This window comes from Zingiber officinale, chromosome 3B (assembly GCF_018446385.1).
Source record: "Zingiber officinale cultivar Zhangliang chromosome 3B, Zo_v1.1, whole genome shotgun sequence".
NCBI classification, from domain to species: domain Eukaryota; kingdom Viridiplantae; phylum Streptophyta; class Magnoliopsida; order Zingiberales; family Zingiberaceae; genus Zingiber; species Zingiber officinale.
This window is the reverse complement of record NC_055991.1, coordinates 124107192-124168134: the sequence shown is the minus strand read 5'-3', so window position 1 is coordinate 124168134 and position 60943 is coordinate 124107192. Positions and strand designations below refer to the sequence as shown.

Sequence of the window (60943 nt, the reverse complement as noted above, 5' to 3'; positions counted from 1 at the left end):
GAAACGCGAGCGTTTTGGGGTCGGCTATTCACACCCCCCCTCTCTAGCCGTACGAAGAGATCCTAACATTAATCATATTATATTTTTTCATATGGCATGAAATGACAAATAGAGTAGCTCAGGTATCTCAGCCACCAGCAAAGGGAGGGGGGGGGGGGTCACAACCTCTATCCATCAAGGTACTAAATGAGATATATTATGATGTTGTCCGTGGACGGATAAAAAACTCCACCTTCTACGACCTTAGCTCTCAGGGCAAAGTTGCATTTGATCATTTAAGAACTCCTGGAGGTTGTGCTAGTTCCTCTTCTTCTATTGATGTGCAATCTTTAATACATGAAAATCAAGAATTGCGAACTCAACTGGCCTCAATAGGATGACTGATGTGGATCAGTAAAGGGTCGTTGAAGAGTGGAGGAGAGCTGAGGACGATTAAAGGAGAGCTGAGGAGGATCGAAGGATGGACGCCGATCATGAATCTCTCATGGCCATATGCGAGCGGTCATGGCTAATTTCACCTTGACACCACATGATTTTAAGTCACAGGAAACTTAAGACCTATCAGACCGTGTTAATTCACTTTTTTTGAGGTTTTTTTAACTACAAGTTAGTTTTTTATTTATCATACACAAACCATGCAAAATATATTTATTCTATTTTGATATTTTAATCTGCTCATTCATAAATATTGTATTACTATAGGTTTCAAGAATCCCTATAGACATATTGATCATCACATGCTCATTTCTATCTAGGTATCAAAACTAGTTATACATATGTGTAAAATTTTTAATTATACATAAATCTGATCATAATATATCATATTTTACTTTCTATAGGATTTTCTATTATATATGGATGTATTATTTGGAATATTTTCTATCATGTATTAAAATATCTGATTATATAAATTTGGATTTAAATATGGATATTTGGATAGTTTAGTTTGTTTCTATTATTATGATTTGTTTAGATTTTGTTTGTTTTAGATGATTGTGATGGTTTCTATTATGGATATTTAGATACTTTCTATTAGTTTATTTCCATAATTTAGTACCCTTGTTTATATGGATTTTAGTTATTTGTGTTTGTATGAATTGTATGAAATGTATGAATGGATTGTTAGGATGCATGAAATGTGTTTGTATGTGTAGATTATGGATGTAATTGTTTGTATGTGATTGTATGAATGTGATTGTTTGTATGTATGAAATATCGTTGTCTATGATGGTTTCTTGTATATATGAAAATTGTAAATAGGGATGATCATAAATATAAATTGTTCCATGTTATTTTTTTATTGCCGACAGAACTAGCATTTCGTCGGTAAATATCGACTACCTTTACCAAAGGAAACAGAGTTTTTGTCAGTGTTTACTGATTGAAACTCTGTTTCTGTCGGAAACTATCGTTACTGTTTATTGACAGAAACATCATTTCCATCTATATTCCTTAAAAGAATTCATTGACGGAATAGTGTTTACGTCAGTAAAATTACTATAGAAATTTAATTTCCATTAGAAAATATTACTACAAAATTTATTTCGTCGGTAAACACTAAACATAGACAGAATTCAAATTTCATCGATAAAAATGTTTTTGACAAATTATCTCTCGATAAATGATTTTTCGTCGTAATTCTATTACTAAATGACTACATCGATGGAGTTATAATGAAAAATTCCATCAATAATCACGATTGTTTTTGTAGTGCGAAGGCGCACCTGAAGTTCGGAATTGACCAAGAAGCATTCCAAACTTTAAAAATGTCCAAAAAGTGCACCTTTTTGTCGTTTTACCCTATGCCAAATTTGACCTTTTCCCTTTCTTTTCTTCTTTCTCTCTCTTATGCATGCAACCCCTCTTCTCTCCTCTCTTTTCATTATTTTTTTTTTCATACATGCATACCTATTATAGTGCTGATTTTTGAAAATCATTACCATAACTTAATTACATTATCTTTTTTCTCTGGAGGATCTGAATTGACACTACCACGAGCTTGATTTTCATGAGACTAGGATTATGTTTTAGCTAATTCTTCTAATAATATTTTAACACCTTTAGAGAAATCGAAATAAATAATGGAGAATGTCACTGGACTTCTTGTAGCCTTAGAAACTCATTGATGGACCTAGGTAAGTTCGATTGGATCCATTTTATGTCATGTAAATTTCTGAGGCTGCAAGGAGTCTAACATTATCCTCCATTGATTATTTTAGTTTCTTTAGATGTATTAAAATATTATTAGAAAAATCAACTAGCATTAGACCTAATAGGAATATAAACTTTATATCAGGCTCAATGCTAGTTGATTATTTCAATAACATTTTAATACTTTCAACGAAGTTGAAATAAGCAATAGAGGACACCATTGAACTCCATGTAGTCTCAAAAATTCATAGGACCTAAAATAAGTTCAATCGGACTTATTTAGGTCCATCAGTGGATTTAGGTCAAAAAGTTATTGAAAGAATCAACTACCGTTGGACGTGATATGAAGTTCATACCAAGCTCATGTTAGGCCTAATATGATTCATATCAAACCCAATGTTGGTTGATTCTTCCAATAATATTTTAACACATCAAGAAAAGCTGAAATAAGCAATAGAGGGCAATGTTGAACTCCTTACGACCTTAGAAATCTACGAGACCTAAAATGATCTAATTGGAGAGGTCCATTAATGAGTTTTGATGTTATTGAAAGAATCAACTAGCATTGGACCTAATAAGATTTATATAAGGTCTAATATGGACATGATATGAACGTTGGGTATGATATGTTCAAATCAAGGAACATATCAGTCCCAACACTAATTGATTCTTCTAATAACATTTTAACACCTTTAGAAAAGTTGAAATAAGCAATTGAGGGTACCGTTGGACTCCTTACGGCTTTAGAAATTCATAGGATCAGAAATGGATCCAATCGGACTTGTCTAGGTTTCTCAATTAATTTAGACCAAAATCTACTAATAAACTTAGACACGTCTAATTAGATTCATTTCAGGTCCTGTGAATTTTTAAGACTGCAAGGAGTTCAATAATATCCTCTATTGCTTATTTTAATTTCTCCAGAAATGTAAAATATTTTTGGAAAAATAAGATAGAACGTGATCTTGATGTCTAAAAAATTAGACTCATGATAGTATCGATTTAGATCCTACGACAATTTACCAAATGGCGCACCCAGAAATCTTAATTGACAAAAAATTGCTTATTTTTCAAGTGCACTTCCCTTTTTATCCTTCTAACAAATCTAATTTCTTTTGTCGTTTTTCTTTTCTCCCTCTTCTCTTTCCTATCTCCTATGCATGCTGCTTCTTTTATTTTTCCTTTCCTTTCTTTTCTCTTTTTTATTTGCATGCATGCATAGCATAGGCTTGATATACAAATTATATCAGTCCAACGACATTTAAGATTTAGTTAATTTTTTGATAACATTTTAATACATTTAGAAGAGCTAAAAAAATCATGAATAACAAATCTGTACTCATTGTAATATCAGAAATCCACAGAAATTGAAATAAGTGCAATCAGAGTCTTTAGGTCCATCAGTGGGTTTCGGTCAAAACCCACTGATGGACCTAGAAAGCTGTGATTGTACCCATTTCAGTTCCTGTGGATTCTTGATGCTGCAAGGAGTTCAAATATACTATCCATTATTTATTTTGACTTTTAGAAGATGTTAAAATCTAAGAAGAAAGAATTAGCAAAAAAAACCTACACGTTAGGCCTGATATGAATCACATATCAGACCCAACTGATTGTACTTATTTCAATTCCTGTGGATTTCTGAGATTACAATGAGTTCAAATTTGCTATTCATGATTTTTTTAGCTCTTCTAAATGCATTAAAATGTTATAAAAAAATTAACTAAATCTTAAATGTCGTTGAACTGATATAATTCGTATATCAAGCCTATGCTATGCATGCATGCAAAAAAAAAAGAAAAGAAAGGAAAGGAAAAATAAAAGAAGCAGCATGCATAGGAGATATGAGAGAGGAGATAGGAAAGAGAAGAGGGAGAAAAGAAAAACGACAAAAGAAATTAAATTTGTCAGAAGGATAAAAGGGAAGTGCACTTGAAAAAGTACTTTCTTTGGTAAATACCAAAGTAATATACGTCTTTTGGTCAATTAAGATTTCTGGGTGTGCCATTTGGTAAGCCGTAGATCCTAAGAAAAAAATAATATAATTAAACTGTAGGATTTATTTTTAAAAATCAGCTTCAACAATAGTTATGTATTCATGTAAAGTGTCTTTTCGATATTTTTAAAGTTTGGGACAATCAATTCAAAACTTTAGGTTGCGTTTGGTTTGCACGTTTTTCATTTTCATTTTTTAAAAAACATGCGTTTTCTAGAAAATAGAAAATAACTTTTTGTCATTCTTTATTTTTCTAGAAAATACTAACTATTTTTTTTAGAAAACAGATACAAAAATGTAAACCAAACATCATTTTTCAGAAACAAGTGTTTTTCAAAAAATAAAAATGAAAAACACACAAATCATACCTTAGGTTTGGATTGTTGCCCTATTAAAATTCGTTGAATATTATTTTGAAATGATAAATATGTAGCAAGCAACTTGCGTCATCGTCGCCGTCGACCTCCCTTCTTTTCCACTCAGCCAAATAATCCATCCGCCGTACCGGCGTCGGCAACCGCACATCCTCTTTGCTATGCCTACATCCGCCGCCATCGACGGCCATTATCCACCCCATCTCGTGCAGAGGGGCGATGCGCCCTCAGAGGCAGCGGAGCGCCGGCTCCAGGAAGCAGAGAAAAGGCTGCGTGAGGCGATCGAGGAGTTACAGCGCCATCATAATGCCAGGCGTTCGGACGAAAGCGGATGTGGTGGAGACATGTTACCCTGCTGCGACCATGACGACTCCTGCATCGCTCACGCCATCGGGAACCTGTGCCAGAGTTTTCTTCTCTCATACGGAGTTAGGGTTGGGATCGGTATCCTCCTCCGAGCGTTCAAGCTCGCCAGGCGCCAGTCTTATTCCTCTATCATTGACCTTAAGGTAGGTATGCTTCTTTTAGCTTCCTTTTATGCTGGAAATGAGATTTCTGCAGAGGCAGTTAGTTAGCACTGAATCGTCTTAGGCGCTTATTATTGCGCCAATAATTCATCAATTGTTTTCAAGATGAATGCAAAATGGAAACCATTCCAATTCAGATATTATGTGAATGTACTTTGACTTTGCAAAATTGATTAAATTCGTGGCAATTACTTTTTGTTATATCTTTGTCTGTGTAACTATGTCTAATGTGGTGGCCTTTTCTAAAAGAAATTTTTAAGATTAATCATAGAGCTAACGTGAGTGGATTATTTTTGCATAGTTCTCATGAAACTTTTTGTTCTTTGATATTATCGAGCAGATTTCTGGCTTTCAACCAATAGGTTATCTGGTTGATTCAGGATAAACTCGAGAGGTTGTTTAGTAACTGGATCTATTTGGTGAACAGATATTGTTCAAGATGATGATGTCAAATCTGGACTATGTAATAAGGTCAAATTATTTGGAGTAGAAAAACAAATTCTATTATTAAGACGCTCTTAACATTTCAACCTAACACTATCTCCACTTAACACAATCTAGCAGCATGCAGTCTAGACAACTTTCCACCATAGGGTATTCTCATTGCTGTTTGAGAATTTGATATAAAGAATGATCAGCTTGGTCAATGAGCATCTGAATCGTTGGAAGGAGTGGTAGTTTTATATTCTGGTTGGGAGGAAACTGAGGCTCTGTATCAACCAATTATGAATTACAATATTGATGTGAATCCAAGGGAAGTATTTGGATCAATATCAGAAAACAACTAGATGCCTAGTGGACTCTTTTTTTTTCTCTTGGAAAGTTCTTCCACACTATCACTGCTTTGTTTCCTAGAAAAGAAGTTCACAAATTGTAGGCATTCTACATCCACATGGCATCATAACAGGCTTGAAAAATAAAAGGCACCCTGAGGTCTATAAGAAAATGAAGCTTTATTATATCTTGTTCGGATGCTTTGTCATAAAGAGTGTTGAGTTCAAACTTGTATTTAACTCAAATTCATCTTCAATCTTACAATATAGAGGGACTGTCAAAGATGATTAGATTTTCCTCTAAAGTTTTCTTGTTGCTAAATGGGAACAGGAGAACCTACCACCGTTAGTTCCGCTATGGGTGAGTATAAGAATCTGAAGCTTTTAGTCCTAGTCACTTGAAGTCCATTATTCATAAAATAGCTGAACAACTCTCTTGACAATTCCAAAGAGGCAGTTAGTAACATGGTGGTCAAATTTGATAGATTGCCCAAGTTGGATCAATATTGGCAAAGGCTTGATCTATCTTTAATGAGAAATCAGTTGCCTTAAGAAAATCATGTAGAAGTTTAAGAAACTAGAGATTGAAAACAATTAATTAGAAATAAGTTAAATTTCACTATGAAATAGATAAAATTAATGCAGTTTGATTAAATTGGGAGTGCTACGGATGGAATTAATTTAAATCTAATCAAATTAGGTTGACTGTGAAACTCGATCGATCTATGTGACCTATTGCTTGTATTATCTAAAATTATAATTGAACTTGCATGAGAGGCGAAAGAGTTTTCGTCACTTGCTTGTATTCTAGCTCAAATTCTTGAGCCTTATTCTAGCTTGAGATTGTTGTGAGCCTTTAGGGTGGTCATCCAACCTTGTCATAATGATGACCCATCACTGTCCCAGTGTTTCTCACTTGCTCAATATTGAATGAGAGGGGCAACTAATAGTCAAGAGAGTCATCTCTATCAATGATCTTAAACCTCTCCTCATATGCGGGCTCATATTGTGTAAGGCGAGGAAAGTTGAGATCCTTGAACAAATTGAGTTAATTTATGGAAGTTTTAGTTGATTGGAGTGTAGAGTTGATTGTTAAGTCAATTGCAAATTCTTTGCTTGAGATAATGTTGCTCTATGTTTGAATTGAGTCTTTCACTCAAAAATATATGTTAGATGGATAAGTTTGCTGAAGTGGCTTAAGTTGAGCAGAAAGGGATTAGTCGATTGCCTTATATTTGAGTCAACCGAAGCATCTTTGAGTCAACTGAAGATGACATTTGTTGATTGATAACCTTGTGATCTAATCTAGATGAACCAAGTAAAACAAGTTAAGCCAGTTAAATTAATATGAATTAACTAGAAAAAGATTGAGTCAACTGAAAAGTAGTTGTTGGTCGATAATGTTTTCTTATAAAGACTTTAATCAACTGAACATGAATTGAGTTGACTCAAATCCAGAACTTATTTGAATGAGTATCTTTGTTCTCTTTTTGAATGCTACATTGCTATTGTAATTAAGGGTACAAATGATCTCGAATACACAATTCATACATAGTCAATATTCGCTCTTTATGTGCTCATTTTGAGGCATCTAGATGTTGATGTTTGGTATTTTCTTTTTGTTCTTCATTTTCATACTTTGTTAAGAAGATTTCTTTTTTATGAGGTTTCTCCACCTATGATAAAGGAGCATTTTATTAAATAGTCTTTGGGCTTGATCCACCTAATGGGTCGATAGGTCATAGAGTAGGTCTTTGGATTCAAACCATGTAAGCATTTTTTTTTAGCATTGTTCTTTTCTTCGCATGTTTTTATTGTTTCTACTATGTTTATTTAAACACCCATGGATTTTATCAAGTGCCTTAGCCGTATATAAGTACAAGAGAATCAACGAATTTGTATTTGTAGGTTGCATGCACTACTCCCCCTCTAGTATTTTGGTCCATATCAATGATCATCTACACTTTCTTTTCTTCATCTTATCTCTTTCCTCATGCCATTTTTGATTCTCCACTAGCCATTTTTGACACCCTATTATGGTATCAAAATTGTCTCGTTTCATTGCTCCCACTGGTTGGCGTAGTTGGTAGTTGCATGGGTGTTTGCTCCAATAAATCTTGGGTCAATTCCCAACGAATGCAAAATGTCTCGTTGGGTGCTTGACCTCCCCCATGCAAAGGGCGCTAGGGCAAAATGCTCCCGTGATTTACCTGCCTATATCTTACCATGGGGTCAATAATACTGGGCTCTTCGGGTGAGCGATATCACCTTTTTGCTCCAAAAATTATCTCATTTCATTTAAAGTTGATATTTTGCCCCCCATAGGCATAGCCGAGTTGGTACTCCAATGGTAGTTTGTCAACAAGAGAGCAGGGATCGAATCTCGGGGAACAATCGCCGGGTGAATAATCCCCTAGGGATTTAAATCTCTCCTTCCTAAAGAGACGCCACTTGGTCATCGTGAATTCGTGATTTATCTCCCTTCCAAATGCTGAGCGCGTGGAGGGGCGTCTGGGGCGAGCGTATCACCTTTTGCCACACAATTGTCTCATTTCAATTGGCAAAGAAACATTGTTTGGAACAAAGATTTTTTACTGTGATTGATGTGTCATTTCTTGTGATTACATAAGGTGCCATGCAAGTGTTGTGAGATCTTTTATGTCATTTTTCTTAGGGTAATCTTTGAATTGCCTCTCAACATTTACTAACTTTTTAAAAATGCCCCCCAACATTAGACTAATGTGAGAATACCCATAAGAATTCCAATTAGTTGTTAAAATGCACCCTATCTAAGATTGAAGTACCTATTTTACCCTTTTAAATTGTTACCTAAATCATTTGTATGTAATGCAGAAGGGCAATTTATATTATTGATCTCTATGTTTGTGATACAGCAACTTGTTTCTGAGAAAGATCTGATTGTAAGAGAAGAAGCTTGCCGTATTGGATTACTTTTTGGTGGCTTTACAGGTTCTTACCATGCTCTTAGGTGCTTTTTAAGAAAGTTCAGGAGGAAAGAGACACCAATTAATGTGTAAGTACATGTCATTATACTGACATAATTTGCTCACAATACCATATGTTAATTGTGTTAATGATATAATTGAGGGCAAAATAGTGCAGAATAGTTGCCGGTTCAGTTGCAGGTTTATCGATATTAGCATTGGATGATCCAAGTAGACAGCGTACTCTTGCACTATATCTTCTAGCCAGGCTTGCACAGGTAGAGTTTTTAACAAACATACATTATGCATATATATTCAAATTGATATATTGTTAAACAATTGCAGTGTGCCTATAATTCAGCCAAATCCAAGAACAAGTTTCATCTTTGGGGAAGTCACTGGAGACATGGTGACTCTTTGCTCTTCTCTTTGGCATGTGCCCAGGTGAGGTGACTAACACCTTAGCATGAACTCTCTACATTCCTAGAACCTAATTTTTACTGAAATTTGAGCAGAAATGTAGGAATATATAGTGAAATAATTGAAACTTTTGGTGTTTGTTGGTAAGATACTTAAATGTGAAATTCTTAATATTGCTTGCATATAGTACTTCTTTGACTTCTCCTTGAATTGACTTTAAGCACAACCCACAAAGGAAATATCTGACCTAATTACTATAGGATAGATTAATTTTCAGAAACTTGTTTAATAATGATACAGTTTGCAAAGTCATCACCAAGTTATGATTACATTGGCTTGCATCCAAGTAGATTGGTTTCTTGTAAAGACCAGTAACATCCTTGTTAGACAATCAGAACTATGAACATCTTCCAAGTTCCATCCAAAAAAGTAACACATCTTTGCAAACCATTGACAACAAAGTTTGTTTTTTTGTAATACCATCATGATTTCAAGTGCCGACTGGTATCAATAAGGTATAATGCATCATTTTTGTTGTTGATCTATATTGATACTATGTGGGCACAAGTAATTGTGGCAAAGTAAATGTCACTGTGTCTATGCCACCCCTATCAACATGATTTCAAGTGTATTTTTCAAGTATCTATTTTAGCTAGTATTGCCTGAACTCGATTGAGATAGGAAGATTTTCTTCCCATGTCTCATCCTTCTATTTTGTCTTGTGGATATATGAAGGAAATGAAACGCTAAAAAGAGAGCGTAGGTGAAAAGAAGCACCAATGGATGACACCAACTAAAATTTGAAGATTCTCTTTCCTTGACTCAATTTTTTATTTTGTCTATTGGTCAGGAGATGAAATGTTAAAATCAGAGGGAGGGAAAAGAGGAGATACATCTGTAGGATTATTACACGTGAGAGGGGGTGAATCATGTGATTTTAGAAAACTTATCTTTTTTTTTTGAAATCTAAAGTATGCAGCAGAATTAAACACAGAAATAGAAAGCAGAAACACAAGTACGCGATCTCGGTTGATTTTACTTGGTTCGGAGCCGTCGGTGACTCCTACTTCACGACCCAGATCCCGCGGACCTAATGACGGATAATCCACTAAAGATTTCTTCTAGAACTGCCAAAAGAGGGGATCAAGTACAATAAAAAGAATATGAAACGTGTAACAAACTACACTTTACTTTAAGCAGTCATTAAGTACACAAGGGAACTTCGTTACTCGATACTTGTAATTTTAACAGATCGAGCTCGGTGTTGGACGGCTTCTCAGCAGCAGTCGGGCGCAGTAGTGTCGTAGCATAGTAGCAGTACGAAGTTGGAGCAGTCAGAACGTCGAATGAACGCGTAGAAGCTTGTAGAAGAGTTGTATGTAAAGCCTTGGTTGAATAGTTCTTTTAAAGGAGATGGAAGGCGCCTTCAACACCACTGAAAGCGTCTTCAATACCAACTTTTATCTCCCAAAAATTGGCTCTTATCGTCGTCGAGGTTTTCTGCGTTATCCGACTAAAGGCGCCTTCTAAGCTCTCGAAGGCGCCTTCCTTTGCATTTAAGGTGCCTTGGGTGCTGTTTATCCAAGGCATTTTGTGCTCCTTTCACCTGCAAGATGTGTTAGTCCAACAAAACATAGTATATCCTCTTTCTCCGAGACCAGGATCTAATCAGGGTTTCAATTTAGGTTTCTGAAATGGACCTAAATTGGACCCGCTCCTAAAGTTCTCAAATGAAACTCGTCCTCACTGAAATACTCTTCTCCAGTGTCTTATCTTACTTACCATGCAGAATCTCTTGACTCCTTATAGTCTACCAGGTCTTTCCGCCAGTTGTTAGGTCCGCAGACCCAACTGGACATACCAGTCAAGTCCTGCACACTTGGTAGAAAGGGTTAGATCACAACACATCTAACTTTAACCTATTTGTCATTCATCAAAATTTAAGTTTGATCATTGGTGCCAACTGCACAAACAATCTCTCCCTTTTTGATGCAATGACAATCTAGATTAAAGTTAGAAAAAAATATGCAAACATATATAGTACCAAAAATGACTGTAAGAGAAATCGAAAATGAAATAGGTAAGTTTTATTCTCTTGATCATTTTAGGGTAAAGTTTTTCAGATTTTCGTTGGTTTTTTTACTTAAACCCTAACCCTCCCCTTTTGACATTCATAAAAAAAGAGATGCATATAAGTATACCAAAATATGAAATATAGAAATACACAAGTAAGCATATTAAGTAATAAACTATTTGAAGGGATTTTTTTTTTTCATAAAAATTTGTAGGTTTATTGTGGGGAAGTAAATGATTTCAAGAAAAATTTTGCAAAGCATTTCCAAATAATTTTCAAAAAGCATTTTTAAAAATGCCTTTCAAAGCAAGTTTTGAAAGCATTTTGCCAAACTTTTCAAAAAAAATTAAGCAAGTTTTTTGAAAACATTTTCAAAAAACAAACATTTGGCAAAGCAGTTTTCAAAAATATTCTGCAAGAAAAATTTTTCAAACATAAAACTTTTGCAAGATTTTGCAAAATATTTTTGAAAGTGTTTTCAGAAAAGTTTTAAGAAGTCAATAAAGTATTTTTTGAAAATATCTTTCAAAATATTTTCCAAAGTAATTTTCAAACATTTATAAAGTAATTTTCGCAATATTTTTCATTTCATTTTTTTAAAATAGATATTTGAAAAAGTATAAGAATGTTTTTCAAAGCAAGTTTTGAAAGTACATTTTTTTAAAAGCAAATTTTGAAAAGAGTTTTTTAAACTAATTTTTCAAAGAAATGAATCACATTAGTTTCGGAAACATTTTCAAACTGTTTTTTCATAACAAAGTGAAAAAATTTTACAAGGCTTTGAAATATGACTCTTTTAAAGTAGTTTTCAAATATCCTCCCTGCACCTGATATTACTTTAAAAATATTTATCTAAAAATTCTCCTTAATGCTCCATTTACTTGTACGGGCGGATGAGTGAGGGAATGGAATCAGCTATGGAAAAATATCCCTGCGAGGAGAGGAGAAAAGAAAATAATCTCTCAGGGAGAAAAAGGGAAGAGAAAAGAATCCATTAGGAAGAAATGAGAAAGATGGCGAAATGGGAAGAAAGGAGGAAGAAGGCGACATGGAAGAGAAACTCGAGAAGAAGGCCCGGCACGTTGTTGTGCTTGCAAGCGGTCGTGCTCGCGAGTCAGATGAAGAGCAGTGGAAGCCCCATGAGATTCGTATTTGGTGCTGCCTGCCCGTTACCAACGCATTCCCACTACCTATTGGTTGCCACCTTTATTAGTATGTGCGCTCTTTGATAAATTAGTATGTTGATAAAGAGATAAATAGGACATTTGATATGAATCTAAATTCTTGCAGGTTAATTCTTAGTTTCCAGAATTTTCCATTTGCTGCGATGGCAGAAAGAAATAAGCAAGACGATCATGGCAGAAACCGTTGGGGCTGCTGCGCCCCATTGATGCCCCCCTGCGCCGTTGCACTTGGCTTTCTGTATTTCCCCTGCTCTACCTTAACGCTAGCGTCGCAGTCTACGATTACAGGGCTCGTGGCGATCCCTAGAGATTGGGCTTCGTGTTCTCCTACTCCGACCTTTTGGCTCTCTTCTACTGCCTCGGAAGGTTCGAGCGGGCGGCGTCGGGGAGGGTACGGTGGAGCAGAGGTGGAGGTTGAAGGCGGTGATCTAGGCGCTGGCGACGTCGCTCATGGTGGGGTTCAACTTCAAGGTATCGATGGTCCTGCCGCTAGCTTTGGGGGCCCTCATTTGGGTGATGGCCGCCAGTGTGACGGTGGGAGGATTTTGCGGCCTCTTCTTATTCGATCGGCTCCACGATGAGAAGCAGTGATTACTGCCTTGCTTGTTGATTTGGAGCATAGTTTCTCCCTCTTTTATGCTCAGTTTACTCGTGAGCGGCCGTGAGGGGATGCCTCGCTCCCACTCGCAAGTGGCCATGCGGGGATGACCGTTGCTCACAACGAGCGCAAGCAGTTGCGTAGGGCCGTCAACGTTGGCGTCTCATGAGGTTGAGTATAGGATGTTAGAGACGCAACAACAAGAGAAGAAAGACATTCCGCCCGATTTTGGGTGGATGAAAATTTGTTATAAAATCAATCCACGGATGGATTTGTAAATCCATTAGTCTATCATTTTGTAATATGTAAATGAGGGGAAGGATAAATAATTCATCCTTGTGAAATAAACAGCGGAAAGTTTTCTGTATGGAAAACTTTTCCCAATTTTCTAATTCATCCCTCCAAGTAAACTGACCATAAATGTCTAACCTTTAGTTACTAACTAACTATCAGAAGATAACAGTGTTCACTTGGTTATTCAAGTTAAGTACTAATGTCTAGTTAGAAAGTTACTGAAAAAGGACTACTTAAGTTGATCAATGTACCGTTGTATTTTTCATCTAGACTTATGTTGATGCAGTGATATAAGCATCTGAAGTCCAATCTCACGCTATTCTAAGTTTTTTGAATACACAATCAAGGTAGATCTAGTGTCTGCGAGATGTTCGTTACCGAGATCTATAGGATCATGCTTTCTAAAGATTCGTCCTAGATTAAGGCTAAAATAAATTTTGAAATACTAGGAAAATGAGATTTTTTTTAAAAAAAATAAAAAAATTAGAGTAGCCTAGAATTTGCAAACCACTTTGAAAATTTATTTGATACTAAGAGTTCTAGTCTATCGTGCACATTCCTAGTCTTCTTCGTAAGTTACTAAATTCAAATTTTGGTAATGGTTTAGTGAAGATGCCAACCAAATTTGACTTGGACTCAACATAGTTGAGTTCAATGTCTCCTTTGGCGACGTGATTTCTAATGAAGTGGTATTTGATTTTAATATGTTTGATTCTTGAATAATGCACTGAATTCTTAGTTAAGTTAATTGAACTTACATTATCAATAAAATTTTTTACATTTTTATATTCTAAGTTAAAGTCTTTTAATGTGTGCATCATCCATAATAATTGTGTCACACATTCACCCATTGCTATATACTCGGCTTTGATAATAGATAAAGCGACACAGTGTCGTTTTCTATAAACTAGCTGACAAATGATGGTCCAAGTAATTATCATCCACCATTTATAATTTTACAATGTTGGCATAATCGGAGTCTGACCTATTAGTTCAAAATTAGGTATTTTAGGGTACTAAATTTCCACATTCGTCGTGTCTTTTAAATATCTGAAAATTCTTTTAACATTTGTTAGGTGGGACTCCTTAGCACAAGTTTGATAACTGGCACACATACTAATTGCAAATAAAATATCAGGTCACTTGCAGTTAAGTACAAAAGGCTATTATGACACTTCTATAATATTTTAGATCTTCTGGTTTTCCATTTGGATCATTATCTAAAGTTGCGTTAGTTGCCATTGGTGTTTTTATTTTTTTAGTATTTCCCATTCCAAATTTTTTAAGTAATTCTTTTGTGTATTTTTGTTGATAAACATAATTTCCTTCATTTATTTGTTTAATTTGTAAACCTAAGAAATAGGTTAGTTTACCTACTAAGTTCATTTCAGATTCTTGTTCCATCAAGGTTATAAATTCTTACAAAAATTCTGAGTTGGTTGAACTAAAAATTATATCATCTATATATACTTGGGCTATAAAAATATCTTATTTAATTGATTTTATAAATAAAGTTGGATTAATTTGACCTTGGTTGAATCCTTTGAAAATTAAATAGGAGGTTAACTTTTCATACCAGGCCCTAGGTGCTTGTTTAAGACCATACAATACTTTCTTTAGTTTAAACACATGGTCAGGATGATCTAGATTCTCAAATCTAGGTGGTTGACCTACACAAACCTCTTCTTTTATTACCTCATTTAAGAAGGCGGATTTTACATCATTTTGATAAAGTTTAAATCCTTTATGAGCTGCATAACTTAGTAGCATTCTAATAGACTCAAGTTTGGCTATTAGAGCATAGGTTTCATCATAATCAAATCCCTCTACTTGACTAAACCCTTTGGCTAGTTGTCTAACTTTGTTTCTAACAATTTTTCCATTTTCACTTAATTTATTTCTAAACACCAAGTTTGTTTCTATTACCTTTTTATTATTAGGTAATGATACTAAATCCTAGACTTTATTTCTTTTAAATTGGGTCAGTTCTTCGTGCATGATAATAATCCAGTCTGGATTAAGTAAGGATTCTTTTACTGTTTTTTGTTCAATTTTAGAAATTAAAGATATTTGACTTAGGTTTCTAAATAATGATCTAATTTGAACCCTTAGGTCTGAGTCATCTATTATTTGTTCAATTGGGTGGTCTGAGCTGACTCTTATTGTCCTAAATTCAGGTTGTGTTTGTTCATTTTCTTGTGGTTGATTTTGTTCATCTTCGTGTTCGTCTATTTGATTTAGGTTTTCACTTGCCCCCCTAGATTAGTGCTAGCTCTAACAAAGTTAATTGGTGGAGGTAGAGTTTGATTTGAGTTTGTTTTCTTAAGGTTAGATTCATCAAATTTTACATGTGATATTTCTTCAATTCTTAGGGTATTTTTATTATAAATTTTGTACCCTTTACTAAATAGGCAAGAGTTCTCACACCATAGGTTAGATAAGAACAAATATGATAGGAAAACTAATAATCTAATATTTGGAACATGGAACATAGAAACTCTCACTGGTAAATCAATGAAGGTAGTAGATATGATGATTAGGAGAAAAATTAGTATTTTGTGTGTACAAGAGACAAAATGGGCAGGTGAGAAGGCAAAGATGATAGAAAACTCGGGTTTTAAGTTATGGTATACTGGAAAGAGTAAAGCAAGAAATGGAGTGGGTATTATTGTAGATAGTTTGTTAAAGGATGAAGTTGTAGGAGTAGGTAGAAAAAGAGATAGAATTATATCCCTTAAAATAATAGTGACAAAAGAAACTATGAACATAATTAGCGTATATGCACCACAAGTAGCATTAGATGAAGCTACCAAATTAAGATTTTGGGAGGACTTAGATGAAATATTACAAAATATTCCACCAAATGAAATGATTTTAATAAGAGGTGATCTAAATGGACATGTCGGAGTGAAAAATGAGGAATATGAGAGAGTACATGGGAGTTATGGATTTGGAACGAGGAATGAGGAAGGGAAAACTATATTAGATTTTGCGATAGCATATGACCTTATATTAGCAAATACATTTTTTAAGAAAAGAGAAGAACACTTAGTCACATTCAAAAGTGGGAATAATAAATCTCAAATTGACTTTCTTATGGTTAGGAAAAAGGATAGAAAGATTTGTAAAGATTGCAAAGTCATCCCTGGAGAAAGCTTAACTACCCAACATAGGGTAGTAGTGTTGGATATACGCCTCAAACATAATATCAATAGAAAGAAAATATATACAATTCCTAGAATTAAGTGGTGGAAGTTAAAGAATGGGAAACAACATATATTTAAGGAGAAGGTAGAAGTACAAGCATTAGGTGAAATATACGATGACTCTAATACAACATGGGATAATATGGTATCAAAGTTGAAAATAGTAGCTAAGAGTGTACTCGGTGAGTCAAAGGTACATGCACCACTAAGTAAAGAATCTTGGTGGTGGAATGAGAAAGTACAAGAGAAAGTGAAGGAAAAACGAATAGCTTATAAGGAATTATATATTTGTAAGAACGAGGAAAACTTGAAAAAATATACAATAGCCAAGAAAGAAGCTAAGAAAGTAGTGAGTGAAGCAAAAAATGAAACTTTTGAACGATTATATCAAAAATTGGATACAAAAGAAGGGGAAAGAGACATTTATAGAATAGCTAAAATGAGAGAAAGAAAAACAAGGGATCTTAGCCAAATAAAATGTATTAAAGATGAATGTAATAGGATATTAGTAAACGATGGAAAAATAAAAGAGCGGTGGAAGCGATATTTTCATCAACTTTTTAATGAAGGTTTAGATGATCAACTTAACTTAGGTAATTTAATTAGGTCAAATGAGCATAAAAATTTTAATTTTTATCGTAGAATTCAAACTTCAGAAGTAAAACAAACTTTAAATGAGATACACAATGGAAAAGCCGTTGGACCAGATGATATTCCGATAGAGGTATGGAAGTGCTTAGGGAAACAAGGTATTGAATAACTTACAAAATTATTTAACATGATATTGAAAACGAAAAAGATGTCTGATCAATGGAGGATAAGTATTCTAGTTCCCTTATATAATAATAAGGGAGACGTACAAAATTATGCAAACTATAGGGGTATTAAACTAATGAGTTATACTATGAAACTTTGGGAAAAAGTAATAGAAAAAAAGATTAAGGAAGGAGACTTGACAGAAAATTAATTTGGGTTCATGCCTGGAAGGTCGACAATAGAAGCTATACATCTTCTTAGACAATTAATTGAAAAATATCGGGAGCAAAAACAAGATCTACACATGATATTCATTGACTTAGAAAAAAGCTTATGATAGAGTCCCAAGAGAAATTATATGGAGAATTTTAGAAAAGAGAGGTGTTAGCGTAACATATATTGAACTAATTAAGGATATGTATGAGGATGTAACGACTAGAGTAAAGATTTCAGGGGGAGTAACTGAAACATTTCCAATAAAGATAGGGTTACATCAAGGATCAACTCTAAGTCCCTATCTTTTTACACTAATTATGGATGAACTCACTGCGCACATTCAACTCTCACCTTGATGTTTAGAAGATTATTTCTCTGCGGTGCAGCATTAACATAATATTCATTGAATGTCAATACAGGAAGAGATGAGGGAACGAGTAACCTGGTTTTGAGATCCATCAATTCCCTTTTATTTATCTCCCCGAGTTCCAGCAGGAGTTGCTTCTCTTGTTTTAAAGCTTCAATCTCCTTTTGTTGCTTTTCATTCATTAATTTGAGGAAAGCATTTTCTTGCTGGACTTCTGTTAATTCTCTTTCATATTCTGAGGGGGCTTCCTGTATAATTGCTAATTCTTCCATACCTGAGATTTGCTGTCTCAAATTTTTGACTTCTTCCTCAAGTTCATTTTCTCTTCTAATGAACTTTTGTATTAAATTACTTTGCAGGGCTGAGAGTGACTTCCAGTCTGTCTTCTTCATCTGTGTTCTAGTTATGCTTGGCCATGAAATTTTGAAACAATGATATGTACATAAAGAACAGATGATTAGTTTGCACTTTCGACAGTCAATTCTGTTACCTGCTCTTGCTTCAAGTTTGCAGTCTCTACAATCAGCTGCAGTAGTTTCATCATAACTCCAGTCATGTTGACATAAGTATTCTTTTCTTGAGACCCGCATTTGGGATCGCCATTCGGATTCTCCAATTAAATATTCAGAAGGTTCATCTTCTATAACCTGGAGCATATTAATAGGAATAGGCACTGGTTTAAATGCTGCTGATGCCTTCCTTTCTTCTTGTTTATCTGTTGATCCGAAGCTTCGAGATCCTCTCTGAGTTTGATCCAAAAATTGTACTTCCTCTACTTCTGGGAGTGCTATTTTCTCAATAATGAGCTGTGCTATATTATCACCGATATTGAATAATATGTTCTCAAATGAGAAATTGAATAAGATCACCTGAATGCTTCCTCTGAAATCAGCATCAATAACTCCCCCATTAATGAATATACCTTTTGCTGATAAACCAGATCTAGGAGCTATCCTTCCATAGGTTCCTTCTGGTAGTTTGATACTAATGCCAGTGTTCAGTATAGCATGAGAATGTGGCGTTAGAACACAACCTTCACATGTTGCTAGGTCATAGCCAGCCGCTCCTTCAGTCTTTCTCTGAGGTAGAAATGCCAGAGGATGCGTTCTTCTTATCTTTAAGGTCTCCTGTGAAATGTCAGTCTGTTGGAGCATAAAAATATCAAATTCTTCAGGCTGATAAGGTAGGTCTTCTCCTTCAGAAACAGAATAAATATCAGATAAATCTGATTCATTCATTCCTACAGAGACCACTTCTATCCCTTCCTGTAACTCCAAAGAGTCCAAGATTGCAACCCTTTTCATTATTTTTCTAGGGTTTGTGCATTCAGACGCATAATGGCCTGTTTCACCACATGCATAGCACTTGCAATTCTTTTTACGCAAAGCAAGGTGTTTTGCTTTACCAATTCTTACATGGGAATCATGAGGCTTTCCCTTGTAAGTCATGCTTTTTCTAGCACCAAACTTCTTACCTGTTTTCTCCTTATTCTTCCCATATACACCATGAACAGGTGTATTACCACAGAAATTCATCTTCTTGAGCTGACTTTGAAAAAGGGCTTCTTGACACATATCTTTCAAGAATTGCCTGGTGAAGGCTATTCTTGGTACCACCCCTATTGTGTTGGTAGGGTGCCTCTCTTTGAATGCCTTCTCAACCCTGTCTCCCAGGGGTCTTGGTAGCTTTGTAAAGAATTCTGTTGATAATTCTTCATTCACCCACATTCTTCCACTTTTAGATGCCAAGTGGAAATAGTCATTCATGTATCGGTACACCGCCTTGTCAGTCATCTCATTACATACCAGACTCTTCAGGGTTTTGTAGGCGCTGTCCTGTTCACCAGTTGTTCCTACCTTTGGATTTTCAAGGTAGAAAATTAGCCTCATTTGATTAAGAACATTTTGCGTACCGTTATTGCCCATGGCTTGCTTCTTTAGATCTTCAAATTCCTCTTGGTATTTCATTCGCCATGTCACAAATGCTTTCTTCTCTGATTCTCCAAGAAGGTTTTCAATATATAGAATTTTGTCTTCTGGGAGCTCAAAATTTTTGTCCGCAAGGTGGATGAGGGTAGAGCTTTCCCATCTGTCAAAAACCTTTGGGTCAAAATCATAAGGCATTACAAATACCGAACCTCTTCTTGCGTTAGCCGATGGTAGTTGGAACCATTCAGAGTTGTTTTCCCACTTCTTTGGCTTTTTCCCCGCTAGGTTGGCTTCTTCAATGCCTGCCCAACCTCTTGAGCTTCCTGCTGGGGCATATCCTGGAATGTCCATCTCCTCATCTTGAGGTGGTCTGTAATGACTTATTGCTGATTCCCCAGTTGAGAGAATTCTTTCAATATTTTGGAGCTCAGGATAATCATCAAGAGTAGTATTAATGTTGTATCGGCTTTTTGGTGATGAGATTGTTGTTCCCTCAAGGATTTTTGAGATTGCTTCTTCTTCACTTTCCTCACTTTCTTCTTCTCCCACCATGCTTTGGAGGAGAGAATCTTCGAAAGCTGCGAGCGCTGGGTAATCTTGAAGCAAATCATTAGGTAAACACTAGAAGGGAAAGATTTTAACCTTAGTAGATTAAAGACAGAATATATGGAATTTAAGTTTAGTAATATTAGAAGTAATGAAACAATTGTTAAGATAGGAGAGGACGAGTTGCCCGGAACCGAGAGATTTAAATATTTAGGATCATTTTTACAAAATGATAGAGGGATTGAGAGAGATGTCTTACATTGAATACAAGCAGGATGGGTGAAATGGAGGGGAGCGTCGAGTGTTTTATGTGACCATAAAGTACCTCTTAAACTTAAAGGTAAGTTCTATAAAACCGCAGTTAGACCTGCTATGTTATATGGAGCTGAATGTTGGGTTATGACTCGAGTACATGAACAGAAGATGAGAGTTGCAGAGATGAGGATGTTAAGGTGGATGTGTGGACATACGAAGATGGACAAAATAAGAAATGAGAGTATTAGAGAGAAAGTCGGAGTTGCATCTATTGAGGAAAAACTCCGAGAGACACGTTTAAGATGGTACGGACATGTACTTAGACAACCAATAAATGCTCCAGTTAGGCGATGTGAAACTATGATAAACATGCATATCAAACGAGGAAGAGGAAAACAAAAAAAGACTTGGTTAGCAACAATAAAACAGGATAAAATTTATTTAAATATAGTTGATGATATAATAGAAGATAGAGCTCAATGGCGTAAAAGGATTTATACAGCCGACCCCACCTAGTGGGAAAAGGCTTGGTTGTTGTTGTTGTTTGTTGTACTATTTAGTGAGTATCCTACAAAATTTTCATTTTCAACTTTTGAGGTAATTTTCCTAAACGTTCTTTTGTATTTAATATGTAGACTGAACACCCAAATACTTTAAAATATTTGATGTTAGGTATTTTATTATAGTAAATTTCAAACAAGGCTTTATTATGTTTCTTATTTATTGTTGTTCTATTTTGTACATAATAGGTTGTATTAACAGCTTCTGCTCAGAAATATTTTGGTAGTTGGTATTCATTAAACATTGTTCTAGTGACTTCTTGGAGGGTTCTATTTTTTATTTTAATTATTCTGGTTTGTTGAGGTGTATTAAGACATGAGAATTCTTGGTGATAGTCATTTTTTAAGCAAAATTTTATAAACCTATGGTTTTTAAATTCCCCACTTCTAATTCTTTTGATTTTTAAGTCTTTTTCGTTTTCAGTTTGTTTACAAAAATTACTAAATGTTTCATTTTTATTTTTAAAAATTTTATCCAAGCGAATCTTGAGTAATTATCAATTATTACTAGACAGTATAAACTTTCATTAATAGATTTGATCCCATGTGAGTCAAATAAATCTAAGTATAATAATTCAAGTGTTGAATTGGTTTGAGTAGGGATGTAAACGAGCCGAACCGAACCAAACAGTATTAGGCTTGAGCTCGGCTCGTTTAAGTTATATTCGGGCTCGAGCTCGGCTCGAGCTCGGCTCGAGCTCGAATCGAGCTTTTATCACAAGGCTCGAGCTCGGCTCGTTTTAGAATTATCAAGCTCGCGAACAGTTCGAGCTCGGCTCGTTATTAGCTCGATTATCAAAGTTAACGAGCCTAACTCGTTAAGCGAGCTCGGGTTCGTTTTCGGGCTCGTTTAGAGCTCGTTTTTTGCTCGTTTTAGAGCTCATTTTTTTGGCTCATTTTAAGTTCATTTTAAGGCTCGTTTTAGAGCTCATTTTAGAGCTCGTTTTTTTGCTCGATTTAAGGCTCGTTTTAAGGCTTGTTTTTTTGGCTCGCGAGCCTATAAACGAACATGTTCGCGAGCTCACGAGCCAAATGTCCTTAAGCTCGAGCTCGGCTCGATAAGATAAACGAACGAACTCGAACGAGCTTTTTACCGAATCGAGCTCCGAATAGCTCGCGAACTGTTTGGTTCATTTACATCCCTAGGTTTGAGTTTGATTAGTTGTGTTTTTTCTGGTTGACAAGCATTACAAATTATTGAGTCTAAGTTGGGTAGTTTTGGTAGTCCTCTAACTAAACTATTTAGTTTAGTAAGGTTTTTAAAGTAAGTGTGAGACAGTTTTCTATGCTATAGTCAAGTTTCCTCTTTTTGTGTAAGTGACACTTAAGTGAGGAGTTGGTTAGGTTAATTGTATAGATATTGTCCCTTCTAAACCCTTTAAGTCTTATGTCAGGGTTGTCTGTGTGCTTAATTAAGCATTCGGAGGATAAGAACTTAACCTTATAGCTAGTATCATACAATTGATTTGTACTAAGCAAATTGAATTTAAAGTTTTCAACAAGTAAAACTTTGTGGACAATAAAATCTGATTCAAGTTCTATGTTACCTATTCCAATTAACTTAAGTTTGTCGTTGTTTCCAAAGGCAACTACACATAGTCTTTTGAATGTCAATTTTGTAAACATTATTTGATCCCCAGTCGTGTTAAGAGCCATTTAGATTCCTACAAAGAGTAGGAGTAAAAATTTAGCTTGTGTAACCTGAACTTTGTTTAAGTTGTTATTTAGAGTTTTACTTATGTTTACTTAAGGTAATTTAAGTTTTATTTAAGGTTTATTTATATTTAATTTTAATTTTAAATTTAAATTTAATTTAAATTTAATTTAAATTTAATTTAAATTATAATTTAATTTTAATTTTTATTGATCTAATCATCTCACCCAGTCTAAATTTTCAGACAAATGTATCCTATCATTTTGTGAGATGAGTTAATTTGGATTTGGGTTGGTTTAACTTGTGTTAGATTCAAGTTTAGTTTTGGGTTAATCTAGCAACATTCTTTGAATAAATTTCTAGACTGTGGTGAGTCACACGGACATCATTAGAATAACCACGTGCTTCGAGATTTTTCAAATAGTCTTGCCCAAAGAATTTAGTACAAAATTTTGATCTAACCAGTTTAGATTGGTAAGAGGTAGTTTCAGTTAGTTCCATTAAGCCAAATGCACTAGGTCGAACACATATGATTCTTCTTCGACATGCATAGACAGAGCTTTCCTAACTTACTACATCTCAAACTTCTCTAGTACTGTTTGTCAAGTTAAATTAGTCCCTAATTTAACTAGTCCTAATTACCCAGTCGGGTAAACTATTGTTTTGGAGGGGTGAATTAATTTGGTGCCTCCCTCTGAATTATTGAACTTAGGTTTATTTTAAGTTTTAGGTTTATGTCGTTTTGTTTTACAGTTATAATAAACTTGATTATAGTTTGAGTTTAAATTAAATGTATAGGTCTTTGATTTAGTTTTTGATTTTATTTTATATTTTAGGTTTGGATTTGAATTAGTAGTTTTAACTTTTATTTTTGAGTTTGAATTATTTGGTTTATTTTGATTTGGTTTTAGGTAGTGAATTTCCTTTTTGGGTACATAGTATTGATTGAGTCCTACTTGTTTGGTTAGACAAACTTTTGGAACCCAAGCTTTGATTGGTTTTTTGTTTTGGGTGAAGAATGATGTAGATATTTTATTTGTTAAGCTGGACTTATATCCAAGTCCGGATTTGTTGTACACAACTCGTGATCCAAGTATCATGTCAAGGTACTTGGATCTTGTTGTGAATTTTTCTAAAAGTTCTTTTAGTTCAATTATTTTATTTTTTAATTTGAAAATTTCCTCCTCAAGTTTTAGGACTTGAGTTGGAATTCCAGATTGAACTAGTTCAATTGTTAGATTTGTTTTAAGTTGTTATTTTAGATTTTGATTTTTTTTAAGAAGTTGATTAATTTGAGTTTCTGATTTTCCTAACTTTTTGTTCAAGTATGCAATGATTTTGAAAAAGCTGGCAGTTAGGTTAGAGTTTATTTCGTTGAGACTTTCAGAAACGAGTATGGACTTGTGGCTTGACTCGTATTCTGACTTGTCGTCTTCATCAGCTTCGCTTTTTGATTCTGGTTCGGATGTCATCAATGCGATGTAGTTTTGTTGCTTTGGTTTTTCAACGTCGGATTCTTCGGAGGATGATTCGTCCTAAGTTGCTTTTAATGCCTTGTTTCTTTAGGTAGTCTTGGGTTTATCTTCTTTCAGCTTCGAACACTCGTGCTTGTAGCGTTCCTTTTTGTTGCACCCATAGCGGGTGACGCTTAATTTATTTGACTTGATCATCTTCTGAATATCCTTTTACTGAAGTCCTTTTTTCTAGTAAACATCTTTCTTACCATGTTTACTAGTTGTTCTTCTTTATCTGAGTTAGGGTCAGACTCAGATTCTGGCTCAGCTTTGTTTTTGTTCTTTACTTCTTTTGAGGGATCTGCAAGAAGTGCAACACCTTTCTCAGACCTTTTGGAGTTAGTTTGCTCATGGAGTTTGAGTTCACAAAAGAGTTCGTCTAATTTTAATTTAGATAAATTCTTCAAAACCTTGTAGGCATCAACTATAAATACCCACAATTCGTTTCAAGGAAAGGAATTTAAGGCGTACCTGATTATATCTCGGTTTTCCATCTGGTGGCCGATTAAGTGGAACCTAGGATCCCCTTGATCCTCGCATGTAGTTGGCTTGCTGTTTTTCTTTTCAACATTTTAATGTTAAATAAATTATTTAGAAGCAGGTCTCGTTTAGTTACCTTAACGTCGTTGGTTCCTTCGTGTAATTCGATGAGCTTGTTTCATAGCTCCTTTGCGTTCTCGTGCAGGTCGACACGGTTGAGTTCTTTCGTGAGTCCGCACTAGATCGTGTTCAACGCCTTCAAGTCAATCTGGGCCTTCTTCTTATCTTCTGGATTCCATCTTTCTGGGTCAAGGGGTATTTTAGTTGCTTCGTCTACCGGCGCCCTGTACCCTCGTCGGATGGTGAACCACTGCTCAATGTTAGTCTTTAGGTATACCTCCATTCTCTTCTTGTAATATGGAAAGTCGTTTCTGTTGAAGAGCGGAGGACGGGCGGTACTAAACTTTTCGATTTGTGTCATTTCAAATATCTTGAAAAAAAATTAGAAAGAATGTCCCAAGACTAAGTCTCGGATTAGTAGAGTTTGAAGAAGAAAATATCGACGACTTGAGTGGTGTTGCACCAACTTTGAGTTAAAATCGAACGAGAAAAATTATTTGAAGTGGTAATTTTTACCAGTTCAAATATAATACGAAAAACTGAAATTCGAAAAGAATTAGAACAATTCCCCGGCCTTGATTGGTGGTTGCACTAATTCAGAGATAACAGAGCTTTGATACCACTTGTAGGATCGTTACACACGTGAGAGAGATAATCATGTGGTTTTAGAAAATTTATCTTTTTCTTTTGAAATCAAAAGTATGCAGTGGAATTTAACACAAAAATAGAAAGCAAAAATACAAGTACGCGAACTCGGTTGGTTTTACTTGGTTCAGAGCATTTGGCGACTCCTACTCCAAGACCCAGGTCCCGCGGACCTATCGACTGGTAATTCACTAAAGACCTCTTCTGGAACCGCTGGAAGAGGGGATCGAGTACAATAAAAAGAATAAAAAAAGTGTAACAAGCTACACTCTCCTTTAAGCAGTAATTAAGTACACGAGGAAACTTCGTTACCCAACACTTGTAGTTTTAACGGATCGAGTTCGGTGTTGGACGACTTCTCAGCGGCAGTTAGGCGCAGTAGTGCATAGCAAAGCAGCAGCATGAACTCAGAGTAGTCGGAACGTCGAATGAATGCGTAGAAGCTTGTAGAAGAGTTGTGTGTAAAGCCTAGGTCGAATAGCCCTTTTAAAAGGGATAGAAGGCGCCTTCAACACCACTGAAGGCGCCTTCAATACCAACTTTTATCCCTTAAAAATCAACTCTTATCGTCGCCAAGGTCTTCTGCGTTATCCGACTGAAGGCGCCTTCCAAGCTCTCGAAGGTACCTTCTATAGCCCTTCTTAAGGCACCTTCCTTCACCTGGAAGGCGCGTATTGTTCCCCCGAGATATTTTGTGCTCCTTTTGCCCTGCAAGATGTGTTAATCCAACAAAACATAGTATACCCTGCAAGATAAAGTTAGCACAATAAAAATAAGTAGTTTAGTAATTAGATTCTGTCTCTCCGAGACTAGGATATAGTCAGTGTCTCAATTTAGGTTTTTGAAATGGATTTAAATTGGACTTGCGCCTAAAGTCTCAATTTAGGTTTTTGAAATGGATTTAAATTGGACTTGCGCCTAAAGTCTTCACTGGAATACTTTCCTCCAGTGATTTACCTTACTTACCAAGCAGAATCGCTTGACTTCTTACGGTCCACTAGGTCTTTCTGCCAGTTGTCAGGTCCGTAAACCCAATTAGACTTCGGCCAGCTGTCAGGTCCTGCGGACCTAGCCGGACTCCTCGCCAGATATTAGGTTACTCCTTGACCTATCTGGACTTCTATACCAGCTATCAGGTCTTCTAGACCTAGCTGGATTTCAACCCGGTGTCATACTAATCAAGTCCTGCACACTTGGTAGAAAGGACTAGATCACAACTCATCTAACTTTAACCTATTTGTCATTCATTAAAACTCAAGTTTGATCATTGGTACCAACTACACCAACAACATCGACTGAAGCATTAAAAGAGGAGTAACACTACAAATAAAAATTGAGATGTATCTATATTTCTATTTGAGTTTCAATTGTGTCAGCCCATGTTCCAGTAGGTAATGTAGATACATTTATGAACTATCTTTCAATTGGAAGAGAGGCAGACATTTATCTTTCAAATTTCAACCAGTAGAGTGACTAATAAAAGTGTTGTGGATATAAGATTAGAGTTGTATAATTTTCTTTAAGTGTTGAAATCAGGATATTGAGTTTCCTATCATTTTTATTCCATGAGAGAGTAGTTACTGAGAGAGAGAGATTGACAGAGAGAACAAACATTCTGAAATAGATAACTACTAGCTGATATCATTTTAAATCATGCACATTAAACAAGAAGGGAACAAAAGATAATGATTATCAATGAAACAATTGATCTAATGGTATATCAACTTGGGATAAAGTGGAGTGAGGAAGACAAAAACTTCAAGTGATGAAAATTATGCAGTTCAAGTCAGTAATCCATTGTGTTATTCTACCATCTTTCACACTTCCCTTCTTTGTTGAAGAAATTCACTAATTTGCCCATTTCTTTAGATCAATCATTTTTATTACCTTCTTATTACCGTAGGAATTATATTTTTAGTTGATAGCAATGTATGGAGATGTTATATCTCACATCAACTAATAAAAGAGCGGTCCGATACACGAAGCTCCTGCCAATACGGGATCTTGGGGAAGTGTCTATTATACGTAGTTTTAACTGTATTGTAAGAGGTTGTTTGTGAGACTTGAAACTGTGGCCACTAGGTCACACGAGGCAACGACTTTACCATTGTGCCAAACCTTCTCTTCATCTCACATCAACCGATCAAAAAAGGAAAAGAATTCTTATGCTAAATGAAAATGTGCTCCAAGTCTCCCTTTTGCTAACAAACCATTAGGAGATCTTAATGGTCATTGATTTTCCCTAATTCTCTGCACTTAATCTTATCATCGCATGATTGTGGATGACAGATGCATGATTTGACATACTGGAGGCTGCCACTTTTTTTTATTTGAATGCCAAATAGATGATTCAACGTACAAGCGAGGGAAAGTGCAATGAGCTTTGGGTGTATTGTGATGAAAGTAATTTATTTCCTTGGGTCCGTGGATCCCTTAGAGAGTTCACTAATTGTGGTGATAAACTACTGCTAAAGGAGATCTTCATCAAAAGTTATTACAGGGGAAAGGACTCATGACAAGGATGAAGCTAGACTACTAGTGCAGAAAGCAACAATTAAGACAACAAGTGACTACACAAAGACAAGGCTATAGGTGCGGTACATTACACAACGTCACAAAAATGAGTAATGTGGAAGTGATGGACAATGAAGAGGGAAAAGATATGCTATAGAGGATGAAATCATTAACTAGGTGGGTTTTTATAGATCAACAATAGGGTAAGAAGTATGAAGAGAGGCTCTTGGTAACATAGAGAAAAGGGAGGGATGTAAAGAAGAGGCTTGAAGGAGAAAGAAAATGATAGTGCACAACCTGATTAAAGCACCACTTCGATCTGAGCCTCCAACCTTCTCCTTGAGCTTCAATGTACCAACTCGGTCCAAGATAAGCTCTTAAGCACATGGTCTTCACAATCGTCATGTCCACAACTCGATCTCATTGAGTCCATTGAGCTCCACACTCTAGTTGATCCAAACCTCTAGTTCTCAATTATATGATTCAACAATCGTCATGTGCACTATCTAAGTACCTACACACTTGACACACATTAAATCACAAAACATATATAACTTAAACCATATTGCCAATACATCAAAATAATGTTATCTAACTGACCATAAGGCAGAAATTGTTTCTCCAACAGTGAGCACTTTATGTTGGAGGGTGTATGGATGAAATCACTTGCAGAGGGTGAGAGATCGATGAAAGTTTCTCCTTACAATGAAGAGGTAGATGGTGCTAGTAATCAAAGTGGAATAAACTCAACAAAGATAGTAAAGAAATTAAGAAATAAGTAGTATTAGAGAATGTGACAAGGATAAAGACATGCACGCAATGAAACATACACAAGGTTAATGGTAACTTAATATTTATAGCCTTTTGGTTGTAATGTATTCAAGAAAGATGCAGAATGGATCTAGGAATAAGTTTTTAATGGCAATGTCCCAGAGGATAAATAATGCATAAGCGACAAATATTTTGTCATCATTAGATTATGTTTGTTCCAATTATTGTGTATCAATGTCATAAATATTGTCGCTCTATCAATTTCAACGCAAGGTTATATTACTAATAATGATAGGAGATTGAAACTTTTCTAGTGCATATAGCTTAAGGAAGCCGTTATAAAAGTATGGAGAAACATCATCGCAATCACTAGATTGGATTTTGAATAAGGAAGCTCTTTTTTTTATAAATATACTTGTCTATTAATTGCCCATTCAATAAATAACATCTATGGTGGTCTTTTAGCCATGAAACTAAATTGAATTCTAAAATGGTTTATAGTTTATCTATTATTAATCTCTAAGTCTAAATAATCCTTTCCCCAAATTTTATATTACCCATCAACTTAATTTCTCTAATTAACTAAATGCACACAATAAAGCATGCTGAGATGAATTTAAATAGCTTTTACTTATTATTTTTCTACTTATTTTTTTCTTTAAATAAGACTATAACAATTAGATACTCAATTAAATTAAGATTTTATGACAGCATATGCTTGAGCTTGACATGCTTCAACATGTGATAAAGCATATCGAGATGAATTCAAATGGGACAATTATTCATTTAATCGTCTTCTAGTCAGAATTTTTCTATTACTTTTAATAATAAGACATCAATTAGATAGCCAAGTTAAAAATAATTTGTGTTATTTTTTACTTCAATAGGTGTCGAGATGAATTAAGATAGCTTTTACCCCTTTAATTTTATTCCACGTAGGAATACGATAATCAACTTAATCAGAATTTTAGAAAAATAAGTTAAAGAAATAATAAACAATAGTTAAATTCATCTTAGCATGGTTCAACAAGTGTCAAAGCATGCCGATGCATGTGAGTGTCAATATGGTATCATAATCATCAACATGAGTGGCACAATCGACATTAGAGAGAACACCGTGTTAACTAGTATCGAGTGTTAGGAATTTACCACAATAGTTATGGTACATTTTTGAAACCATGATTGTTTTCATTTTTATTCTTATAAATATGGATAAGGCAATAAATTTTTTTCATCATTTCTCACACATTCTATAAATATTTTGTGGAATAACATATTTAGTTTACAGGTTATGTATGCATTTGTAATGAGACCCGAGAGCTTACCCAAAGCATATCAAGATTTTATTCAAAAAACTGGGCCAGTTGCAGAGCCTGTTTACAAAGCTGTCAGAGAATGTTGTAGGGGTGGACCTGTTGACGTTGTATCTCTATCAGCATATTTATCAAAGAAGGAATGCAGTTCAGTGAACTTGATGGAACATCTTTCCATTATTCCCTGTTCTATAATTCATCCTGACTCAAATTCTTGCCTTGTTCACAATGCAACTGCTGCATCAGAAACATTTAGGAAAACATTTCCTTTGTACTTCTCTTTGACATACGTGCCATTTGTGGTTCTTCATCTACAGAAGGTACTGATTACATGGATTGAACAAGAAGCTTACTTTTGAGAAATTGTGTTTTGGCAAAATGGTTAATTAAAATGCTAATCGTGCTGATAATTAATAATTTTAGTGCTTCATCATGAAAGATATGATCTTTGCCTTTGGATACATATAGTTGCTAATATTCTCTATCTTGTTAAGAGCTGAATTTTAGTTTGTTCATAACTTGGTCTCTTTTGATTTCAGTATTTGATGAGAAAACTTTCTTTAATTGATTAAATGATAGTTCCTGGAGTCTCCTGCTTGGACATCATGGCGTGCTCTTCTGGGTGCAGTTCGCTCAACTTCTTTCTTGTCTGCTTTTGTTGGAGTCTTCCAGGTAGATTTTTCTTCTGGATTGTTCTGTTGCAAATTATAATATTTCAGTGCCTAACTATTATGTTGGTTTATACTAGGGTGTCATTTGTTTACACCGGAAGGTTGCAAGTAACGATCACAAACTCATTTATTGGTTTGCTGGTGCAATATCTGCTCTTTCTGTACTGTTGGAAAAGAAAGCTAGAAGAGCAGAACTAGCTCTCTATGTGCTTCCACGAGCTGTGGATTCAGTATGGTATATTTCAGTCAATCGTCATCTCCTTCCTCGTATAAAGAACGCTGAGGTACTAAATTCATCCTTCTGTTGTTCCATCAAGTTTGTGCTAATCTTCTTCCAGTAATACATACACACACATATATATTTACTTTTTCCATGTTTGTTTATTAGAATTCCTATTCAATAGACTTCCGATGTTCTTCACTATAATCTGAATCCTTTTTTGAGCCTACCAGCCTTATGATTATGCCACAATGCCATGACTTTCATGTGCAGCTTCTTTGCCTAATGGGATAACTTTGTTTTTCTTTTTTCTTTTTTAGAAAAAAAATTCTTCTCATGCGCTATTTTTTGTTGGGTTTTTTTGTCTACCTGTTTCGGGTACTGAAAGCTGCTAAAGGGGTTACCGAAAAGACAAACTCATGGACGTTGATGTCTTACCTATTATGTTACAAGTGAAGGCTAATAATGTTAATGCACTAGTTAAGTTTAATGCACAGATCTACAAACTCCTAAATAGCAGAGCCTGCCTTTACACTGATCATTTTCTAAAAGGCCCTTAGTTTTGAGATTTGCTTATCATCATTTTTGTCGTTGAAGGTTGTGATACACAGATTGTTGTTTCGGCAGTTAATTGTCGAATGTTCTTGTCCATTTGCTACTCTCTCAGATCTTAAGATGACTGCTATATATATTATAAAAGTGAACTTTTTGCATTTCTGAATCTCATTGTGTCTACAAAACAACTGATGTTGATCACAAGACAGATGAAAAGTTTGAGGGTTGAATTAGGCCCTAGTCGGTTAACATCAAAATTTGCAATATCTATGATACCATGTACAAAAAATTAATATAGCAGAGATGTACATGTAGAGTTATAAGAAAAGATGAAATAAAATAAAATAAAACTAATAATTGAGAGTAGTTAAATGTAGCTTCAATTAATGATTAAATGAGAGAAAATAGGTTGAAATGGTATGGATACGTTGAAAGATGACGGATAGATGCTGATTTATTTAATTTGAATCTTAATAGTGATATTGACTTGCATAAAATTAACGAAGTTAAAAGGTTTCAAATTGTTGGGAGGTATATGGCTTGATGCTAATGAATCTCGTTATGTTTCTTTGATATTCATTTTTTTCACATGATTACAATGTCTGTGAATTGACAAGGGCATCTGCTCCTTCAAATTTCACATTTGTAGTAATTCAGGTCGCCTATGTCTAGCAAATAGATTTAGGAAGAACATAATTTACTGTTATTCTGCCCTGGTATGTTTCTTCGAACTGCAGGTTGCTCTATTCTGTCTCTGCATGGGAGGTATTATGTTCTACTTGGAACATGAACCAGACACAATGGCTCCTTTTCTGAGGGGCCTCATCCGCCGGTTTTTGGCTAGTAGAATAAGCAATCCTAGCCCTTCCTCAAACATGAATGCATCCTACTCTTATATACCAAATCTAGGACAGCAAGAAAGCAAGAAAAGTGAAGAGAAGGATGAAAGTGCAACTTCAGCAAAGTACAACCTTGAGTCGATCCCTGGACTGTAGTCCAGATCTCTCTATTTGGAAAAGAGGGATCGGAGAAATTGGCATTAACATCAGTAAGTGCATATATTGCAACTCCTCTTCCTGCTATTGCAGCCAGCTAAAGGATTTATCAATTGCTAAGTTTCACTTGGTTCATTTTAACTTCTAAGGAATGTAAGTTCCATTCCTTCTTAGTGTAGAGTTTCTGATCTGAGCTCATATGTCCCAAGGAGACCACAAAGAACAGATCATTTATTTTTTTGTTATCAGTCTCTTAGTATGATTGTTCAATGTATTGCCCCATTGGTTAAAGCACCTCATTATGCTTATCAAAAATATTGAGCAGGTTGTGGCCTGTGGGTTCTGTTAGTGTTCTAGTTTGGCTCAGGGAATAATGAATTTGATCGTGCACTGCCATTTTCATGTGTGTTTTCCCAAGTTCAACTTTGTGTCTTTGGAATAACACATTTGTTTGCAGCGGTTCATACTTCGTTGCTCCCATATGTTCTCCCCTTCTTTGGTCTTTGTTGGCAGGTGAACTTTTATCGTGGAAAATGCTTGTTTTTTAGTTTGCTGTTTGTCTGTCATAGCTTGTCTGATCATATGCCCTTGGTGTTTTTCAACAGTTATGACCTATCAAATTTCAGGTTCAAGCTAATCCTTCTTGCATTCTTTTTGAGGGGGAAAACATATTGCAGGCTTGTACAACGTCGTTTTAGAAAGGAAAAAAAAATATCATACCAAGATCATGCTAAGAGTGCCTAGTATAGCTTTTTGCATTTGGTAAGCATAATTCAGATAAAATCGGAACGAATTATATTTTGTTCTATGGCTTATTTCAACATTCGGAAAGATAATTTAAGATAGAATAATCTGTTCCAAAGAGTAACTCATTTTGCTCATAGAATAATCTGTTCCAACGTCATTTCAGTTATGACCTTAGTTACTAAGCTATGACTATGCACAAGGGAAAAACTTGAAATGCTAGCCCAATTTGGGCTGCATTAGGAATATCATGGAAACTACACTGCTCAGGAGGGTTGAACTTAGTCAGATAAAGTTATTTGAAAATGTTAGAGGAAATTCGAGTAGTTAATTTGGATTGATCGACAGATTGAGGAAATGTTGAAACAATCATTTATATACCTTGAATAGTGGTGGCTTGACGTTTTTCTGATCTTCATTAGAGTTAAGAACATTTTTATAGTACATTGATATAATTAGGATTACTATATTGATTTATAAATATTTTTATGATAAATTTTTTTAACTTGTATTTTTTTAAGTAATAGATGTTAAATTTATTTTACTTTATGAATATTTTCTTTCAACGGGGTGAACAATTTATGGGTCAACCTAAGCCGTCATAAATTATTTTATCTTATTATTTTACGAAGTCACTTTGAATTGAATTGAGTTAGAAATTGGACAGAAACTTAATGTAAATTGAGACCCAGTATGACAAATTTGACCCTACTAAAGTTTCAGAAAGTGCCGAATATGATCAATTAAATAAATATTCAACTGCCAACAAATAAATATCTCAAATTATGAACTTTCATTTAAGAAAATTAAGAAAAAAAAGGCGAAGGAATGAGGGTAGTAAAGGGGTCCGTTTCTAGGTCATAAAGGAGATAAATCGACTCCTTGTCGTATCACTTTATTTTACGGACGTCACGATTCCACTAATTCGCCACGCGTCCTCTTCTCCTCGTCGCATTCCAGGAAACTGTGTGCCCCGCGTCCCCCGATTTCCAATTCCAAACATATCCGCGCCAGCTGGAAATCGAAAACAAGGCGCCATTCTCCGAAACCACCACTTTCTGCCCTCGAAATGCTCGGCGCTTCTTCTCCGTTAAATCTGTACCCCTCCTCCCCCCCCCCTCACTTTCTTCTCTAAGTCCACATTCCTACACCAAACCAACGGCGAAAGGAAATCAAAGAAGGGATCAAGGAAGATACCTAGATGTGCCGATCCACCATGGAGAGGATCGCCAGGTACGAGCCCCTCAAGATCCGAGGCTTCTACCTCCGCGTGCCAGTCGCCGCCCGCCAGATTCCGCTTGCGGAGGCGACCACCCTCGTCTTTCTTCCGCGCATCGATGGCAACTTGCTCGAGGTCAATGGCTCCCGGATCCGGGCCGAGGCCGCGGCCATCGTGCCGCTCCACCGTATCCGGTCGGCGGAGGGAGGCGACGGGTCGGAGGCAGTGTTCGGCAGCACGGACCGGGTGATGACCGGCGAGGGGGTGCGGTTCGAGGCGTACATTGGGGATGAGAAGGCACTGGGAGGGGTGTTCCGAAGGGGCGATGGAGGGTGGGAGATGGAGTTGCGGTGCTCGACGGAGGGGGATGCGGGGGTGGCGGCGGCGACGGATGTGTGGGTGGTCGGGGAGAAAGGGCTGTCGATGAGGCAGAGTGTGGTGGGAGTGAGCCGGCGGGGGAGGAGAAAGCGATTATGTTTGAGGCTGGAGGAGATACCGGAAGAGGAGGAGGGGTGCCATTGCTTGTGCTGCGAGGAGGAGGAGGAGAGTGGATGGGAGATTGTGGGATCGAAGGAAGGAGATTTCGAAGAGGAGGATGTTGAGCTGGGACTGGAAGGCGTAAGATGGGCCGTTGATGTGGGGATCTGGGTGGTCTGCTTGGGGGTGGGCCTCTGGGTTTCCAGATCGTCTTACAGGAGCCTGAGAAGGAAACTACTTTGATTTTTTTCCTTTCATTTTTCATTTTAATTTTGAGTTTTTTCTCTGCTCCCTTTTTGATCTGTTGTTCTCTGGAGAGGTTCTTTGTTGCTTGATTGTGTGTACAGTCGAAGGTAGAAGGATCGAAGAGATCCACATGCATATAAAACGGCTTTACAAGTCCTGTTTAGTTATTTATTTTCAACCTTATTGCCGTTGTGATAATCATATTCAAATTCGTTTGCTTTGCCTGACTGATTAATTCATTTTTCCTACATTTATGTTTCGACTTCTTAGATATGAATGTTGGTGTGGCTGAAACTGTGGGGTTAAAAAAAAGTCTTATCAGGTTGGACATGTTTATGAATTGTGTGGGGCTCAACCTGGCAGGACCCTTGTCATCACCGTTTGTTGCCCACTCTGGGTCACAAACTATTATAAAAAGTTCAATAATATAAAAAACAAAACTTTAATGAATTTTCAGCTAACAAAATAATATATTCTCAAACAATTTAATGCAATGAATATTTATACATTTTAAAATTGAAAAAATATATATTAATAAGTTGAATATTGGATTTAATTTTTTAATAGGCGAACTTACATTGCAGATAATGTCCAGACGGGATCAAATTGCGGATCAATGACCTATTGATTGTAATTAGTGGATAGTCCATTGATTGTAATTAGTGGATTATGATGAATCCTATATATTTAAATGATGAGGTCTATCCAAATAGACCAATCTACAAGACGAAGCATTCTTGGTCCATAAATTATGGACTAAGGATCCGTGTTAAAACAGATCTTTACGCCCTCTATTGGAGAGAAGAATACGACATTATTACTTTAACATCACATGGAAGATTCCAATATGTTATCTTATGGAAGATCCAAGATTCATTCATATTTTTCTATCTTATGGAAGATCCACTCATATTTTCATGTAGGATCTTTAGATTTTTTATCTTCATCCATGACTGATTTCAATCAGTCATACTCATGGTCGGTTTTAAATCAGGATAAAAAAATTGTGTTAGTTTATCAGTTAGCGTTAACACTATGATAAATATTTAATGAATAGATCCATTTAAATATTATGTTAATATTAGGTTGTTCTTCGAAAGAAATACATTATAGGGGTCGATTTTAACATCTCAGCAAGAACCACTATATCTAAAGAACTCGTGTGTAGCGTTAAATATGCAATAATTCGTGTTGTAGGGTCCGAATGTAACGTATTGGCAATGATCGCTACACCTTCATAAGAACTTGGATGTAGTATTAAATAGGCAAGAGTTTTCATATAATAAGTTGAATAAAAATAAATATGATAGGAAAACTAATAGTCTAATATTTGGAATATGAAATATAGGAACTCTTACTGTAAATTAACGGAGGAAATATATACGATGATTAGAAGAAGAATTAGTATTTTGTATGTACAAGAGACAAAATGAGTAGGCGAGAAGGCGAAGATGATAGAGAACTAAAGTTTTAAGTTATGATAAACAGGAAAAAGTAAAGTAAAAAATAGAGTGGACATTGTTGTAGATAGTTTGTTAAAAGATGAAGTTGTAGAAGTAGTTAGAAAAGAAGATATAATTATAAACCTTAAAATAATAGTGGCGAAAGAAACTATAAATATAATTAGCGTATACGCACCGCAAGTAGGATTAGATGAAGCTACCAAATGAAGGCTTTGGGATGACTTAGATGAAGCATTACAAAATATTCCGCTAAATGAAATGATTTTAATAAGAGGTGATATAAATGAACATGTCGGAGTGAAAAATGAGAAATATAAGAGGTACAAAAGGGTTATGGGTTTGGAATGAGAAATGAAGAAAGAAAATTGATCCTATCCGAGAGTCGAGGCAATGGATGTTGGGGACATGGCGCTCCTGATGACTAGTGGTGGACTCCTCGTCAATGAAGCCTACAACCACAGCAACATCAGTGCCGAGCCAGGGAGGGATTCCCCGACGATGGTCCTCCGACGCTCAAGTCAAATACCGGTGATGTAGAAGAAACGAGGAAGCAAAATGACAGAGTAACTGTGGCTATAGTAGAGATTATGCATACCTCCGTCGAAGCTTGGAGGTCTTTATATATGACTCCCTGGGAGCGCGTGAACGCTCCCCGATGCATGCACGCTCCTCAAAGCATACCTTGAAGAGACGTGTCAGAAAAGTGTCCCTGACACCATACCTTAACGACCCGAGCATATCTCTAACAAGATAGTGGAAGCTTCCACCGTACGATCCTTTGCTTACCCATGCCGCCAACCATGCTGTTTGTCGGTGGCGCGAGTTCCTATAAGGATATCGGTTGATCCTCTTTTTGTCTGTTAGTGGGCCGAGCAGGATGGACGCTCGGCCAGCCCTTGGCCGTTCGGCGGGCCTTGTCCTGGGGCCGAGCGGAATGGTCGCTCGACCAACATCCCACTGCCCTTGTTCCACGTTATATAGGCGGAGTCGTGTCCGAATGTAGCATGTTCAGTCGTCAATGTTTCACCGATGTGCGCCCGAGCGGGCTGGACGCTCGGCGCCTACTTCATCTATTCTGAGCGTCGGAAGCTCGGTATGGAGCCGAGCTGTACTGGTATCCTCTCGGACCCTCTTCCTCTCGAGCGGGAGGGGGGTTGCCCGATCGGACTCTGACCTTCACCATGTCGTTGGCCACCCTGCTGTTTAGGGCCCCTCTTTATCACCGGATCAAAAACTATATTAGATTTTATGATAGCATATTACCTTCTATTAGCTAATATGTTTTTTAAGAATAGAAAAGAACACTTGGTCACATTAGAAAGTGGGAATAATAAATGGAAAATTGACTTTCTTATGGTTAGGAAAAAAGATAGAAAAATTTGTAAAGATTGTAAGGTCATCCCTAGAGAAACCTTAATTACCCAACATAGGTTAGTAGTGTTGGATATACACCTTAAACATAGTATTAATAGAAAAAAAATATATATGACTCCTAGAATTAAGTGGTGGAAGTTAAAATATGGGAAGTAAAATATATTTAAAGAGAAGGTAAAGTACAAATATTAGGTGAAATATACAATGATTCTACTACGACATGGGGATAAAATTGTATCAAAGTTAAAAATAGTAACTAAGAGTGTATTTTGTGAGTCAAAGAAACATGAACCACTTGTTGAGTTGCAAGGTTGCGAACAAAGTCCTACATTGAAAATACAAGGAAAAGATCACAGATTTATAAGAGAAAGATATATCCATTAGTATGAGATTTTTTAGGTAGAGCTCAAGAGTAAAGTCATGAGGGCTTAGGTTCAAAGTAGATAATATCCATACCATTATGTGTTGGTCCCTTGTAGTCGGCAAGAGGTGGGTGAATTGCCCTGCATAAAATAAAATAAACGAAATCTTCCTCGAACTTTATAGCTTGATTAAAATAATCATTTACATAAAAAGTAATAAATGGTAAACTAAAGATAGAGGCACAAAAGGAGTTACTTGATTTGTAATAAGATGATTGCTAATCTAAGACGTTGAAAAGCCCATTAAAGTCTCTTTCAGGTAGAGAAGTCTCTTACAGCAATCAAAGCTCACAAATACAAAGATAAACTTAAATGAAATTATTTACAAGTGTTCTGTTTAGCTTCTGGTATCAGGACTGTATTTATAGCTCTGATCGGGGCACCTGGAAGGGTTCCAGACACCTGGAGGGGGATATAATTTTATCCCCATCGTAATGGATCATGACAGTTGGCATTTCAATAAAGTTTCTGGTCCAGGTGCCTGGACCTGCTCCGGGTGCCTGGACCGGGCTGAACCGGCTCGACCAGGGCACGAGCCTGGGGCGCCCTGGGTCCGGGCGCCCGGAGCATAGTCAACCTTCGATTGACTTTTCCTCCGGGTCTTCCGCTCTAGCTTCGCTCGCTTCGATGATTTTGGCCATCCGAAATAGGGCTCACCCGAACCCATCTTCCAGCCTTCTCGAGCAACCTTCCGCTCTGGCTTCTCATCCCTCGGAAACGCCACCCGCCTCTTTCTCATCCGCTAGTGTACTCTTCCGTAGTGCCTCGTCCTTTGGATGCACCAAGCCTGTCGACTCTCTCCCGTGCTGTTCTTCTCGCTAGTTGCGTCTTTTGCTCAACTTCCTGTGCTCCTAAGTTCCTGCACACTTAGACACAAGGATATCAAAACACAACAGGACCTAACTTGACTTAGTCGATCACATCAAAACTACCATGGGATACTAACAATATCTCCCTTTTTGATATGAGCAACCCAAATTAAGTTAGGGTAAACTAAAACAAACAGTAGAAAAACTAGCAAGTGCAGACAAAAAAATATGCAAAAAGCAAGTTGTACCCTCCCCCTAGACTTAAGTTCTAATTCTCCCTTTTTGATCACATTAAAAATAGGGGTAAGTATAAAATGACTTGAAAATAAATTTGAAAATAGAGTCTAAGGGTTAAAAAGTTAGTGATTTCATTCAGTAAAATCATAAAGTTTGAATTTCAACAATCTGGAAATTTATAGACAATTTTTGTAAAACAAATATTAGAATTAAGTTTAATTGTTCAAAAAAAATTTTGAAAATTTTTGAACAAGCAAGTAGAAATATCAAAAGCTAAAAAAAAACCGTTCACGAAATTATGAAATTGATTTAATCAGGAATAAATTATTTCCAAAAAAATAAATTTTTTAAAAAAATAAAAAATACTTTTCAAGTTTAAAAAATCGAGAAATTTTTTTTTGAAGATATAACATATAAAGTATTTTTACATAAAATTTTTTGAATTGAATGAAAATAAAATTTTTAATTTAAAATATGATTTTTGTAAGAAAAATCATAGAAAAATAATGCAATGGCCAAAAAATTTAAAAAAATTCTATAGCTGAGTAATAAAATTTTATTTCTAAAAAAAAAAAATTTAATTAATTTCTAACAGAAATTATACAGAACAATTTATTTGATAATTCTAAGCAAGAATATGAAATCAAATTAAAAATAAAACATGCATAATGATTTTTTAATTTAAGCATAATTTTGGAACTCAATATAGATTCCTTCTAACTGGGTTAATCAAAAATTTCTTAGGGATATATTTTGTTGATAATTTTTTAATTTGACTCTTATGATATCTAAAGTACCAGTTTAATCCTTGATAATTTTTGAAATTAGGAATAGCTATATTCGAACATGCAGAATTCTTTAAATTCTCTATTTCTATTTTAAATTTTTCCAATTTTTATCTTGTCAAAATCCTCTAATTGACAAGATGTTGCTAAGATTAATTTTAACTCTTTATTTTCTTTTTCTAATTTACAGGTATTTTTCGATAATATTTTTATAAACTGAAATAACTTATCAGGAGGTAGAGATTGTACATGACTTACCTTGCCAATCTCGTAATCTGAAGCTGTCCCTGAAGTATTGCTTTCTTTTGATGTTGCTCCCCCTTTATAGATGGTCTCGATACTCATTTCAGAGGAACTTGCTCCTGTTGGTGCAATATCCCTTAGGTCAAGGTTGACTGATTTGACCAAGCTTGAGTCTTGGTCATAGTTTCGATGTTTGACAATACATGTAGACACATGGACAATGTAGGTGCAGTTGTTCATATGGGGAGATTCTGATCAGGGACTGATCAGTGTGAATGAAGAAGAGTCAAGTAAGTATACCTGACTGGAAGGAAACCCTGGTGAGTGAAGCCAGGTGAAAGTCCTAGTGAGTGAAGCTAGGCAGATGGAAATCCTGGTGAGTGAAGCCAGGTGAAAGTCCTAGTGAGTGAAGCTATGCAGTATGGAAGTCCTGGTGAGTGAAGCCAGGCAGAAGGAAAATCCTGGTGAGTGAAGCCAGGTGAAAGACCTAGTGAGTGAAGCTAGGCAGTGTGAAAGACCTAGTGAGTGAAGCTAGGCAGATTGAAAACCCTAGTGAGTGAAGCTAGGTGAAAGTCCAAGTAGGTCAAGAGAGTGACCGGATACTTGGCATGAAAGAAAAGTCCAAGTGGGTCAAAGGGATTGACCGGACACTTGGTGAGGGAGTCCTAGCAGGTCAAGGGAGTGACTAGATGCTAGGCATGACGTACCAACAGGTTAAGGTTGACCGGATGTTGGTTTGGGAGGTTTGGGACTTGGTTTGGGCAAAACCAAGTGTTGGATCGATCGCTGGATCGATCCATATCTTTCCCTGGCGAAGTCTGGATCGATCAGTTGATCGATCCAGAGGTCTCAATAGATCAGTGGATCGATTGGGACGCTGTTGCTTCGCGCGATAAGCGCTGGATCGATCCGTGGATCGATCCAGGCGCTTTTCCAGAGCACAGAGGCCCTCTGGATCGATCCGTGGATCGATCCAAAGCCTCCCCGATCGATTGGGAAAAATCGAATCGATCGGGATCCGACCGTTGAGTCGTATTTGAGCCGCAGGCGAGCGTTGTCTTCGGCACTTCTTCACCGATTCATTTCAGATCTTCACCAGCTCCTCCACAGCTCTTCTCAAGCTCGAGATCGCCATTTCTTGAAGGTTCTTGGAGGCTCTTCCAAGTCAAGAGGGGGATCAAAGCAAGAAGAAGAAACTAGGGTTAGGGTTTGTGCACTCATTGTAAGCTTGTAAGCTTGTATTTCTTTACTACCCTTTCTTCTTCTTGTATTGAGTCTTGTAGGGCTTCTCCGCCCTTGGTAGTTACCATAAAGGAGAGTTTCATTAGTGGAGGGTGTGTGTGTTGGTGTGGATCCTTGGACTAGTCACCTCTTGTGAGGTGGATACAAAGTAAACCAACCGTGTTAGCGTTGTGTGATTTGTTTCTGTATTTTCCGCTGCACATCTTCGAAGAAACAAGCAACGCCGAACAACGGGCACGCGACGAGCTATTCACCCCCCCCTCTAGCTACTTTTGGTCCTAACAGCTCCGTCTTCATCTTCTTGGTGACTTGCCACCAGCGCAAGTCTGGCGAAGGCTTCGATCTTTAACTCCGATGACGTTTCGTTCCACATCGCCTTTAGATTTCGATGCTTTGTCTGGACTAGTCTTTTGTCCTTGCTCTTATCATTTTCCTTCTCCTTGCTTTTTAATTTAGGGTAGTTATCTTTCACATGCTCTTCTTCATTGCAGTGGTAGCATCTTACATTTCTTCTTCTTCTTTTATCATTCACTTGATTAAATTTATTAGTTTTAAATAATTTTTTAAATTTCCTTACTATGAATGTCGTTTCGTCATCTTCAAGGGATGTTTCGGATTCTAGTTCATTCATTTTTACCTTTAAGGCAATGTTGTGCTTGGGCTCCTTCTTAAGATTTGTACATTTAATTTCATGAACTTCAAATGTTGAAAATAATTCTTCTAAAGTACTTACCTCTAGATCCTTAGAGATATAATAGACATCTACTAAGGATATCCATTCAGAAGTCCTAGGAAAGGTGTTAAGCACGTATCTTAATGAATCTCAATTGGTTACCTTTTTTCTGAGATTCGTGAGTTCGGTGATGAGTTCCTTGATTCTTAAGTGAAGGTGTGCAACAATTTCGCCTTCTTCTAATCGGAGGTTGCTGATATGGTTTTGGAGCAGATTCCGTCTTGTTAGTTTTGCCTCCAAGGTCCCTTTGTGTAGTTCCAAGAATTTCTCCCAGAGCTCCTTGGATGACTTGTAGGCTATGATCTAGTTGACTTATTGAGGTTGTAAAACGCTAAGCAGATGAAACTCTGCTTTGTCGTTTGTCACGAAGTCAGCTTGCTCCTTTTTTATCCATTGGTATTCGTCTTTACCCTCTGGCGCTACAAAATCAAATTTCATAATTAGTAATAAATCAAAATCTGTCTTAAAGAAAACCTCCATCTTTTTCTTCCAATTCACGAATTCCTCCTCAAATTTCAATGGGTAGATGCTCGGTCCGACTATCTCTTGTGCTTTGATCGGCGGTTAGTTCTCTTGAAGCATCCTGACTCTGATACCAATTGTTGGTCCCTTGTGGATGGGAAGAGGTGGGTGAATTATCCTGTACAAAACAAAACAAACAAAACCTTTCTCGAACTTTACAGCTTGATTAAAATAAATACTTGCATAAAAAGTAATAAGTGGTAAACTAAAGATAGAGGTACAAAAGGAATTACTTGATTTGCAATCAGATGATTGCTAATCCAAGACATTAAAAGCCCACTAAAGTCTCCATCGGACGGAGAAACCTATTACAGTAGTTAAAACTCATAATTATAAAGCTAAACTTAAATGGAATCGTTTACAAGTGTTCTGTTTAGCTTCTGGAATCAGGGTTGTATTTATAACTCTGATTGGGGTGCCTTGAGGGGATAAAATTTTATCGTTGTTGCAATGTATCGTGAAAGCTTGCATTTCGATAAAGTTTCTGGTCTAGGCACCTAGACCCGCTCCGGGCACCAAGACTGTGCTGAACCGACTCGACTAGGGCGCGAGCCTGGGCCGCCCTGGGTCCGGGCGGTTTAGGAGCCCAGAATAGCTCCAGGCGCCCGGAGCACAGTCAACCTCTAGTTGACTTTTCCTCTAGGTCTTCCACTCCAGCTCTGCTCGCTTGGGTGATTTCGGCCATCCGAAATAAGGCTCACCTGAACCCATTTTCCGACCTTCTTGAGCAACCTTCCGCTCCTACTTCTTGTCTATCGGAAATGCTGTGCACCTTCTTCTTGTCCGCCAGCGTACTCTTTCGCGGCACCTTGTTTCTCAGACACACCGAGCCCGTCGAGTCTCTCCCATGTTGTCCTTCTCGCTAGCTGCGTCTTTCACTTGACTTCCTGTGCTTCTAAGTTCCTACACAGTTAGACACAAGGATATCAAAACACAATAGGACCTAACTTGACTTGGTTAATCACATCAAAACTACCACGGGATACTAACATTATAGAGATACGTGAATATCCTTTGGCTCCAACAAAATGGTATCAGAGTCATGATCCAGACCAGATGTCATGTGGGATATCCTTGAACAAAGTTGAGGGTAAGCCCGGAGTTGGTCAAGATGATCGGATGCTCACGGAGAGGCCGGAGTTGGTCAAGAGTGACCGGATACTTGCGAGGAGGCCCAAACCATAAGAGTAATGGTGATCCTTTGTTTGAAGAAAATATCATTGTGATTTAATAAAAGTCTCACATTGGAAGAATTGGAAAATATCATAAGTTTAAAAGAATGTAAGATATCTCTATTGGAATAAGACCTTTTGGGTAGAACCCAAAAATAAAATCATGAGGCTTAGGTTCAAAGTGGACAATATCATGTCATTACGGAGATATCTGAATTACTTTTGGTCCTAACAATTGGTATCAGAGCACGTACTATCAGAAGGTTAAACCGCCAACTGTGCACAAGAGTTATGGTCTAATTGAGTCATGTGAATAAAAATTGACCTTGCACAAAGGAAGTGGGGGCTCCCATGTCCGAATGACACCAAGCAAGAAGTTCTAATTGTGGCTAGGCAAGGAAGTCCTAGTAGGTAGGGTGGATTGAGGGGCAGGAAGACCTGGTAGGTCGAGGATCGGATTGGGGAAGCTTGTGGTCCTTCGTTTGAGGGGGGTTTGCTGGGTTGCAAGGTTGTAAACAAAGTTTCATATTGAAAATACATGGAAAAGATCATAGATTTATAAGAAAAATATATATCCATTGGTATGAGGTCTTTTGGATAAAATTTAAAAATAAAACCATGAGAAGTTAGGCCCAAAGTGGACAATATCATGCTATTGTGGAGATATTTAAATTATTTTTGGTCCTAACACTACTAAGTAAGGAATCTTGGTGGTGGAATGAGAAATTACTGTTGGAACCCCAAGGTGTTTTGATGTGATCAAACAAGCTAAGTTAGGTCCTGCGTTTGTTTAACCCTTGTGTCTAAGTGTGCAGGAGCTTAGAAACACACGAAGTCGAGCGGAAGACGCGGCTAGCGAGAAGGACGGCACGGGAGAGAGTCGACGGGCTCGGTGCGTCCGAGGGACGAGGTGACCACGGAAGAGTACACCGGTGGACGAGAAGAACGTGCGCGGCGTTCGAGGGACGAGAAACCGGGAAGGAAGGCTGCTCGAGGAGAAGGCCGGAACATGGGTTCGGGTGAGCCCTATTCCGGATGGCCGAGATCACCCAAGCTAGTGGAGCCGGAACAGAAGACCCGGACCGAGACGAGCTGAACCGAAGCGGAGCGACCGGACGGAAAAAGTCAACCAAAGTTGACTTTTGGGGTCCGGGGTGCCCGGAACCATCCGGGGCGCCCGGAACCCTCCGGGGCACCCGGAACGAGGTTTTTGACCAGATCGAGTCAAACTCGATCTGAACGTTGAGGGATAAAGTTTTATCCCCCAGGGCGCCCCGACCAGTGCTATAAATATAGCACTGGTTTGCACAGATCATCAGAACTCACTTGTAATCAATTCCTTCTGTGCTTTCAATTCTGTTCTTTTCATTTGTGCTGTCAACGTTGTAAAGAGGCTACTCCGCCCAGAGGAGAATCAGATAGTGCGCTTATATTCCTTGGATTAGCAATCCCCTGATTGCAAACCAAGTAAAACTCTGGTGTCTGCTTTTCTTTACTTAGTCTCTTTTATTTATTTATTACAAGTGTTCATTATATAGTTGAAATCCGAGAAAGGTTCGAGTTTTATTTTGTAGGGCAATTCACCCCTCACCTCTTGCCGGCCTCCAAAGGGACCAACAAGTGGTATCAGAGCAAGGTTTGCTTCAGGAGGACTAACCGCCGATCGAAGCAACAAGATGGCCGGACCAAGCATCGTCCCACCAAAATTCGAGGGGAACTTCGCAGACTGGAAGCGTCGTATGGAGGTATTCCTAAAAACAGATTTTGAAATTCGGTTTATTATGAAATATGGTTTTTTAGCTCCAATAGATAAAGATGGAAAAGAAAAATAAGAGAGCGATTGGACAAAGAAGGAGCAGAATGAGTCGGTAGCAAACAGCCGTGCGGAACATCACCTGCTGAGCGTGTTACCGCCTCAACAGGTCAACCGCATCGGAAACTATTTATCTGCTAAAGAACTTTGGGAGAAGTTCTTGGAACTCCACGAAGGCACGTCCGAAACAAAGCTCGCTAGAAGGTGTTAGGATCGTTCGTACTCGGCTAGAGAGGGGGGGGTGTGAATAGCCGCCCCAAATTCTCGCGTTCTTCCTACAGTTAGGGTTAGTCGCAGCGGAAATACAAGGAAGAAACTAAGGAGAAGAAAAACAAACCGATGTAACGAGGTTCGGAGATGAACTCCTACTCCTCGGCGTGTCCGTAAGGTGGACGAAGCCTACCAATCCGTCGGTGGATGAGTCCCCGGAGAACCGGCTAAATATGAGCTCCTTATGGGTGGAGAAACCTCGCCACAACTACTTCTTGCAACAACAAGATAAGGAGTACAAATACAAGAGAAGCAAGAAGTAAATACACAACAAATGTAAACAACCCTTGCATTCTCGTCGACTGTTGAAGAAGCAACATCTGCAGCTCAGTCAGAGTCCCAGCCAAGGAAGAAGCTCACGCGAAGCTGAAGAAGAGCTCAACAAAGCTCAAGCACCAGCAGCACCATAGCAGAAGAGAAGAGGAAGAAGCGGTAGCACGTAAGATGCCCTCGTCCTTTATACCGCGAAGAAGAAATGAAGAAACTAGCCGCTGCGTTGCAACGCTAGAACCTGATCGATCGTGGACCGATCAGTTCGCCCGATCGGTCCCTGCATCGATCGCACGTAAACATTCTGGCGACGATCGGTGCGGACCGATCAAAGCATACCGATCGGCCGCCACGACCGATCGGAAGCTCCCGATCGTCCACGCATCGATCGAGTCTTTCGCGGCTCGATCACCGATCGGTAGATCGACGACACCGATCAGCACATCGATCGTTACCGATCGGTCACTGCATCGATCAGATAACTAGTGACTTAGTTTTGCCCAAACCAAGTCCCAAGTCTTCCAAACCAACATTCGGTCAACCTCGACGTTGGTACTTCATTCCTAGCATCTGGTCACCCTCGACTGCTAAGATTCCCCAAGTGTCCGGTCAATTCCTTTGACCTACTTGGACTTTCCTCAACACTAGATGTCCGATCATCCCCGATCCATCTGGATTTTCCTTGCCTGGCTTCCTCACTGGACTTTCACCGGCTTCACTCACCAGATTTCCACCGCCTAACATCCCAGTTAGGACTTTCCTTCTACTTGGCTTCACTCACCAGGACTTTCCACCGCCTAACATCCCAGTTAGGACTTTCCTCGTGCCAAGCTCCCTGCTTGACTTCTCCTGCCAAGTCTCCATACTTGACTTTTCCCATGCAAGTCTCCATACTTGGACTTTTCCTGCCAAGTCTCCACACTTGGACTTTTCGCGTGCCAAGCTCCCTCTTTTTCCAGTGCCAAGTTCCCTGCTTGGACTTTTCCGTTGCCAAGTCTCCATACTTGGACTCTTTCCCGAATCAGGTCAACCAGGTCAACCTTGACCTACGGTTGCACCAATAATCTCCCAAACATCTATTCTTGTCCCATATCAAGAATACAACTCTTCCACGAGTGTCAAACATCAAAATACAACTCAACTAGGTCAACCTTGACCTAAGGTTGCACCAACAATCTTCCTAAGTCAAACATCAAAATACAACTCGAGTCAGGTCAATTCGAGTCAGGTCAACCAGGTCAACATTGACCTAAGGTTGCACCAACAGAAGGGACATCCTCCGCAGCAAACTGATGAATATCCGTCTGGAGAAAGGTGAGAAAGTAGCCGGTCTACATGCAAAGGTAAAAGAACTAGTTACTGGTCTCGAAAACCTTGGTGAAATGGTAACAAACCGAGACACTATACGCTACGCGCTCAACGCGTTTCCAAGAACTCCGGAGTGGACATCAATCGTCGATGCTTACTACATCTCAAAAGACCTGGAGGTAAGTACTTTAGAAGAGTTGTTTTCTACCCTTGAATTACACGAAACTAGATATGCAGAGATATCAAAGGACACAACCCAGACTATGGCGCTGAACGCAACCAACAAGGATGAACCCGAGTCAGACTCCGAAGATGATCAAGAAACGTACATGGTAAGAAACTTTAAAAAGTTTTTTAGATCTAATAAATTTAAAATGCAGAATAAAAAGAATCAAAAAGGTAGAAGAAAGGTACGGTGCTACCAGTGTCAGAAGGAGGGACACCTAAGGGAAGACTGCCCAGAACTCAAGAAGGTCAAAATGAAGGCACCTAAGAAACACAACCTAAAAGCAACTTGGGATGACACTTCTTCATCTGAATCAGAAGCTCAAGAATATGCGGGGATTGCACTGATGGCAAGCCACGAAGGAAAAAGTACATCAGAACCCAGCATCGATGAAGGGGATGGAAGTAGCAAGCAGGGGGAGATTCAGGCTTCAAGTCTGATATGGTAAGTGAGGTATGCCTCTTACCCCCTGATGAACTTTACTTTGGTATCAAAGCTATGACTAAATCCATGTATAAATTAGAAAATAAAAATGCCAAATTAGAAAATGAAATTTTAGAAACAAAGAGAATTTTGGCAAAATCATGTCTTATAGAAGATTTTGAAAAATTAAAAATTGAAAATGAAAAATTAAAATAAGAAATAGAAAGATTGAAAAAATCTAATTGTTCAAATATTTCTACTTTTAGAAATTATAAATGTTTAAATTGGTATTATAGATTTCATCAAAGTCAAATTAGAAATATATCAAAAATCTATATACCTAGGAAATACTTGGTCAATCCTGTAGGTAGGAACCTCTATTGGGTTCCAAAAACCTATTTAATTTAAAATTAAAATTAGACTTAGCATTTTCAGCAAGGAAATTAAACAACTAATTTCTTTATGAGGTTTTGTCTAAGGAAGTGGTTGTTGCTCCAATAACCAAGAAGGCCTAGTGCCTCGCCACGACCTGGAAGCCAAGTATCGAAATGAAAAGTTTAATTGATTAACTGAAAAAGTATTAATTTAAATTACTTAATGCTTTAAAAGAGTTATTCAATTTGTGTTAGAAAATATTTAAAAAAAAATTTTAACTTAACTTAGAAATTTTTTATTATCTTAGAAATTTTTATTAATATTGCCTTATCTTTTTTTTAAAAAATGACTTAGAATTGTTTCTTATGAATATTCACTTAGAAATTTTTTTTTGGGGAATGCTGAGATAAGTTTTAAAACTTCAATTTTTTAACACTTATGACTGTTCTTATCTGAAAAATATTTTTTCGAACAAAAAATTCTGAAGAGTGTATTTACACTTGAAAGTTCATGTTTGAATTGACCTTAGACTTGTTTATAACCCCAAATTTTATGTGATCAAAGGGGGAGAAGTATGTTAAGTCTAGGAGGAGGTACTATAATACTATAATTTTTTAATTGAAAAATATTTGGACTTATTTGAATATAAATTATTTTTATTGCATATGGTTACCCTAACTTAACTTGGGTTGCTCACATCAAAAAGGGGGAGATTGTTGGAACCCCAAGGTGTTTTGATGTGATCAAACAAGCTAAGTTAGGTCCTGCGTTTGCTTAACCCTTGTGTCTAAGTGTGCAGGAGCTTAGGAACACACGAAGTCGAGCGGAAGACGCGGCTAGCGAGAAGGACGGCACGAGAGAGAGCCGACGGGCTCGGTGCATCCGAGGGACGAGGTGACCGCGGAAGAGTACACCGGTGGACGAGAAGAAACTGGGAAGGAAGGCTGCTCGAGGAGAAGGCCGGAACATGGGTTCGGGTGAGCCCTATTCGGATGGCCGAGATCACCCAAGCTAGTGGAGCCGAAACAGACCCGGACCGAGACGAGCTGAACCGGAGGATCCGGATGAAAAAGTCAACCGTAGTTAACTTTTTGATCCGGGGCGCCCCGGAACCCTCCGAGGTTTTGACCAGATCGAGTCAAACTCGATTTGAACGTTGGGGATAAAGTTTTATCCCCGTCACCCGACCAGTGCTATAAATATAGCACTGGTTTGCACAGATCATCAGAACTCACTTATAATCAATTCTTTCTGTGCTTTCAATTCTGTTCTTTTCATTTGTGCTGTCAACGTTGTAAAGAGGCTACTCCGCCCAGAGGAGAATCAGATAGTGCGCTTACATTCCTTGGATTAGCAATCCCCTGATTGCAAACCAAGTAAAACTCTGGTGTCTGCTTTTCTTTACTTAGTCTCTTTTATTTATTTATTACAAGTGTTCATTATATAGTTGAAATCCGAGAAAGGTTCGAGTTTTATTTTGTAGGGCAATTCACCCCTCCCCTCTTGCCGGCCTCCAAAGGGACCAACAAGTACAAGAGAAAGTGAATGAAAAATGAGCTTATAAGGAATTATATATTTGTAAGAACGAGAAAAAACTTTAAAAAATATACAATAACCAAGAAAGAAGCTAAGAGAGTAATGAATGAAGCAGAGAATGAAAGTTTTAAACGAGTATATAAAAAATTAGATACAAAAGAAGGAGAAAAAGATATTTATAGAATAGCTAAAATGAGAGAAAGGAAGACAAGCGATCTTATTCAAATAAAATGTATTAAAGATGAATATAATAGGTACTAGTAAATGATGAAAAAATAAAAGAGCGATGGAAGATGTATTTTCATTAACTTTTTAATAAAGGTTTAGATGACCAACTTAACTTAGGTAATTTAAGTAGGTCAAATGAGTATATAAATTTAAATTTTTATCATAGAATTCAAACTTAGAAGTAGAACAAGTTTTAAATGGGATGTACAATGGAAAAGTCATTGGACCAGATGATATTTTGATATAGATACAGTAGTGCGTAGGGAAACAAGATATTGAATGAATTACAAAATCATTTAATAATATTGAAAATGAAAAAAATACCTAATTAATGGAGGGAAGTACTTTAGTTTCCTTATATAAGAACAAGAGAGACGTATAAAATTGTGCAAACTATAGGGGTATTAAAATAATAAGTCATATCATAAAACTTTTGAAAAAAGTAATAAAAAAATATTAAGGAAGGAGACCACGATGACTGAAAATTAATTTGGGTTTATGCTTGGAAGGTCGACAATAGAAGTTATACATCTTCTTAGACAACTAATTGAAAAATATCAGAAGTAAAAACAAGATCTACACATGATATTCATTAACTTAGAAAAAATTTATGATAGATTCCCAAGAGAAATTATATGGAGAATTCTAGAAAAAGAAACGTGTTAGTGTAACATATTTTGAACTAATTAAGGATATGTACGAGGATGTAATAAGCAGAGTAAAGACTTCGAGTGGAGTAACTGAAACATTTTCAATAAAAATAGGGTTACATCAAAGATCGGCTCTAAGTCCCTATTTTTTTACATTAATTATGGATGAATTCCTGCACACATTCAAGATACAATACCATGGTGCATGTTGTTTGCAAATGATATTATTTTAGTAAATAAAACATGTGAAGGAGTAAATGCTAAACTAGAATTATAGTAGGAAATACTAGAAGGGAAATATTTTAGGCTTAATAGAATAAAAACATAATATATAGAATTTAAGTTTAGCAATATAAGATGTAATGGAACAATTGTTAAGATAGGAGATGACGAGTTGTCTGGAACCTATATGTTTAAATATTTAGAAATATTTTTGTACAATGGAGAGATTGAGAAAGATATCTTACATAGAATATAATCGAGATAGTTGAAATAGAGGAGAGCGTCCGGTATTTTATGTGGTCATAAAGTAGTTCTAAAACTTAAAGAAAAGTTCTACAAAATCATAATTAGACCTGCTATGTTGTATATGTAAGGAAATATATTGCTAAACATGCAAACGCGCAGCGGAAATACATATTTCCTCCAGAAGATCCATGCGAAGGGAAAGAGAAATTCCTACATATACTAAGTTTTCTAACATGAGAGATTATTATACCTTTGTAGTGTGCTCACGGATTCTCAACAGCTCGGATCACAGCACGATCTTGCGTTCGCGCCTCTACGGTATCCACACGAACAAACGTTCGTTTGTCTCACAAACTCACAAGATGGAGAAAGGTTGTGCTAGCAATCTATGGAGTGGATTTCGTCCAAGAGGAGAGGAGCAATGAGAATGAAGAGAATTAAGCCAAAATGAAGAGAAAAACACTTAAGTATTTTCATCCAATGAAAACACTTAATTAGCATTAATAGTCTTAATGAGCATTTACACTCCATTAAGGACCACACACTTGTAACTCCTCATTTCAAATAACTCCTCATTTCAATTTTAAAAATTGAAGCAAATGTATCATTGAATTTCGAAATTCAATGAATGTCTCATTAATCCTCACTTGAGTCTAACTCAAGTCTCCTCACTTGAGTCTAACTTAAGTCTAATTCACTTGAGTCTAATTCAAGTCTAATTCAATCGAGTCTTACTCAATTAATCTCATACAATTCAAATTCAATGAATCACATTTCATTAATTTGAATTGACTCCTTGAGTCTAGTTTGAATTGGACTTAATCCAACAATTAGATCCAATTGAGTCTAACTTAATAAGTCCAATTCAGATAAGACTTAATCCAATGATTCATCATATGAACCAATCTCCAAATCTACTTGTTCTTTGTGTGTGACCCAATAGGTTCTCGTAACGTTGGCAATGTACCTAAATCAACATTTAGATACATAAGCAATGAGTGCCATCATGCAAGGCATTACCTAAGTGACGAGAAGGTCAAGATCCGACCTAATATGTTCGTGGCTATTATCTTGTATGACTTAGTCCTTCTATCCTTGATATCTAGATTGATCAATGAGGCATAGACCGTGCCATCCTCTTATCAACTTTTATGTTTCTTGATCTCTAAGTAGACACACTCAATCAAATAAGCTCAATATCTCATATTGACTCATTTGAACATGACCATGCATTCTTTGTGTCCTACTAATCAAGGGGCCGACAGATATCGCTTCCGTTATATGGAAGGGATAGATCTTATCTGCATCACTCACATCCCTCTGCATAATTCATTACATACCTAATGATCGACTTAATTGTCCACCTTGTTATAGGTGACGTTTGTCGATACCAAAGTACACAACTCCTTATGTAGGGAACCGTAGTGACTTCAGGTCTAAGGACTATTCATACCAATAGTCATATGAGAATGTTTATAACACTCATATAACGATCCATGAAACATTCTCATGGCGGGTTATGCAGTATATATTCTCTAATATATACCCATGTGTCAGCCTGATATCTCATATTCATGACTTGTGAGATCAAGTCATCCATCGACCTACATGCTTGTCTCAACGCATTAATATTGTTCTTGTATATTAATGCTCGACTAGGAATAGTTAAGAGTAGTGTTCTCTACAATATCTCACTATCAATTCAACCAATTGATATACTGTAGATAAGAACTTACTACCTAATGACATTATTATACTTATTCAATTAGCACTGAACTGAAATAAATATAATAACCAACTTTACCTTTTATTAATAATGATATATGATACAAAATGAGCCCTTTACAATCATCTCATAATTGGTACTAGGGCTAATACTAACAGTATGGAGCTGAATGTTGGGGTATAACTCGAGCACATGAGCAGAAGATGTGAGTTGTAGAGATGAAAATGTTAAGGTAAATATGTTGGTGCGGGAAGCATCCGACGATCGAACCCAAGTTTTGATAATGGCAAAGGATTCAAAGTTAAGGGTATTTGTTATCTAACATGTGTGAACGAGGTTACAGGAAAGTCCTAACTGCGGTTAGGCAGGTGGAAACCCCTAAGGGGCGGTAACCTTAGGTCCTAGGGGGTGGTAACCCTAGGTGGAGGAAAAACCCTAAGGGGGCGGCAACCTTAGGTCATAGGGGGTGGTAACCCTAGGTGGTGGAAATCCTAAGGGCGGGTAACCTTAGGTCCTAGGGGGAGGTAACCCTAGGTGGCGAAAAACCCTAAGGGGTGGTAACACTAGGTCCTAGGGATGGTAGCCCTAGGTCCTAGGGGTGGTAACCCTAGGTCCTAGGGGTGGTAACCCTAGGTCCTTGGGGTGGTAACCCTAGGCAGAAAGTCCAGTCGGTCTGGAGGACCAGACTGACAACAAGTATGCTCTCCTGAGTGGAGTAGGTGAGGACGCATTCCCCGCGGAGGGAACAGTAGGCGTCAGTTCGACCTAGGATTTCTGGTCGGAAATCTGAAGTCAGAACTGGACAGCTCGAAAGCTGTCAACTTATTTGTTTTATCTGCTATTTGTCTAACTCTATTTTGTAGGAAACTAACATTTCTGCAGGGTCCGACTTAGCCATGATCGGTTGACCGAATGGCCTGATTGGTCGACCGAACCACAACACAAAAGGACTAGATTTTTAAATTGCAGATCGAGTTCAGTCGAGGGATCGGTCGACCGAACCTGGGGATCAGTCGACCGAACCAAGGATGAGAGTTGACCAGATTGAAGCGGGGGGGGGGGGGGGGGGGATCGGATCAGATGAGGAAGTCATCTGATCGGTTGATCGAACCTTGGGATCAGTCGACCGAACCAAGGATGGGAGTTGACAGATCGAAGCGGAGCGAACGGATCGGATGAGAAGGAGATCATCTGATCGGTCGACCGAACGTAGGGATCGGTTGACCGATCTGCTTCGGGTCAAACCTGATCCCGAGCTTTGAGGATCTGGATTAGTCCTGCAAAGGCTATAAAAGGAGCCTCAGGGAGCAGCTTCGATATCAACGAATTCCAAGCGATCATTCTCCCGCGTGCTGCTCAAGAGACATTCCATAAGTGCTGTAACAAGCCACCGACAACCCAGAGCTTCAGTTTTATGATTCTTATTGTCGGTATAATTTGCAGTGCATTTAATTGTAACATTCGATTGTACTCTTTTGCGATAATATAGTTGTTGCCTACCTAAAGCGATCAACGATCGCGGACCTTGAAGTAGGAGTCGCCCTAGGCTCCGAACCAAGTAAATACTTGGCGTCTTTGTGTGTGTTTTTTTCTTATTCAGCTGCTTAACTCTCGATGCGTTTTCGAAAACAATAAGTGAAAGTCACGAACGTTATTCACCCCCCTCCCCCTCTAGTGCGTCTCGATCTAATAGAATATGGGGACATACGATAATGGACAGAATAAGAAATGAGAGTATTAGAGAGAAAGTCAGAGTTGCATTTATTGAGAAAAACTCTAAAAAACACGTTTAAGATGGAACAGACATATATTTAGATGACCAATAAATGCTCAAATTAAACGATGTGAAACTATGACAAACACACATATCAAATGAGGAAGAGGAAGACTAAAAAAAGACTTAGTTAGTAATAATAAAATAAGATAAAATTTATTTAAGTATAGATGATGATATAGTAGGAGATAAAGTTCAATGATGTAAAAGAATTCATATAGCCAACCCCATGTAATAGGATAAAACTTAGTTATTATTGTATTTTTAGATTTTAAAGAAAGATGATGTTATAATGACATTTTCATTGTAATGGAGTTCTATTAATGGTGTGTTCTTAATATTTACTTCGCTATAAAATTGGATGAAACTATATATTGATCCATTAATTGTGCTAGTCACTATTCTAAAAGATAGTAGTCGTCCGTGATTTATCTCCTTCGTGTTGACCCTGAGACGAGTTGACGGGGGCACTGGGGATGAGCATATTCATCTTTTGCCACCATTAATTAATTTGTATTCAATGATATTTAGAATATATATAAATTTGATTAATTCGACGTTAACTGATATAATCTATTTTTAATTTAATTCAATTAATTCAATTTTAACAAAATTTTAATTCGATTCCATTAGTAAATATTAAATTAATTTTTAATTAATTTGATTAATTTATATATCAAATTAATCGAATATTCATCCCTACAAATTATATTTACTTTTCATACTCACTATTATAAATGACATGACTTGATATAAACACACAGCTATTTTAGTATTTCTTTAGGAAAAAAAGTAATAAGAAAGTTAATCTCCTGCCAAAATATATAATAAATATATTTAATTAAAAATTAAACCACGGAGCGATATGAATAAAATATAAACCACGAATGGATTTCCTTTCCCTACTTAATAATAGTTAAATATTCATTATTTATTACTTAATTGGTGCGTTCATTTAACGCCACTGGCTGGCTACCTATCGACCGCTTCCTGGCTGTACCCGTGTTGGCCAGCCTGGCTGCGCGGCAAGATTGCCTAGAACTTGTTGGACGATGCCGAAACCATCAATGCCACCTGTTCAATACCGAGAACAAGACATCGTCAGGCGAAATTAATCGACCGACTCGTTGCGCCTGTTAATTATCCACCATAATGAGGACGGCTCGCTTTTTAATGCGCTGTACGCTTTTTCCCCGCCTTTAATTTTGTTTTTTTTGTTGGTCCCCCAGCCCCAGCCCCAGCCCCAGCCCCAGCCCCAGCAACTTTTTTTATACCGAACGAACGGATAGCACAGCTCAAAATTAATACGTTCAAGATCAAGTTGTTGGTGCTGGGATATTAACACAATATTTAAAATTAAGTTTTATTGTTACGTTAACTGAGTATATAGCAAAATTCTAACTAATTTTAGATAAGGAAAAAAAAATGTAATAGACACTCGATAAAGAGAAAGTCTTAATTACGGTTATACAAGGAAATCTTAATCTATGAGATTGGATAAAATCTTGGCAGATAGATAATGTCGATAAAAAATTTTAGGATCGAGGATACTAAGTGGAAGTTCTAAAGGTCGTGGACACCAGGTGGAAAACTGGACAGATTGGGATTGAGAAGTCCAACAGAATATTCTGAAGTCTTGGATGCTGAGCAAAAGTTTATACGGTCTAGAGGACCGGTTTGACAAAAATAAACTCTCCTAAGAGGAGTAAGTGAGGATACGTTCTCCATTGAGGAAATAGTAGGTATCGATTCGACCAACGATTTCACTGGAAATCCGAAAGTCCGAACCAGATAGTCCTATGACTATCAATATGCTATGTTTTAATCATGCTAACTCTGTTTTGCAAGTTATCCTTTTGCATTTGGACTAACATACTTTGCAAGGTTAAAGTGGCAAAAATCAACCTTAGATGAGCAGTGTCCGAGGAGCCTCAAAGGTGCTCGGAGGCACCTCGGATCTGCATGGAAGGCGCCCTCACGCAGATAAACCTTGAGGATAAGGTTTTCACCGTGGGGAGGTGCTTTGGAGCACATGGAAGGTGTCTTGGAGCATTGGAGGTGCCCTCAGAACACTAGAAGGTGCCCTCGTGTGGATAGAAATCACAGTCCGCGCAACTTATCATGACTGAGGCTTACCAGATGAAGTTTTTGCAGCCAGAGGTGCCTTAGATGTAGTTGGAGGCGCCCTCAATTCTTAATAAAAGCAGTGTTCGAGCAACCACATGTACAGAACTTGAATTCACTTTTGCTATAACTTCTTTCTTGCACACTACTCCCAAGATGACCCTACGAAATCGTAATGTTACTCCGACAACTAAAAGCATGACTATCTGAATTCTTAAGTTGTCAGTATAATTTTTGTTTATTGCACTTAAACTATTAACTAATTGTATTTGTCTTTGTAGTTGTAATTTTTGAATTACTAGTGAATTACCTAACAAAAGCAATCATCGATCACGAGCCTTGGAGTAGAAGTCGTCACAGTCTCTAAACTAAGTAAAGTCAAACTGTGTCAACTGTTTTTTTTAATCTTTCTTTCCACTGCATTTACTCTTGAGTTTTTACAAAAACGTGAAAAAGTAATGAGTGTTATTCACCCCTCTAGCGTTTTTGATCCAACAATTAGTATCAGATCGGGGTCGCTCGGAATTAGTGCAATCACCATTCAAGCAAATTTTTTTTCGTGGTATTTTTGAGTTTTTCGAAATTGATCGAAATCAGTGCTATCACCCCCTTCAAACAGTATTTTAATCGAGTTTTTCGTTTCTCAAAGTTGGTACAACACCACTCAAGTTTATTATTTTTTTTCATACTCCACTATTAATCCAAAACCAAGTTTTGAAACAAATTTTCCTTGTTTTTCTTTTTGTGAGACTTCAAATGACCTATCAAGAAGGCAACAATACTGCACGTCTACCCTGTTGGGTTGCAGGGTTGCAAGGTTGCAGACAAAGTTCCATATTGAAAACATATGGGAATGATTATGTGTTTATAAGGGAAAAATATTTTCATTGATATGAGTCATTCTGAGTAGAGTCTAAGAATAAAATCATGAGAGCTTAAACCTAAAGTGGACAATATCATGTTATTGTGGAAATATCTAAATTTCTTTTAGTCCTGACAATTGATATCAGAACTCGAACTACCAGAATGACTAATCGTCTACTGTGCACAAAAGTGATGGTCCAATAGAATCATATAGGTGAAATATGTTGTTGCAATAACCCCTGGGTCAAGGTTGACCAGGTTGACTAGGCTTGAGTTGACTCAAGCCTGAGCCTAGATATTTGGATTTCGATGTTTAACAATACATGGAGATTGCAAATGTAATCGCCTATTTAGGAGATTGTTGATACAATTCCCTTCTGGTCAAGGTTGACTAGGTAGGAATGAAAAAGAGTCAAGTAGGTCAAAGGGTTAACTGGATACTTGACAAGAAAAATCCTAACTAGAGGTTAGGTAGATGAGAAATCCTGGTGAGTGAAGCCAGGTGAAAGACCTAGTAAGTGAAGCTAGGCAGTTGGAAAGTCCCGGTGAGTGAAGATGGGCAGTGGAAAGACCTGGTGAGTGAAGTCAGGCACGTGGAAATTCAGGTGGGTCAAGGTTGACTGGACACCTTGTGTGGGAAGTCCAAGTAGGTCAAAGGGTTGATTGGATACTTGGCACGAGAAGAAAAGTCTAAGTGGGTCAAAGGGATTGACCGGACACTTGGTGAAGGAGTCCTAGCAGCTCAAGGTTGACCGGATGCTAGGTATGATGTTTCAACATGTCACGGTTGACCAGATGTTGGAATTGGGAACCCTAGACTTGGTTTAAGCAAGTCAAAGGGTAACCAATCGATCAACTGATCGATCGAATAGGAGTTCAATCGATCAGTCGATCGATTGGGGCTATGTTGCGATAAAGCAGTGGCCCAATCGATCGATCGATCGATTGAGAGCTTAGATTGCGCGCATAGAAGTGCTCCCAATCGATCAGCCGATCTATTGGGCACATCCAATCGATCGACCGATCGATTGGGGACGGAATCTCTTGCGCGCAGACGCGAGAAATGCTAGATTGATTGGTCGATCGATTCAGTCAATTCCCAGAGAGCACAGAGGTGCTCTAAATCGATCGACCGATCGATTCAAAACCTCCCCAAACGATTGAGAGTCATTCAATCGATTAAGATCCGACTGTTGCGTAGGTTATAGCCGTTGGCTATCATTTTCCTCCACAGTTCTTCAATTCCTCTTCATACGATCTTCTCCACTGCTCACGGCCAGTTCTTGGATGCTCTTGGGGACAAGTGTTGGTGCACTTCCAAGGTTCAAGAGGCAACAACAAGCAACAAGTAAGTAAGAAGAGAGGGTTTTCATTTGTATTCATTATATTTTTCTTCTTGCGTGTGTTGTATTTGCTGTGTGAGTGTTGTAAGGCTTCTCCGCCTTCGGTAGTTACTGTAAAGGAGTATTTTCACAGTGAAGAGTGCTCGCGTGTGTGGATCCTTGGATTAGTCACCTCTTCTTGAGGTGGATACCAAGTAAATCTTTGTGTTAGCATTGTAAAGTGTGTTTCTTGTTGTTTATTCCACTGCACATCATCGAAGAAGCACATCAACAAGCGCGATGAGCTATTCACCCCCCTCTAGCACATTTCGACCCTAACAAGTGGTATCAGATCGAGGTCACTCTTCACCGGAATCATCGCTGGAAGGGGCAATAAAGCTAGAGGGTGGAGAAGTTGGAACAAAATTCATCAAGTCAAAGAATTCATCAAGAACTCAACTTTAAGATGGAAATCCAAGGTGGACTTGGATTCGACATAAGGGTGCCTCCACCATTTGTATCCACAAGTTTCGATTCTTGGAAAGCAAGGATCAAAAATTTTCTTATGATGGAGATAGAGTAATGGTTTGCTCTAATGGAAGGTTTTGAAGCTCCAACAAACTCGGTAAAATTCTCAAGATGAGCAAGTGGAGCCAAGAGAAAATTCAAAGGAGCGAGGCAAATGACAAAGTGACCAAGCTGTTGGTCAATTTATTGCCAAGCAATATTTTGGCTCAAGTTGGAGAATTCAAGGATGCTAAGGAGTTTTGAAGAAAATTGGCAAAGATTTATGAGATCCCCTCCACTGTACCAAATCAAGAAGAATCCAAAGAGGGTGACTCATTGAATCAAAACCAAGAGGAAGAGGACTTCGAAGTTGAGAGATGCTCAACTTCCGAAGAAGAGGTCCAAGAAGCTTCATCTTCAACGGAATGCAACGAAAAGGGCAAAGAGGGAGCATACTCTTTGTTCCATGTACATGATGAAGATGAAGAAGCCTCCACCTCTAGGATTGAGGGGAAGAGACATTCGTTGACACCGGACCAAGAAGAAGGAGAAGCTTCTACTTCCGGGTCAAGTGAAGAAGAAGATGGGGCAACTTCCACAACACAAGAAAAATCAAATGGAGGATTAACTGTCACCCCTACAAGCAAAGGTGTAACAATTTTAATTGTAAATAACAAAAATCATATCATTTGCTTTGAATGTAGTGAACATGGGTACTACAAGAGCAAATGTCCCAAATTGGCCAAGAA

The 60943-nt window shown here is 37.4% G+C and overlaps 2 protein-coding genes across 2 annotated transcripts; both read left to right on the top strand.

Moving 5' to 3' along the window:
* The first annotated feature begins 4575 nt into the window (after positions 1-4575).
* On the top strand, positions 4576-33016 carry LOC121967567. Its single transcript, XM_042517875.1, has 8 exons — positions 4576-5030; positions 8716-8855; positions 8945-9044; positions 9112-9210; positions 30157-30501; positions 30761-30853; positions 30930-31136; positions 32365-33016. Exons 1-8 carry the CDS (start codon positions 4683-4685, stop codon positions 32620-32622), a joined length of 1590 nt encoding a protein of 529 aa, XP_042373809.1. The 5' UTR covers positions 4576-4682; the 3' UTR covers positions 32623-33016.
* Positions 33017-34424: 1408 nt separating this feature from the next.
* Positions 34425-35535, top strand: LOC121967566. Its single transcript, XM_042517874.1, has one exon. It carries the CDS (start codon positions 34568-34570, stop codon positions 35303-35305), a length of 738 nt encoding a protein of 245 aa, XP_042373808.1. The 5' UTR covers positions 34425-34567; the 3' UTR covers positions 35306-35535.
* The last annotated feature ends 25408 nt before the right edge of the window (positions 35536-60943 follow it).

Excerpts from the sequence above, each read along its gene's own strand:
- LOC121967567 (XM_042517875.1), top strand. The coding sequence starts at position 4,683 with ATGCCTACATCCGCCGCCATCGACGGCCATTATCCACCCCATCTCGTG. Across the intron at positions 8,856-8,944 it reads AAAGAGACACCAATTAATGT|AATAGTTGCCGGTTCAGTTG; the intron begins GTAAGTACATGT and ends AAAATAGTGCAG. Across the intron at positions 30,502-30,760 it reads TGGTTCTTCATCTACAGAAG|TTCCTGGAGTCTCCTGCTTG; the intron begins GTACTGATTACA and ends ATTAAATGATAG.
- LOC121967566 (XM_042517874.1), top strand. The coding sequence starts at position 34,568 with ATGTGCCGATCCACCATGGAGAGGATCGCCAGGTACGAGCCCCTCAAG.